General features: G+C 43.3%; 1 protein-coding gene and 1 long non-coding RNA gene across 2 annotated transcripts; one reads left to right on the top strand and one right to left on the bottom strand.

The window, feature by feature from the left end:
- Nucleotides 1–14,578: 14,578 nt before the first annotated feature.
- LOC146893436 (uncharacterized) lies at nucleotides 14,579–19,475 on the bottom strand. The gene is made up of 2 exons (XR_015738280.1): nucleotides 17,572–19,475; nucleotides 14,579–15,367 (listed from the first exon to the last, which is right to left on the bottom strand). It is a non-coding gene; the product is annotated as an uncharacterized LOC146893436 (long non-coding RNA).
- Nucleotides 19,476–20,250: 775 nt separating this feature from the next.
- LOC125417195 (natural cytotoxicity triggering receptor 3 ligand 1-like) lies at nucleotides 20,251–66,380 on the top strand. The gene is made up of 7 exons (XM_087908537.1): nucleotides 20,251–20,345; nucleotides 36,921–36,959; nucleotides 41,433–41,591; nucleotides 42,721–43,068; nucleotides 52,205–52,531; nucleotides 64,162–64,237; nucleotides 65,924–66,380. Exons 3-7 carry the CDS (start codon nucleotides 41,507–41,509, stop codon nucleotides 65,952–65,954), a joined length of 867 nt encoding a protein of 288 aa, XP_087764663.1. The 5' UTR covers nucleotides 20,251–20,345; nucleotides 36,921–36,959; nucleotides 41,433–41,506; the 3' UTR covers nucleotides 65,955–66,380.
- The last annotated feature ends 5,534 nt before the right edge of the window (nucleotides 66,381–71,914 follow it).

Below are 71,914 nucleotides of genomic sequence, written 5' to 3'. Positions count from 1 at the left end.
TGCCCCTGGGGGTTATAAAGCAGGCCTGTAATGTGGGTGACCTGCATCTGTGCACAAAATTTTTTAAACTTTTTAGAAGTATAGGCAGGCCCATTATCCGTTTTTAAAGATGTGGGCTTGCCCCAAGCACTCCATGCCTCAAGGCAATGTTGAATGACATAAGAGGTTTTTTTTCCCTGTAAGTGGTGTGGCATGAATAACGCCAGAGCATGTGTCAATTGACACATGCACATACTGAAGTTTTCCAAAGGCAGTGATATGAGTCACGTTCATCTGCCATATTTGCAAAGGCATAATCCCTCTGGGGTTCATGCCAGTGTGTCTGATAGGAAGAAACTGGCAACAATTGTGACATTGGGTTACAATATCGCGAGCCTCTTTTCTGGTAAGTGAAAAACGTTTGCGCATGGTTTCAGCTGTAACATGAAAATTATCATGAAAGGTTTTAGCGGTCTGCAACGGGGAGGCAAGAGCTACAGCAGCAAGCTGCGTAGCGCGATCAGCCAGGTCATTACCCAAGCTCATGGGGCCTGGGAGCCCCGAATGTGCTCTTATGTGTGTGATAAAAAATGGAGCTCTCCTATTTAGTAAACAGTCCTGTATCCTCTGGAGAAGAGCTGCCACTGTACTAGTAGGTTTTATAATTTCAGCGGCCTCTAATAATTTAACAGCGTTAACCACATAGGCAGAATCAGAAACAATATTAAGGGAACAATGAATTTTTTGAAGAACCTATAAAACCACCATACATTCCACCACCTGGGGTGAGGTGGCAGAAAAGTTCTTTGTATATATTTTAGAACCCACAACATAGGCTCCCACACCATTTTTGGAGCCATCTGTATATACCATCATCCCGTCTTTTAGCGGGGCAGAAGATGTAACTCGGGGAAACACAATGGGATGACATGCAGCGAACTGCAGCAGAGGGTGTTTGGGATAATGATTATCATTTTTTTCTGAAAAGGTGGTAACCAAAATGGCCCAATCGTCAGAGGCGGCGGCCAAAGTTTGTATCTGAAAGGAGGTATAGGGAACTATCATAACCACTGGATGCTTACCAAAATGACTAACAGACATTTTAAGGCCTTTAAGGGCAATTTGAGCTATAGCAGCTGGATACCAATCAATACTTTTGTTAGGAGAAGCATGTGGATGGATCCACAGTAATGGTCCATCCTGCCATAACACAGCAGTGGGTAGCTTTCTTGTTTTAAACACACATAGAACAAATGGTTGAGTTTCATCAATACGGCACAGCTGTGCCTCCTTAATGGACTCTTCCACTAGTAATAAGGCTGCTTCTGCTGCCGGCGTCAAGGCCTGAGGGGAGGTAATATGAGTATCCCCTTCCAAGATATCAAACAATGGCTTTAAATCAGCAGAGGGGATTTTTAAAAATGGTTGCAGCCAATTAATATCTCCTAACAACTTTTGGAAATCATTTAACGTTCGCAAATCGTCCCTATACATTTTTATTTTTTGAGGTAGGATCTTTTCAGGAAGAATAACAGAACCTAAAAATTGGCCAGTATCTGCAATCTGGACCTTTTCAGCGGCTATTTGAAGACCCCATAGCTGTAAACTTTTAATGAGCAATGGGTAGGCTTCCTTTAGGACCTGTAAGTCCTCATGACACATGAGTACATCATCCATGTAATGAACCACAAGCAAACGTGGAAAACGTTCACGAAGCGGTTTAAGAGCCTCCTGCACAAACATCTGACAGATTGTTGGACTATTGGCCGTATCCTGAGGTAAAGTTTTCCATTGAAAGCGTTTATCAGACTCTATATGATTAATTGAAGGAACAGTAAAAGCAAAGCGAGACCTATCAGCAGGATGCAATGGAATAGAAAAAAAACAATCCTTAATATCTATTATTACCAGACTCCAACTTTTGGGCAAAGCTGAAAGCACTGGGAGTCCTCACTGCACAGGCCCAAAAAGATGCATTTGTTCATTAATGGCTCTCAAGTCATGCAGCAAGCGCCATCTTTCTGATTTCTTTTTAATGACAAAAATGGGTGTATTCTACGGAGAGGTGGATGGTTCTATGTGTCCCAGAACCAATTGCTCATTAACTAGCTGATTTACTGCTTCCAATTTTTCAGAGGTACGTGGCCACTGAGGAACCCATACTGGGGTCTCTGTTTTCCATGGTATGGGCCGTACTGCCCCAGTGGCACCTAGGAAAAACCCAGGCCCTGTTTGTTGATATTAGGTTTAGGATTTATTGGTTCCCATATTCCTTGCTTGGAGCGACCCAAGCCCTTTTCTGGCCTATGACCCATTCTTATCATTATATCTTGGGCCTGAGATGAATATGCATTAGATAAGGTCAATCCCATACCCTGCATCATGTCTCTTCCCCATAAGTTGACTGGCAGGGGGAGAACATATGGTGTAAAATATCCTGACTGCCCTTCATCTGTTTCCCAGGTTAATCTGGCGGAGCTAATGGTTAGTTTTGCACTGTAGCCCAAGCCCTGTAGGGCATGAGACGACTTGGTAACGGGCCAGGACTGTGGCCACCAGCGCGATGAGATAATACTTTTGTCCGTGCCAGTGTCCAAAATGCCTTCGAAGCATTTACCATTGACCCAAAGGGGCAGTTTGGGTCGATCCTAAAGGCTAACAACCAAGTAGGCCGAATCTTGTCCTGTTTACCCCCATTAATTTATTCTCCGGCCTCTGGTGGATGTCTGCTGGGAGAAGCAGTAATTGAGCTATGCTGTCTCCTTTACTGATGGAAAAGACTCCATTAGGGCAAGAGTATAGGATTTGTATTTCAGCCGTGTGCTGACTATCATCAAGGCCTGGGTGGAAATCAGTCCCTGTAGGGTAAGCGAGCCACACCCTAAAAGTAGGCCCACGCTTCCAGGGGGCAGGGGCTCAGGCAGCTGCACAGGGACGGGCTGTACCCCCATTCGGGGCATCAATAGGAAGTCGGTGGAGGCACACAAGTCCATTCTTGTTCTGCCTCCGAGGGTCCCTCGGTCGTTGCCCTGACGAACTTGTTCCCATATTTTTGGGGGCCCTGGGACCGAGGGCCTGTCATCCCGTTTTTTGGATCATCAGTCTGTGGGTTTCCTAATGGTGGGAGGATCTTGCCATGGACATCCCTAACGGAGCGGCAGAGCTCAGCCCTATGATAACCTTTGCCACAGCGTGAGCAAAGGGTAGGAGGCGCTCTCTCCTTTTTTGATGACCTACAATCCTTTTTTAAGTGTCCTGGCTTCCCACATTTAAAGCAAACTCTTTTGTCTGGCCCTTTAAAAGGGCGTTTTTGTGACTGCATGATGGCTGCAGCCAAACCTGCATTCGTCAGGGGTCCTCCTAGTTCTCTACAGAGCCAGTCCTGTAGCCCTTTATTTTTCCTAGGGGCTATGGCGGCACGGCACTCCTGCATGGCTTGCTCAAAAATGAGCTGCTCAATGAGTGGCGTGGCCATATCAGTATCGCCAAAAATGCATCCTGCTGCCTGTCATTCTTGCCACGAAATCTGAAAAAGGCTCTTGAGTCCCTTGTATAATCTTGGTGAGCGGAGTGCTCCCTTCTCCCTTTTTTTGACAAGGCTTTCCATGCTCTTATAACTGTATCGGCTACCTGGCGGTAGGTGCCATAAGGATAGTTAGTCTGGGCAGCGGCGAAGTGCCCTCGCCCGGTCAGGAGGTCAAAGGTCCATTGCTGTTGTTCTGGAGTTAAGGCCTGAGCGTTAGCTCTGGCCTGTTTCTGGGCTGCCTCGTGCCACAGGGCTTTCCACTCCAAATATTGACCCATGTTGACGAGCGACGCTTTTGCAACTGTCTCCCAGTCCGCCGGAGTCATGGCAGTCACGACCAATCTGTCCAACTGGGCTAAGGTAAAATTAGCAGTCACTCCATACTTTCTGACTGACTCTGCTAACTCTTTTATTTGGTTGTACTCCACGGGCACATGCACCTGCCCGTTTTCCCCTTTGTAAACGGGGAAGGCCAAGTGCAACTTTTTCTTGACCTTGTCAGGGATAAATGAAAAGGTCTTTGGCCCAAGGCGTTCCTCATAAGGAGGCGCCGAAGGGGCAGTTGGGGGAGGGCGCAGCTCATAAGGAGGCGGATGGGCCATTTGGGATGACCTCATGGCACTACCGCTGGCTAATTCTGCCTCCTCCTCTGTATCTAGTTCTTCTATCTCTTCTCCTGAGCCAGAACTTTCGTGCTCACTTTCATGGTCACTTTCAATTTGCAGAGCTTCGAGCCCCTGCAGAGGATATAAACTACTGCTCTTTCCTTTTTTCTTATTGTTGGTATCAGAAAGCTTTTGACCTTGTAGGTCAATCTTCTCCCCCATTTTTATTTTCTTAGAATCACCGGGGGTCCTTTTCCCTTATTTCCTTTTCTTGTGCACGCATCTAACCTCTCACTGCACTCAGTTTCTGATATGCTATCCTGGACTTCCTCTGCTTTTGCAACAACCGCCTGGCAGGATTCATCTTTTAAGCAATTTCTGGCGAAAAATAAGAGAACTGCTAAAATAAGTACCAAGGCCTCTACGAAACCTTCCCAATGTGGAAACAAGTCAGGCCTAAACCCGAAAAATCCAGGAATAGTCATACTCCTCTGAGCATGCAGGCCTGCAGTTCTGAATTCTCCCTGTATCCAAGGGGTCTCCGGCGGTGTGAGTAGTGGTCAGGGTCTCCCAGCATCCTGGGTTTCGGCACCAGATATCCCACGCTACCGTCTCGCCAGCAAGAACCACGCGGGACACTAGGATCCTTCTGCAGAGAAGCTTTAATGCGCCTTGAGAGAGAGAGCATAAGCTAACATGGCAGAGACCCAGGACGAGGTGAACCCAGCCCTTATAAAGGAAACAGTCCTCGCTTCGGACGTGTCACTCTTGGATTGGTCCGCTGCCCAAAATCCCAGATGATGCCTCGGGAGTAGGTGGGGACGCAGTAGTGGAAAGTTACCAAACACGTGTGCATTACCTAGTTCACCTGGTGGCGGAACTGGATGCCAGCGCCATCTTGTAATGGAGTATGTGGTTGCGGTCCTCTACAGAAGAAGCTAAGAAAAGTTAGCTAGGACATCTTGATCTTGGGATTCTAGAATAGAGTTGGGTATTTTTCCATGGGTTTCTTTGTCAAGGAGATCAAATTCTAGTTAAAGCTGAAATAACCTCAGTAAAAATCCCAGATGGAGGAACCTTTGCACTGTCTTGCCCTGTCACACTCCTCACTGGTTCTGTGAGTACAAATCAGATCTTTGACTCATCCTGTTTTAGAATGGTGTAGTTGATCCTGGGGACCAGTAGCTTAACTGAGTTTATTCTCTGTTTGCTGTAGTTGGCCATGAAGTTGAGGATGCAGGGTCCCATCATTAGCTAGCTCTATCAGAATAAGAATCAGTGGCCTGGCTCACTCTGACAGTGAGATGTTCAGCTCTGGGGGCCAGGTAAACAGACTGATACCTATTGTTTATTTATTGTCTTCTTTTTTTCCTTTCTTTGGGGTTTTCTCTGTCCATGGCAAGGTTTTCCCTAGTTACCACTGACTGGCTTACGTGGAAACAGCAAAGTTTCTTCTAAGGCCATGCAAAGTCCTCCCTGTTTCATAAAAAGCAAGTCTAGCCTCCTCCAGTTCTGTAGGAATACCCTGTGAGGGAGCCATTTTGACTCTCCAGCCTGGAAATAGAATTCTCAAAATGGCCTATGTCTAGGTCTATCTGGGAACTGAGTCCTCTAACGTTTTAGATTCCCAACAATCAACGCTAAGGTGCCTATGGCAGTTGCACTGGCCATTCCTGCCGCTACTTAGGATTGGGACCAGAATTGGGCCCCACAACCTTCACTAACATTGAGTGAAGACCAATATGAGCTTTCCTGTCTTTTCCATTATAGGCTGATACGTGGGGGAATAACAGAGACCAATATACGTAGAGTGGGGGTGTGAATTCAGTGAGTCAGATGAGGCACATTTAGCCAAACTATTAGTACAAGCAAGCCAGGCAAATTTGAGGACGTGATGTAGGTACCTTGTTCTTGGCAGAGGTACGCATAAAGTTGTAATCCTTGAAGGCCCCCTTTTTGCCTGTCTTCTCCACAACCTGATTTTCTGACTGCCGTGCCTTTTCCTGAACTCATATTGTTCCACTCTGGAAGGGACAGAAGAGGGCAGAGGATCACCTGAAAGATAGGTTTTCCCATTCCTGGCTTTCCTGAATTCTCACATCCAGGTTTGGGGGTTGTGTAATACAGAATAGTAAACTCTGGTGAGTCTTATCTTAAAGGGGTCTGAAGTCCAAGTGACAGTTCTCCTGTCATTTCTGAAGTGGCCTTTTTCAGTGGATGATACCAGCTGCTTTGGCAGCAGGTGGGGTGGTAAGGGTGACTGGGAAGGACCCCTCACACACAGGTTCTAGAGTCTAGGCAGGGATCCTCTTTATCCAAACCAAGTCTCTTGGCTGGAACTGGTGGGCAAGTTCAGAGGTGGCAGGATGCCCTTCACTGTCTGGTCAATAGCCTGGTGAATCGGGCGGTGGTGGCACACGCCTTTAATCCCAGCACTTGGGAGGCAGAGGCAGGCAGATCTCTGTGAGTTAAAGGCCAGCCTGGTCTACAAGAGCTAGTTCCAGGACAGGCTCCAAAGCTCCAGAGAAACCCTGTCTCACAACCGCCCACCCCCCCAAAAAATTGTCTGGTGAGCTTCCTGCAAAGCCTGCAAGGACTTATGAAGGGAATACCTCAGAGTTTCAGAGGATGGGAGGTGGTTTCCCAAGCTTAATTTCTAAAGGAGGAAGGCCCTCTCAGTAAGGAGTATATCAGGCCCTAAACATGGCAAAGGAGAGGAGGTTGGCCCAATTTTCACCAGTGTCCAGGACCAATTTGATCAGTCTCCTTAAACGTTCTCTTCATCTTTTCTATCTGACCAGAGCTCTATGCTTATATGCACAATGTAACTTCCAATTGATATTTAATATGTTTGTCAGATTTTGAGAAGCTTTAGTTGTAAGGGTAGGGCCATTGTTGAATCCCAAAATCAGGTGACAGCCTAAACCTGGGAATTTTCTCCTGAAGGAGCTATTTAGTAACTATGGGAGCTGTCTCTGTTCATGTGGGGTAGGCCTCCACCCATTCTGAGAAGATGTCTACAAGCACTAGCAAATATGTACAGCCAAATCCAGTAGTTCAGATTTCAATAAAGCACAACTCCCAGTGTTCCCCAGGCCTATTTCCTTGAGTCCAGATCCCTTGTGGGCTCTTCCTTCCCCTTTGGGGTTTATTTGAGCACAGGTGACACACTTGCAAGTGATGTCTTTAACCAGGCTCTCCAAATTTGGAACATACTTGGGTTTGAGGAGCTAAACAGCTTTCGTGTCTCCTAGGTGGGTAGCTTGGTGGAGATTCATAATCAACCAGTTACCTTCCCAGACTTCCCATCCTTGTTTATCCTTTTTGGCCAGTTCTTATTTCACCCAGTCAATATCACCATGGGGTGTATTCTGGGAGGTCCAGGAAGGTGGACTACCAAGATTGGAGAGGCCCCACTGGTTCTAGGCTTTCTTGGTTGGCCAAGTCAGATGCTCTCTCTGTTGCCCGTGGCTTCTGGGGAGCATCTTTCTGGTATCCTTTGCAATGGACAATGGCCATCACCTGACTTTAACCATATAGCTTCTATTAGGGCTAAAATTTCCTTTCTATTTTGATTTCTTTTTCTGTTGAGGTTAGCAATCCTGATTCCCATGGACACGGGCTGCTATCAGTGTATATGGTGATAGCCTTGTCTTCCCTACAGGAGAATGCTTGAGTCAAAGCTAAAAGCTCAGCATACTGAGCCGAGATTCCTCTGCTTTGGAAATTATATTCAGATAGTCTTATCTTGGGTTGCCCCCACTGCCCCCACATACCTGATCCCATTTTTGGGTGAAACTGCCCCAACACTGAATAATACCTTGTTTGGTGTCCCCAGCGGGGTGTCAGATTAGTTCTGACAGACTGGATTGGGTCATTCATCTCAACACAGTCATTCAGGGGACCTGTGGGATCATTGTTTGGCAGGAGACTGAATGGTTGAGGCCCAGTGTCTTGTGGAACTGAATGAGGGGTTAATACAGAAGTATTGGGTCAGCTTGGTGTTAGACATCCATCTCCCAGGTGTTCTCCCCAAGAGGGCCCCAACAGAGAGTGAGGCTATCATGGACAGTTCTTGCCTGAAAGTTCATGTGTCAGCTTCTTTTACCTGCAGGGCAGTGGCAGCTATGGACCTTATTCATGCAGTCCATCTGGCTGTGACTGGGTCAGGTCTATGGAACAGATATGCCACTGGTCTTTCTCATGGTCCCAGGGTTTGTGTGAGGACCCCCTAGGCAACGAATGCCTCTGGCCTCATCCACATACAAGTGGAATGAATGGCTTAGTAAAGCCTGTGAGGGTCAGAGCTTGGGCAGATACCAAACCCTTTTTTAAGGCCTTGAAAGACTCTCTGCTCAATATCAATACATGCCAAAGGCTATGTACTCCTGGTGCTGGCATAGAGGGCTGTGGCTATCTCAGAAAATCTTGTTATCACTGTCCAGCAGCATCCAACCACCCTAGGTCAATGTAGGAGTGGGCATGTGAAGGATAGCTGACATGCAGCCATGGGAGAGCATCATTTTCTTTTCTCAAGGGGGAGTCTAGGTGTGTGGCCCGAGGAACACACAACTGAGCCTTCTTGTATCATTCCAGAGCCCGGGGGGGGGATAGAGTCTGTGAAAAGGTCTCCTGTCAGCTGTCCACACTTTTTCTCAGTAGTTGGGGCTATGAGAGAACCATCTACACACTGAAGCAAGATGTCTTGTAGATATTTTTGTCTATACCAACCCAATCTGGCCACAGTTCTTCCTTTCTTTGAGAGAGATTGCCAGGGTAGATGGACTGGTTAAGAAAGATGTCCCTTTTCATTAAGTGAACTCTCAAACAGAAAAAACCCCCACCAAAACTGGGGTCTTATATGTCTAACTGTACTTCTTTCATTAAAGAATTCCAATATATAATAACTCAATCGTATAGCCTCACCTTCCACGATAGGTAGGATTCTAGCTAACAACCTACTTCCTAAGGAATGCAGGTGATTTTGGGAGCAGGCTAGAGAACATACAGATGAAATCCACCAAAATAATGGAGGGTAGAGGTGGTCCCTGACCAGGATTCCCAAAAGTACTGTAATACCCCACTTCAATAGGAAGCAGTCTTGAGACCACAAAGAACACCCTCATTTCCTCCTCATCTGCCACCCCCTCCTATTTCTCCACTATTAGGATTTCTGCAATGTGCTGGCCCCATCCCTCTTGGGCTGACAGCAGTGGTCACATCATACCTGCGCAGTGCTCCTGTCTGCCACCCCTGCCCCAGTAGTCTCTGTGCATTGGAGCTGCAGCCTCTGCAGCAGTGTTCTTGCTACCTGTCCCCTCCCTTGTTGCCTCCACAGGAGCTACCTCTCTCATTGTTAAGGCTACACATTGGGGGCACAGTGTGTTCAGAGTCACTGGCATTTTCCAATAGCACAGGAGCAGCCCAGCATACACACACCAGAGGCACAGTGAGATGTCACAGTAGTGAGGTGGCATACCAGTGGTGTTGGACCCTAGTGTCCAATCACTGAGGAGGAGTCACCCCAAGAGACCATCTCTCATATCACAGCTGATGAAAAAGCATGAGGATTTTATTAATTCTGTCACGACAGAGTCCTCTAGCAGTCGGGAGGCTAGAAGACCCTGAACGACCGGTACAGGCCATTTTTAAAGGGAAAAACCACAGAAGGAAGGGGTGTCGGGGATTGTTCTTTAACTATTATGATTGGCTTATTCAAAAGGGCTATTACCAATAACTGACTGGAGAGTGGTTGCCAGATCAGATGAGGTAAAGGGACACTTCTGAGGGTCACTTTGCCCCTTCCCAGGGACTAAGACAAAACATCAGTCACTGAGTCAACACCTAAGGGTTATCTTGCCCCTATTCAGGGAGATGGAAAGTTCCCAACATCTCAGTACGTGCATGCATAGCTGTTATGTCCTTGGTTCCCAGGGGAGGAGGGGAAGTACTGAGAGTTGTCAGAAATGACTTCAGAATTGTCTTAAAGTTCTACAGTGGCACAGCGGCAGCGTAGGAGCGGCACAGAAGACATACACCAGCGAAGCGGTGAGATGATGGCTGATAGCCCAGCAGAGGGACGGCCACTGACAGCACAGCAGCGAGATTTCCCCTTATCCCTGCCCTTCCCTAATAAACTCCTACGTGGGTTTGTTGAGCTCTTTGGTTACTTCTCATGGCCACAGAGAAACAACACCCACCTTTTCCGTTTTCAAATAAACAAAAAGGAGAAATGTTAGTATTCAGGCATTACACTAGCCTGCCCTTAGGGTCCTCAATTGCAGCCACTAAGAACACTCCTTGTGCACATGCGCTTGTTAGTACTCAGGCACCTACACTGGCCAGTGCTAAGGGTCCTGACAGAATATGTCACCACTGCTACGTAGAGCTGTCCCTGTGGGCATGAGCTATACCCCCTTATAAAAACCAGGTCACTCCATTTTCTTTCACGGCTGGCTCCGAACTCCAGAGGCCAGTCTCTGCCTCCCCTTCCCCCAATAAACTGCCCATGTGAATTCTGTTATATGGTGTTGTTATTCTGCTGGGGAACTACATTTCCCAGGAGGCCCCTGTGTGCAGGCACAGAGTACAGCGTCGTCTGCCTGGCTTGGAAGACTTCGTTTCCCAGAAACACATGCACCCACAATCCAACACAAAAGCCCCCATGCGCAGACACAAAACGCAGCGTCTGGTGCGCGTATGCTGGGGTGGCCTTTAAAAGGCAAAGTGTGGTACTTCCGCTCTCTCCTTCCTGTTCCCCGCCATCACGGTACTGCACACCCCTCCCTGTAATAAAGTTACATGTGGGTTTGTTTGTATCTTGTGGGTTTCTTTTGTTTCTGCAGAAAAGAACATCACTGGTGCCGCTACTCGACTCGGAGCCAAAAGCCGGAGCTCAGGCTTCAGGCGTTACCTGGGCCTCCGACCTCCTCCTGGGACACTAACAGAACTGAGGACCTCCTTTACAATGACCCACGTGTTCCATCTGCCTGGGCGGGCTCCTACGAACACTGGCTTCTAATCATAAGTGTCCCCTTCCGGCCAGCTTAACCGATTCTTTTAACCCAGGAATTGATCAATACTCCTGGTGTTTCTAGGGTTGGGGGGTACTTTCTCCAACTGCGGGCCTTCAGGGCCTGGAGTCCCTTCGCTGGCATTCATTCCCAACTTGTCCCCTTTGCTAAGCCTGTGCCTGGGACGGCTTGGCCTAGCCAGCCCCCAGCACGCCTGCGCCTGTAGGCCCGAGTCTCCAGTTCTTACTTTCTCTTTTTCCATTTGTTTTCTTTCTTTCCTTTTTGTTCTCACGGTTGGCTGCTATGGTGCAGCCCGCAGCTGCTGCTTTCTGAGCAATCTGCCCAGAACCAGCTAGGCCCATAGCACCCCACATGTGGACCGCGGACGCCCGGCCACATTGTCCTGGGTGTTCGAGCCATCTGCATCTCGCCTTAATGGGGAGTTGCTCTCGCTGTAGGCTTGAGGTGCCACGGTTTTTTTTTTGTGGGTGTTTTCATGGCTTTAGTTATGGGGGGGCAAATCGTCTAAAACTATCACTCCAAACTCCCCACTAGAATGTCTTTTGGATGTCCCGCAGCCTCACGCTTTGATGCCTTCCCTACAGATTTCCACACTCATCCATCTCTGCTCCAAAAATGACCTCGGTATACCTTAGAGGGAAACTGCAAATGGCTGCCTAATGTCACCTTCGACCCCAACATTTTGTGGGAGTTATCAAATTATTGCAATCATACAGGCAGATGGAAAGAACTCTCCTATGTCTCTGTTTTCTTCTATATGGCCTTTAAGACTGACCCCTCTGTCCTCGCTCACTGTTTACCTGCTCACATGTTTCTAGCTATGCCATCTCCTCTGGAACCCTCCGCTCCTGCTTCTAGGTCCCCAAAAAGGTCCAGTCATAAGAAAACCTCACCTAACCTTTCTCCTTCTAGGTCCCCGAAAACCTCACACAAATCCTATTCAAAATCTAAAAAAGTCTCACGTAAGCACCATCCTCCCTCTCCTGCCAGCAGGTCTCCGTCCAGCTCCTCTGGTTCCGCTTCCTCCTACTCCCCCTCTTCTCGTAGCAGGTCACGTAGGTTGCCAGAAGTCTCTTCAGATTAATCCTCCCCATCTCTCTCCCACTCCTGCCCTACCCCACCTCCTCCGTCTTCCAAAGCCCTGCCGAGTACCCCTTCCTCTTGTGCCTGCCGTCTTGCACTGACACCTTCCTTCACTCCTCTGCTCACGCGTTCGTGGGCCACCACGGAGCCTAATCCTGACCAAGTCAAGCCTGCTGCCATCCTGCCACTGAGGGAGGTGGCTGGCGTTGATGGATTAGTTAGGGTTCACGTTCCGTTCTCCTGTCAGAACTCTCCCATATAGCCAAATTACTTGGATCCTATATGTCTAATCCTACCACTTTCATAAAAGAATTTCAATATATTACTCAATCCTATAATCTCACTTTCCATGACATTTTTTATGATCCTGTCCAATAACTTACTTCCCTAGGAATGCAGGTGGGTCTGGGAACAGGCCAGACAGCACGCGGATGAAGTTCACCAGACTCTTGCCTCCCATCCTTCTGGGGCGGAGGCAGTCCCAGACCAAGAAACACACTGGGATTATAACACTCCAGGTAGGATCTTGGCCGGAGACCAATTTTTAACTTGTCTCCTAACAGACCTCCGGAAGGCTGCCCTCAAGCCAGTAAATTATTCTAAACTCTCAGAAATTATTCAGGACACAAAGGAAAATCCTTCTGCATTTTTGGAACACCTTACAAAAGCTCTATTACAGTTTATGAACCTGGACTCAGAATCCCCTTACGGCAGATAGCTATTAATGACTCACTTTTAAAATCAATGTTATCCAGACATCAAGGCCAAGCTCAGGCATTTGGAGAAAGGCCCCTTAACCCTACAGGTGAAAGTCCTGGAGATGGCTTTTAAGGTGTACCATGCAAGGAATGACAAAGCTTGCAACCACTGCCACGTGGTAGCCACGGCTGCCCTGCCAGCCAAGGCGACAGACTACTCGACCCGCCCTGTTCATGCTGCCCCCCCCGGGGTGTGTGAGTCAACAGGTTCATGTTTCAAGTGCGGTAAAATGGGCCACTGGGCCTGAGGATGCCCTAATCCCCATCGTAATCCCAGGGGACCTTGTCCAAGGTGTCACAGGAAAGGTCACTGGTCTGTAGATTGTCCTTGTGTGCACGGTGGCATGGGGGCATCGGACCTAGAGATTTCACCTGGACGGAGCCTAACACTAATTTTTCCACACAGCTCACCTGAACTGTTCTCCCCCAGGACTTCCGAGGCAGCCCACACCTCTTTGGCCAAACCTTGGCCTCTGATCTGCTCTCACTGTCTCTCCCTAAATCCAAGCTCATACAATATGTGGATGACATTTTACTTTGCAGCCCATCATTGGAGATCAGCAAGACAGATACTGTTGTCCTTTGAAATTTCTTATCTAAAAGGGGCTATAGAGTCTCACCTTCTAAGGTTCAATTATCTACCACTCAGGTAACTTACTTGGGATTAACTATAACTCCACTCTATCACTCTAGACAGAAAAAAACTAATTCGATCTCTTGCAGTTCCTTCCACCAAAGAAGAAGTTTTATCGTTCCTGGGAGTGGCCGGCTTCCTGCATTCCTGGATCCCCTCCTTTTCTCTCCTCGCCCGCCCCCTATATGAAGCAACTCTTGACTCTCTGCACGAGCCCCTTCTCCATCCAGTTACCAAACCCTTCCAGAGACTCCAACGGGCCTTTCTCCAGGCTCCAGCTCTTCATTTTCTGGATCTAACTCGCCCTTTTTCTCTTTATGTAGCAGAGAAGGAGGGATATGCCCTTGGGGTCTTAGGACATCAATTGGGACCTTCTTTTATGCCTGTAGCATACCTGTCAAAGAAGATTGACCTCACCACTCGGGGCTGGACACCCTGCATACATGCTTTGGCGGCTGCTGAGCTTCTGATTCCTGCCAAGCACAAGGGAATTCCTCACTGGATTCACCTGTCACATCTTAAACCTTTTACTCCTCCAGCTCAAGACAATCCCTCATACACGGTAACTCAGACAGGACCTTGCTCTCTTAAGTTCCAGAGGACACAAGAAAAATAGAGTTCCTATCCTTCACTCAACTCTCTTATGCCAACATGTTTTCCTTTCTTCTCTTTTTCCTATATGTAACCTCTCCAAATACCTCCAATGTCATGTTGAAATTTCCAAATAACCACTCAGCTGCTCTTACAGGAATCATCAAACACGGAGCCAAAGATTATAAGCCTAGGTGATAAGCAAAACCTTAATGGGTCCCTTGACATGACAGGTTCGACATTGACTGCAGCAGTGTCCCCTGGATGTTGAGGCAATGCCCAATATAAAAAAAATTTATTTCCTTTAAGACATTTTCTTTAAGCTCCAAGGAGCCAGCTTGACCCACCTAAATGGACCAGACTCAAAATGCAATAAGTATCATTTAATTTTATTTTATTTCCTCCCCCACCTCAAATCTCCCCTTTAATTTTTTTCCTCTTCTAACATGACTTGTTTTCCAGCTCCTCGAAGAGATGCGGTTTCAATCAGCCATCACAGGACACCAGCGGACAGGATGCGATCACCAGGATGTATCGGACACCCCGAACCCTTCGATGCCCACAAAGTCAGCAGGAAGCAGTTATGAGAGACTGGGCTATGCTCCCATTCCCTACCCATTAAGACCCTCAACCCCCCAAATTTTTAACAAATCAAAAAGGGTGGAATGTTATTTTCCTGGGGAATTACATTTCTCAGGAGGCCCCTGTGCTCAGGTGCAGAGTACAGCGTTGTCCGCCTGACTTGGAAGACTTCATTTTCCAGAAACACATGCACCCATAATCCAACACAAAAGCCCCCGCGTGCAGACGCAAAACGCAGCATCTGGTGCGCATACGCTGGGGTGGCCTTTAAAAGGCAAAGTGCGGTACTTTCGCTCTCTCCTTTCTGGTCCCCCCTGACCCTAGAAACACCAGAAGTACCAGTCAACTCCCGGGTTAAAAGAGTCGGTTAAGCTGGCTGGAAGGGGACACTCGCGATTAGAAGCCAGTGTTGTTTGTAGGAGCCTGCCCAGACAGATGGAACAGGTGGGTCGTTGTAGAGGAGGTCCTCGGTTCTGTTCGTGTCCTGGGAGGAGGTTGGAGGCCCAGGTAGCGCCTGAAGCCTGAGCTCCGGCTTTTGGCTCCGGGTCGAGTCGCGGCATCAGTGATGTTCCTTTCTGTGGAAATGAAAGAAACCCATGAGGTACAAATGAACCCATGTGTAACTTTATTACAGGGAGTAGCATGCGGGACCATGATGGTGGGGAACAGGAAGGAAAGAGAGAGCAAAAGTGCCGCACTTTGCCTTATAAAGGCCACCCCAGTGTACGCGCATCAGAGGCTGCGTTTTGTGTCTGCGCATGGGGACTTTTGTGTTGGATTGTGGGTGCATGTGTTTCTGGGAAATGAAGTCTTCCGAGTCAGGCAGACGTTGCTGTACTCTGCACCTGCACACAGGGACCTGTTGGGAAATGTAGTTCCCCAGGAGAATAACACTCAACATCCCAGAGACATTGCTGTAGTCACTGACGAGCCTGTGATGTTATGGTTTGTTTCGTGAGATTTTTGGGGGTTTGGGGCTACAAATTTATTATCGTTTGTTACCATCTGGCCTTTTGACAGTCCTTGTACCTCTGGCTCTATGTTTGATGATGGTTCCTGTAATAACAGCTGAGTCATTATTTGGAAATTTAAGCATGACATTGGAAGTATATGGAGAAGTTGTATATAGGAAAAAGAGGAGAAGGAGAGTATATTGGCACAAGAGAGTTGAATAAGGATGGGACCTTTATTTTTTTTTTGAACTGGAGTATGAGAGGCTGAACTTGGTGTCCTCTAGAACCTAAGGGAACAGGGTACTGTCTGAGTTACTGTGTATGAGGGGCCATCTTGAGCTGGAGGAGTAAACGGTTTAAGATGCGACAGGTGAATCCAGTGAGGAATTCCCTTGAGCTTGGCAGCTGTGGGAGTCAAAAGAATTACTCTGAGGGGACCCTGCCATTTAAGGGAAAGGGGTGCGGGACGTTGGCCTGGGGGAGAAAATAATACCTGATCTCCTATTTTAATTGGTGGTGTGCATGCGTTAGCACATGGTTGAGGTAATGAGTGGTTCGTAAAATCCTACAATAGGGAGCGCAGATGAGTTAACAGGGGAGTAAGCAGGTGATCAAGAAGGGGAGAAGTTTTAGGTGAGAGGCCATGGGTTAAAACTGGCCGCCTATACATGAGTTCAAAGGGTGAGATGAAAAGGGGGCTTTTGGGAAGAGTCCTAAGCTTAAGGAGGGGCAGAGGCAAGAGTTTTACCCAGTTGAGGGGAAGTTCCTGTGACATTTTAACAAGAACATTTTTTAAGGAATGATTAGTTCGTTCTACCTTCCCTGAAGACTGAGGGTGGTATGGGATATGAAAATGCCAAGGGATGGTAAGAGCCTTAGATAAGTTTTGGGAAATCTGGAAAGTGAACTCAGGGCCATTATCTGACTGAAGAGAGGTTGGGATTCCAAACCAGGGGATGATTTCTAGGAGAACATCAGAGACTGTCTGGGCCCTCTTATTAGTGGTGGGAAATGCTTCAACCCACCCAGACATTGTATCCACCAAAACCAGGAGATATTTAACTCTTTTGACTGTGGGCATAAGAGTAAAATCTAGCTGCCAGTCAGTTCCTGGGAGGGAGCCCCTGGCCTGGTGGGTGGGAAAAGGAAAGCTACAGTATTTGGTCTTGGGATCTGACTTTTGACAAATTTGACAAGAGGCAGTGATAGCTTTTAGAAACTTTATGTCCTCAGGGGTGGGTTGGAGATGAGCCTTAACAAAATGAAGCAGAGCTTTGTTATCAGGATGAAAGAGCTGATGTAGGTAGGACAGAATTTGCCGGGTGTCAGGGGTGTCTGTGAGAGTGTGGGCTGTACTGTATGGACCCCCTGAGGTGATTGAGGTAGGTTTGGGCTTTGGAATGCTGCTGTTTTAGCTGTTTGGTCAGCCCAGGACTCATGGACTAGCGTCCTCTGACTGTGTGGGGTGTTATGGCCTGGCTGGATCTTGTCGGGTGACTCAGAAACCAGAGAGGCCTAGGGTCGCTCCAGCGGCGTTAACGATGAGGGAAGAAAAGAAATGAGAAGAAATGGAAAAAAAAGATGAAGATCTGAAGGACCCTGGGGCCTCAGTCACAGGTGGCTTGGCTGGGCCATCCCAAACAGGAGCTTAAGTAAGGGAAGCAAGCCGAAGTTGAATGCCAGCGAAGGGAACAACCGAGGCCTTGAAGACAGTGGTTGGGGGCAGTCCCCCCATCTCTAGAAACACCAGAGGGTTTCAGGGAGCTCAATGGTCAGTTTCTCAGGTTCAAAGAAACGGTTAAGCTGGCCAGAATGGGAACACTCACCATTAGAAGCCAGTGTTGTTCGGAGGGGCCGCGATCAGACAGATGGAACATGTGGGTCGTTTTGAGAAAATCCCCTGTTGCGATTCTGGTCCCAGGAGTCCGGGGCAGGTCCGGGTTCCAGGACAGGGGCCTGAGACTGGAAATTCTGGCCCCGGGACAGGGGCCTGGGGCGGACGAATTTCTTGAGTCTCGGCACCAGATAAAAATGTCCGGTGGAAAATGAGAAGAGGACACGAGACACAAATGAACAAAAGAATTACAGTCCCAGTCACAGTGGTGGCAGGCACTTCTAGGTTTCAGGGCCACGCATATGCAGACAAGCACTCAGGCAAAATACTTAGCAGCCCCCAGAACCTTAAAAGGCCCTGCATGAGCTATGTGGAGTATGGTTGCATCGCCTAAGTATGATGCAGCTACATAAGCCCTTGCACGCATGCGTGAGCTTCGTCATCTGTGTAAGACGTAGCCACGTCAACCCCTGTGCGCATGCGCTAGGCAGCCTTTAAAAGCTGATGGCCGTCTCCACACCGACATCCTCAGGTCAGTACAAGTGTCTCTCTAATAAACTCTTAAGTGGGTTTGTTGTGTGCTTCATTCTCACTTGCACCAGGTAATTTCACTATCTAGATCTTCCTCTCTTTCTCTCTTCCCTCTATACTCTCCTTACTCTTACACCCATCCCAGTACCCACTAAATAAACTCTATACCCAGTCTCTCTTCACATGGCGTATCTGTCTCCCACCCGCTACCGTCTCTCATCCATCAGGGACCTGCCAGGGTCACCCATCCCATAAATCATAACAACAGGAACACATGGTGCTGGCACAGTAGCTGAGATGTGTCATGATCCACAGGACGCAGAAATAAAGATAGTAAAAAAGTAGAGAGAGCCTCTGACAGGCTCAAACAGGGTACTGGCAGGGTCTTGCTCCATTTCACTCCTTTGTTTCTTGCTAAGCCACTAGACTTCCTCAATCTAAGATTGACTACTAAGATCCAGCTCTCTCTTTGTGCTGAAAATTGGTGTGATCTGTGTCCAGAAGGAACATACCACAGTGCGTGGGTCCCTTGAGAGAGAGAGAGAGAGAGAGAGAGAGAGAGAGAGAGAGAGACAGACAGACAGACAGACAGACAGACAGACCAGGCCTGACTTGGGCTTTTGAAACCTTGAAGGCCACTTCTAGTGACAGTTTTCTGTTGGGGACTGTAGACCCCTGGCTCCATGACTTTCTTTGCCTGCCTCAGCCACTTTGCCTGCTGGAGTGAACTGAGCAAAACAACTTGTATCCCTGTGCCTGCAGCTGCTCTGAGCATGAGACCCTCATGAGTTCCTGATGGCAGGAGAGTGGTTTCTGGTGGGTTTTACAGCAGGAAATCCCAGGGGCTGGGGAATGGCTGTCAGTTAAGGATCCCTATATAAGCTTCCCTGGAGCACAATAAAGTTGGCATTCTTGTTTCAAGGATGACCTGTGCTGCTGTCTCTGTCTGTCTCTGTGTTTATGTTTTTAAATCTCCAGCCTGGTTCCCGGCTCAGGTAGCATCCTGTAGAACAGGCGTTATGTTTTACAATCTTTCTCCAGCAAGGGCACACATCCTAATAGTGCCACTTCCTAGGGGCCTACGGGTGCCTTCTTAAAGCAGCAATAAAAAAAGAGCTCTTCTGTGTCAACAACTGTAATTTTTCTTTGATTTTTTTTTCTTGAAATCTGTCAATCTCAAAGTGTTAGTTCTTTTTGTTAATATGTACTATATAGAAACCGTATCAAAATTAAAATAAAAGAAAACTTTTGTTCAAAACAATTTTCTGAGGGTTCAGAGGCCCCTTTGGCTTCAGTAAATGAAGGGCAGAAGGCTTTAATGAGGGAGGGATAGAGGATGTATATCTTTAAATGTACAGAACCTTGTTCAGGGAGCCAACAGCAGGTTTTTAGAAATGAAAGTAAAGACCTTCTCTAAGCGCTTTAGCAATGCATCACAAGAATGAGGATGAAGAACAAACAAAGCATCGAAAGGAAGAAGAAAAAGAAAAAAGTGCTCCTTAGAATTTAGCTATCCTGAAGTTTTTCCTTTTCCTTTCTTTTCTTTTTATTCTATGCACTAATTATTTTTGGAGAGCCCTGCAGTCTGATTCTTCTTATATATTTCTCATGGCCATACTTACCTTTGATGATTTCTTCTGTACTCCTACCCCATTTCTGTGTTCCGCTCGTCCTGAACCGGCAGGAATAAAGGTTCTGAAAGATGAAGTGTTGAGAGGGAGGATTGGAGATGAGAAATAAAGAAGACAAAAGCAATGGCTTGGACAAGGAGGTCTTGTATAAGCTGGTGACCTATGCCAAACAAGTTTATTAAGAAGTACAGCATTTTATATAGTATTTGCAGGGGGGAAATGGCCGAGGTCATAAAATTAAGTTTGACAACGCTGGAAAAGTTACCAACTTCCTAGAATTCACATAGCAGTTGATTTAGATACTTCCTTTTTGGCTTTAACAGACATCCTTTTATGGCCTTTGTGGATACCAGGTATGTAAGACCGCACATCTGTGCATTTGAGTATGGCTAGAAGTCAATGTAGGGTACCTTCCTGCTGTGGGAATTCCTTCCGCTCCTTCAGCCAATCGCCGCTGAGTTACCAGCCCATTGGGGCATGGTCTCTCTCTCTTTAAAAAAAGCAGCAGCTGTCCTCCACTCTCTCTTTGGCTTCTGGCTCCGCTTCCGGCTCCTGGACTCCTTTCCTGTTCGCACGGAGGGGCTGCTGTCTGGGGCGGTAATCTGTAAGTTTTTTCCCCTTTGAATAAATAACCATTCTATTAATCATAATTCCAAACTGGTGTGGGATTGTCTGTGACTTATGCCTTCATCTAGCGCCCAACGTTTGGTTGTAGAACTCCCCCTTCCCCCCCCCCACTCAACTGCTTGCTACCAGCTCGGCTAGTCACGAGACCTCCCTCAGCTGCGGCCTGTGCCCTATGTGTGGAGACAGCAGTTCAATTAAACCCCACGCCTCCCAAGCTCCACAGGCTCGGGACAATCTCTGCAAGCCTGGTTTGCTCTTTTCTGAGTTGTTTTTAAATTTCCCTTGTAAGTGTGGTGCTTTAGTGGCATGAATCAGAACGACTTGGTCACATGGAGGCATACGCGGCTTCCGGGTTGCTCTTTTCTACCCCTGGATTCTGGGTTTCTGGTTCCGTGTATGGAATTGATTTAATTAAATTTTCTTTCTTTTTTTTTTGAAAGTAATTTTATTAAATTATAAAAGTTTCCATTTACTCCCCTCTTCCCAACACCCTCCCACTCCCCCCTCCCTCTCCTCCTCCCTCTTTGTCCCTAAGGGCAGTCAGGGTTTCCAGCCCTGTGGGAAGTTCAAGTTCGTCCCCCCTCCCTCCAGGTCCAGGAAGGTGAGTATCCAAACAGACTGGATCCCCAAAATCCCGTATATGCAGAGGAAACTAGTCCCAGTGTCATTGTCTATGGCTTCTCAGAAAGACTCCGGGCCAGCCACATTCAGAGAATCCAGCCACATTCAGAGAATCTGGTTGGATCACGTGCTCGTTCAGTCGCAGTCCAACTGCCCTTGGTAAACTCTCATTAGATCCGACCCCTTGTATCAGTAGGTGATAGCATCCCTTGCAGTCCTTCGTCATTTTCTTCGTCCTTCTGCTCCTCATTTGGACCTTGGGGGGCTCAGTCCGGTGCTCCAATGTGGATCTCCGTCTGTATCGCCATCCATCGCCAGATGAAGGATCTATGGTGATAAGCAAAATATTCATTAGTGTGGTTATGGGCCAAGGCCGGTTCAGGCACCCTCTCCTCTGTCCAGAGAACAATCTGGGGATCTCTCCTTGGACCTGGGATCCCATATATAATCAAGTTTCCTATAAACCCTAAAATGACTCCCTCAGTTGAAATATATTCTTCCCTGATCCCATATTCATCTTTCCTCCCTTCCCCCCATCCCGGTCAACCGAGCTTTCTCCATTCCTCCCCTACTCCCTTCTCTCTAACCCTCTCCCCTTCCAACAACCCTCCCACCCCCCCCATGCACCCAAGGTTACCTGGGACTCTTGACTATTTCCTACCTCCTGGCGGATAGTTAAATAATCTTCATCAGGTTCATCTTCTTATTTAGCTTCTCTAGGATCACGAATAATAGGCTCAAAGACCTTTAAATTATGGTTAGAATCCACTTATGAGTGAATACATACCGTGTTCCTCTTTTTGGGTCTGGCTTACCTCACTCAGTAAAGCGTTTTCTATGTCCATCCATTTGCATGCAAAATTCAAGATGTCATTATTTTTTACCGCTGAGTAAAACTCTAATGCGTATATGTTCCACACCTTTTTTAACCATTCTTCTATTGAGGGGCACCTAGGCTGTTTCCAGGTTCTGGCTATTACAAATAGTGCTGCTATGAACATAGTTGAACAAATGCTTTTGTAGTATGCTAGGGAATCTCTAGGGTATATTCCCAAAAGTGGAATTGCTGGGTCCTGAGGGAGGTTGACTCCCAGTTTCCTGAGAAACCGCCACACTGATTTCCACAGTGGCTGCACAAGTTTGCATTCCCACCAACAATGGATGAGTGTTCCCCTCACCCCACATCCTCTCCAGCATAGGCTATCATTGGTGTTTTTGACTTTAGCTATTCTGACAGGTGTAAGATGGTATCTCAAAGTGGTTTTGATTTGCATTTCCCTGATCGCTAAGGAGGTTGAGCATGACCTTAAGTGTCTTCTGGCCATTCGAAGTTCATCTGTTGTGAATTCTCTGTTCAGTTCAGTACCCCATTTTTTAATTGGGTTAATTAGAGTTTTAGTGCCTAGTTTCTTGAGTTCTTTGTATATTTTGGAGATCAGACCTTTGTCTGATGAGGGGTTGGTGAAGATCTTCTCCCAGTCAGAAGGCAGCCTTTTTGTCTTACTGACAGTGTCCTTTGCTTTACAGAAGCTTCTCAGTTTCAGTAGATCCCATTTATTCATTGTTTCTCTTATTGTCTGTGCTGCTGGGGTCCTACTTAGGAAGAGGCCTCCTGTGCCTATATCTTGTAGACTACTTCCCACTTTCTCTTCTATCAGGTTCAAAGTGGACGGACTAATGTTGATGTCTTTAATCCATTTGGACCTGAGTTTTGTGCATGGTGATAGGTATGGATCTACTTTCATCCTTCTACAGGTTGACATCCAGTTATGCCAGCACCATTTGTTAAAGATGCTTTCCTTCTTCCATTGTATACCTTTAGCTCCCTTGTCAAAAATTAGGTGCTCATAGGTTTGTGGGTTAATATCCGGGTCTTCTATTCAATTCCAAAGGTCGATTTCTCTGTTCTTATGCCAATACCAAGCTGTTTTCAATACTGTAGCTCTGTAATAGAGTTTGAAGTCAGGGATGGTAATGCCTCCTGAAGTTCCTTTATTGTATAAGATTGTTTTGGCTATCCTGGGTTTTTTGTTTTGCCATATAAACTTGATTATTGTTTTCTCAAGGTCTGTGAAGAAGTTTGATGGGATTTTGATGGGGATTGCATTGAATCTATAGATTGCTTTTGGTAGAATTGCCATTTTTACTATGTTGATCCTCCCAATCCAAGAACAAGGGAGGTCTTTCCATTTTCTGGTATCCTCCTCAATTTCTTTCTTCAAAGACTTAAAGTTCTTGTCAAATAGGTCTTTCACTTCCTTGGTTAGAGTAACCCCAAGATATTTTATGCTATTTGTGGCTATCGTGAAAGGTGATGTTTCTCTGATTTCCCTCTCAGCTTCTTTATCCTTTGTGTATAGGAGGGCCACTGAGTTTTTGGAGTTGATCTTGTATCCTGCCACGTTACTAAAGGTGTTTATCAGCTGTAGGAGTTCTTTGGTAGAGTTTTTGGGGTCACTTATGTACACTATCATATCGTCAGCAAATAACGAAAGTTTAATTTCATCTTTTCCAATTCGAATCCCCTTGATCTCCTTATGTTGTCTTATTGCTATTGCTAGAACTTCAAGCACTATATTGAAGAGGTATGGAGAGAGTGGACAGCCTTGTCGTGTTCCTGATTTTAGTGGAAAGGCTTTGATTTTCTCTCCATTCAATTTGATGTTAGCCGTCGGCTTGCTGTATATTGCTTTTATTATATTTAGGTATGATCCTTGTATCCCCAGTCTCTCCAACACCTTTATCATAAATGGGTGTTGAATTTTGTCAAATGCTTTTTCAGCATCCAATGAAATGATCATATGGTTTTTTTCTTTCAGTTTATTTATATGATGTATTACATTGATAGATTTGCGTATGTTGAACCAGCCCTGCATCTCTGGGATGAAGCCTACTTGATCATAATGGATAATTTTTCTAATGTGTTCCTGGATTCAGTTTGCCAGGATTTTATTGAGAATTTTTGCATCGATGTTCATGAGTGAGATTGGCCTGTAATTCTCTTTCTTGGTTGTGTCTTTATGTGGTTTTGGTATTAAGGTAACTGTAGCTTCATAAAAGGAGTTTGGCAATGACTCTTCTGTTTCTATATTATGGAATACATTAAGAAGTATAGGAATTAGCTCTTCCTGGAAGTTCTGGTAGAATTCTGCATTGAAACAATCTGGTCCTGGGCTTTTTTTGGCAGGGAGATTTCTGATAACAGCTTCTAATTCTTCACGACTAACAGGTCTATTTAGATTGTTCACCTGTTCTTGGTTCAACTTTGGTATATGGTACTTATCTAAAAAAAATGTCCATTTCTTTTACATTTTCCAACTTTGTGGCATATAAACTTTTGTAGTAAGATCTAATGATTCTCTGAATTTCCTCTGTGTCTGTGGTTATGTCCCCTTTTTCATTTCTGATCCTATTAATTTGCATGTGCTCTCTCTGCTGTTTGATTAGTTTGGATAGGGGTTTGTCAATCTTGTTGATTTTCTCCAAGAACCAGCTTTTTGATTCATTGATTCTTTGGATTGTTTTCTCTGTTTCTATTTTGTTGATTTCAGCCCTCAGTTTGATTATTTCCAGTCTTCTACTCCTCCTGGGTGAATCAGCTTCTTTTTTTTCTAGTGCTTTCAAGTGTGCTGTTAGGTCTCCAATGTGTGCTTTCTCTGTTTTCTTTATTTGGGCATCTATTGCTATGAACTTTCCTCTTAGCACTGCTTTCATAGTGTCCCATAGGTTTGAGTATGTTGTGTCTTTGTTTTCATTAAATTCAAGAAGACTTTAATTTCTTTCTTAATTTCGTTTGTTGACTTCCTGGGGGTAGCATTGTTGTTGAATTCTAATTTTAATCCATGGTGATCTGACAAGACACAGGTGGTTACTAATATTTTTTTGTATCTGTGGGAGTTTGCTTTGTTACCAAGTATGTGGTCAATCTTTGAGAAGGTTCCATGAACTGCAGAGAAGAAGGTATATTCTTTCCTATTTGGGTGGAGTGTTCTATAGATGTCTGTTAAGTCCATTTGATTCAATACCTCCAATAAATCTCTTAATTCTCTGTTTGGTTTCTGTCTGATTGACCTGTCCATTGGTGAGAGAGGAGTGTTGAAGTCTCCTACTATTAGCGTGTGTGGTTTGATGACTGCCTTGAGTTCTAGAAGAGTTTCTTTTACATATGTGGGTGCCTTTACATTAGGGGCATAGATATTCAGGATTGAGACTTCTTCCTGATGAGTTGTTCCTGTTATGAGTATGAAATGTCCATCTCCATTTCTTCTGATTGATTTTAGTTTGAAGTCGATTTTGTTAGATATTAGAATGGCCACACCCGCTTGTTTCCTAGGTCCATTTGCTTGGAAAACCTTTTCCCAACCCTTTACTCTGAGTAGGTGTCTGTCTTTGTGGTTGAGGTGTGTTTCTTGTAAACAGCAGAATGTTGGATCCTGTTTTCGTATCCAATCTCTAAGTCTGTGCCTCTTTATAGGTGAATTGAGTCCATTGATATTAAGAGATATTAATGACCATTGGTTGTTGACTCCAGTCATTTTTTTGGGGGGTAATAGAGTGTATGTGTTTTCCTTCTTTGAATTGTGCTAGTGAAGGGTCGCTAGATGTCTGAATTATTGTAGTCAGTGTTGGCAATGTTGGATTCCTTGGGATGTAATTTTCCTTCTAGTATTCTCTGTAAGGCTGGATTAGTAGTTACGTATTGTTTAAATTTGTTTTTATCCTGGAATATTTTGTTTTCTCCGTTGATAGTGAACAAAAGCTTGGCTGGGTAAAGTAGTCTGGGCTTGCATACATGGTCCCTTAATTTCTGCAGTACCTCTATCCAGGACCTTCTGGCTTTCATGGTTTCTATAGAGAAGTCTGGTGTAAGTCTGATAGGTTTACCTTTATAGGTTACTTGACCTTTTTCCTTTGCAGCTCTTAATATCCTTTCTTTAATCTGACTGCTTTGTGTTTTGATTATTATATGGTGAGGGGATTTTTTTTTCTGATCCAGTCTATTCGGTGTTCTGTATGCTTCTTGTACCTTCATAGGAATATCCCTCTTTAGGATGGGAAAGTTTTCTTCTATAATTTTGTTGAATATATCTTCTGGACCTTTGATCTGCAATTCTTCTCCTTCTTCTACTCCTATTATTCTTAGATTTGGTTTTTTAATTATGTCCCATATTTCCTGAATGTTTTGTGATGAGAATTTGTTGGATTTGCTGTTTTCTTTGGTCAGGGCTTTTATTTTCTCTATGGTGTCTTCATAATCTGAGATTCGTTCTTCTATCTCTTGTATTCTATTGGTTAAGCTTGATTCTGTAGTCTCCGTTCATTTACCTAGATTTTCCATATCCAGCCGGCCCTCGGTTTGTGTTTTCTTCACTGCCTCCATTTCAGTTTTCAATTCTTGAACTGATTCCATTACCTGTTTGATTGTTTTTTCTTGGTTTCCCAGGGTATCATTTACGAATTTACTCATTTCTTCAAACTTTTTGTTATATTTGTCTTCCATTTCTTTACTCATTTCTTCCATCTTTTTGTTATATTTCTCTTCTATTTCTTTAAGTGAGTTATTCATACCCTGTTTAAGAGACTCTATTGCTTTCATAATGACACTGTTTTCCACTTCTTCTGGAATAGGGCGTTCAAGTCCTTCTGTCATAAGATCGCTGGGATCTGGTGTTTTCATGTTGTTTTTCAGATTGTTGGAGGAATTCTTGCCTTGGCGCCTGCCCATCTCTTCCTTCAGATGCTCTCCAATGGCTCTTCCCTCCACTGGGTCTTCTTCTACTGGACTGTCATATCCTGCCAAGACAGGGTAAGATAGTTTTGAAGTTTCTTGCCTTTGAAAATGGTATGTCAGTTACATTAGGCCTTAGCCAAAGTTGGTTGCTTCAACGCTGCAAACGTGACTTTGGGTGTTTGTCCAGGTAGCCAGTTGTCTCTGCGTTTTGTTGCATGTTCTGGAAGTTGTTTGATTGCACTTCCTAATTACTCAGATAACATTACTTCCCTTCTCAGATCTTTGATGGGATTGAAGATTATATAAATGTAATTACTTTCCTTTCATGACTTGGCCAATTTATTTGTTATAGAAGACTTAAGCTAGTTAAAATAGGATATTTGTATTTATTGTATATAATTTCGTAGGTTTGTACTTATTGTATATAATTTCGTAGTAGGCTTAGAACTCTCTTACTTAAACAAAAGGGGGAGATGCTGTGGGAGTTCCTTCCGCTCCTTCAGCCAATCGCCGCTGTGTTACCAGACCATTGGGGTGTGGTCTCTCTCTCTCTTTAAAAAAAGCAGCGGCTGTCCTCCACTCTCTCTTATCAGCGAATCAATCCCACACCAGTTATGTTTTAAGGGGTTATTTATTTTGGGGGTAAAACTTACATACACCATAAACCGTCAGGAAGGGAGCCTAGTCGCTGGAGCAGGAGCCAGGACCAAGCACCGGAACCAAGAGGGCCTGATCCGGATCTGCTTCTCTTTTTAAAAGAGAAATATACCACGCCCCAGTGGGCTGGAATTTCAGCAGCTATTGGCTGACGGAGCGGAAGTCGCTCCCCGCTGCACTGTGGGCTTGTATTTCAGCGACTATTGGTTGAGGCAGCGGAAGTTACTCCCACAACACCTCCCCCTTTTGTTTAAGTAAGAGAGTTCTAAGCCTACTACGAAATTATATACAGTAAGTACAAACCTACACAATTATATACAATAAATACAAATATCCTCTCCTAACTAGCTTAAGTCTTGTATAAGAAATAACTTGGCCACGTCATGAAAGGAAAGTAACTACGTTTATATAATCTTCAATCCCATCAAAGATCTGAGAAGGGAAATAATGTTACCTAAGTAATTAGGAAGTGCAATCAAACTTCCAGAACATGTAACAAATCACAGAGACAACTGGCTACCTGGGCAAACACCCAAAATCACGTTTGCAGCGTTGAAGCAACCAACTTTGGCTAAGGCCTAATGTAACTGACATACCATTTTCAAAGGCAAGGAACTTTTCAAAACTATCTTACCCTGTCTTGGCAGGATATGACAGTCCTGTTTTATCCATTCACGGATACTCTGTAACTCTGTCAGTAGTTGAGGTATGAGCATTTCTTTACCCAAAGGCCAGTTCTGCCAAGAAGAAAGGCTCCAGGTGAAGTGTCTTTGGTGCTCAACATTCTCTCAGGAATAGATCAGTGTTGCCAGGAGTGATTGTGTCTCCCTACCACAGAACTCTGAGTTAGATTAAAGGCCATTTTCTACAGCTCTTTGAAGAGGTTGAAGATTATCTATCTATACTGAATATAATCTCTATGTATCTAAAGAACCTGATTAGTCTAATTATAAATGACAAACTTAGATGACTATTGATCTATATTATTCTCAATATCTATCTAACTTAAAGACTGAAATAGTAAACAACTGTGCAATAAATGGGGACAATATGACCTCCAAATATAAACAATGTGCAAGTATACATTGCAATATGATAAATATATATATATCAATACATAAACAATATATAAGTATCTTAATCAGAGGTAGAAGTGTACAATGCAATATGGTAAAATATACATATATCAATACAATATATATATATGTCAATACATAAAAATGTTTTAAACAGAGGTAGAAGCATGCATGCATAAAATAGTCAACATAATTTAACTTTGTATCAATATATAAGAATTGATATCAATATGTTTGTCTAAAAACAATAACTCACAAGTACAAAGCTATTATCCCATAATCCAATTATCCCTCTTTTTTTTTTTAAAGATTCCTGCACTTATAAAATTCTTCCCCCAACCCTCAACCCTATACTAATTATAACCAACCCCTAAATGATGTCCCTAAACCCAAGGACAAACTTTACTGGGAGAGGGGACGTCGTTCTCTAGAATTACTTCCAGCTGTCATGGGGGCGACGTTCTTTCTGGGGGATCCTGTGAAAGCAAAATGATGGTTAAATTTCAAGATCAATGTCTTTTAAAATTGCAAATAGTCTCTGAGTATTTTGTGGAGGACTGGCCAGAATGTTGTACAAGATGTGCATCATTTCATCTAACCACGTTGGAATTGTCTTTTGCAGCCGTTACCCAAAACAGGTCTTGTAGTAGCGCTATCAGTATCATGATGTCATATCAACCAGGTGGAGTTGTTGTTATGGGGCCCCATCTTCTTCCTGGAAACTTCAAATGTCACTGTAGGAAAAACTCATTGTTCATTGTGGAAAACTTAAACATTAATCATATATATTAATCATATATTAATCATATATTAATATCATATATTATATGATTATAATAATATATAAATCATATATTAATCATATAGACATATACAGACATACATATATTCAATAAAAGACATGATAGATATATTTAATGAAAGGTATGATAGATATGAAGAAAAGTAAAGATGTTTTCTAAACTCATATTCCTTTCTGTCCCATATCATGGCTCTTGACATGAGACAGAAACTCCAGAAACTCTGGGTTTTTCTTTTAACAACAGGCTTGGAATTAGAGAGGGACTGAGCCAGAGTCCAACTCTAAAACCAGCTCTATAAATTTAGAAATATGATTTAGTATATTTTACTTACAGAACCTATTCAGTTTTCTTGATAGTCCTTATTGGGCCATTATTTTCCATCTGTCAGTATTCAGATATCCAGGGTCCCTTGAACTTTTCAAAAATCAGTGTTTTCCTGTGGAGATAAGAACAGAACCCTGCCCCCATTCTATATGTTTTTCTTACCAATTGTATGAATATCATCATTGTGGATGAGCTGTCATTTCTCCTTTCCAAGAGGTTTCTCCTCTTCAAATCGAACTTTTATTAATTTTGATGGTATCCACAATTTTTCTTCTCCTGTGGAAACAAGAGCAAAACCCCTTCCCCAACGTAGCACATCTCCTGGCCTCCATTGAGAGGTCAGCACATCTTTGAAATAAACAGGTTGGTTTAGTTCAGAAGTTTTTTCCATTATCCAATGCCTCTCTGCTGCTGTTGTTCCTTTCTCATTAGCATTAAGAAAATTCAAGGTTAATAAAGCATTATGCAATCTATTTCTGGGGGTATCTTTCGTCCCTTTCTGTTTGTTTAGCATATCCTTTATAGTACGATTTGATCTTTCTATAACTGCTTGATCTGTAGGATTGTATGGTATACCTGTAACATGCTTAATATTATAATAAGCAAAAAATCATTTCATTTTCCTAGATACATAAGCTGGACCATTATCTGTTTTTATTTGTGCAGGTATACCCATAATGGCCATAACTTCTAATAAATGTGTGATTACTGAGTCAGCTTTTTCTGAGCTTAAAGCAGTTGCCCACTGAAAGCCTGAATAAGTGTCAATGGTGTGATGTACATATTTTAATTTGCCAAATTCTAGAAAGTAAAACACATCCATCTGCCAAATTTCATTCTTTTTAATACCCTTTGGATTAGTCCCTGCAGGCAATGGTGTTTGGTTAAAAAAAGAGCAAGTAGGGCATTTCTTTACAATCTCCTTAGCTTGTTGCCATGTAATAGAAAACTCTTTTTTCAAGCCTTTGCTATTGACATGATGTTTTTTATGAAATTCAGATGCCTCCAGCACACTACCAATCAATAATTCATCAATATCTGCATTACCTTGTGCTAGAGGACCTGGCAGACCTGTATGGGATCGGATATGCATTATATACATAGGGCAGAGCCTGTTTCTGATCATGTCTTGTACCTGGATAAACAATGAGGTCAGTTCTGTTTCATCAGGTATAAATTCAGCAGTTTCAAAATGCAAAATAACTCTTTCTGCATATTGTGAGTCAGTAATTATATTAAGAGGTTCTTTAAAATCCCTAAGCACCATAAGGGATTTATTTATTCTGGACAGAATCATAAGGACTTTGTTCCACTTTACTCAATTCTTCTGATTTGTAACCTGCTTTCCCTGATTTATTAGCATTGGTATAAAATGTATGGACTCCGGTTATTGGAGCATCACGGACAATTCGAGGGAGGATCCAAGAAGTTCTCTTTATAAAGTTAAGTCTCTTGCTTTTTGGGTAATTGTTATTGATTTCTCCCAAAAAATTAGCACAAGCTCTTTGCCATGGTTCATTGCCTTCCCACAACTTTTTTATCTCATCAGCAGTGAAAGGCACGATAATTTCTGCTGTGTCTATACCTGCTAATTGACGAAGTCTCAATTTTCCTTTTATAATCAATTCAGAGACTTTTTCCACATAAGTTTTTAATTTTTTACTTGGTTTGTGTGGTAAAAAGATCCATTCTAAAATAGTATCTTCCCTCTGCATTAAAATTCCTGTAGGAGAAATTCTGGAAGGCAATATAACTAGAATGCAACTAAGATTTGGATCCACCCTATCTACATATGCCTCCTGTAATTTTTCCTCAACCATCATCAGTTCCTTTTCTGCTTCAGCTGTTAACTCTCTGGGACTATTCAAATCTTTGTCACCATCTAAGGTTTTGTTTAAATGAATTATTAGATCAGGTGTTATCCCAACAGCTGGTCGTAGACTGGAAATGTCTCCTAATAATCTTTGAAATTCATTAAGAGTTCATAACCGGTCTCTCCTGATTTGTGCCTTTTGAGACTTAATTCTTTGTAAGCCTATTTTAAAACCTAAATAATTAACAGAATCTCCTCTCTGAATTTTTTCAGGAGCAATTTGCAATCCCCATTTAGGTAATACTAGTTTTACTTCTTCAAACAGCCTTTCTAAGGTATCTTTGTTTTGATCAGATATCAGGATATCATTCATATAGTGGTATATTATGGACTTAGGAAATTGTTTACGTATAATTTCAATGGTTGGCTTACAAAATATTGGCTCAGGGTGGGAGAGTTCAACATTCCTGTGGGAGGACAGTCCACTGGTATCTCCTTGCAGGTTGAGAGTTATTATAGGTAGGCACTGTGAAGGCAAACTTTTCTCTATCTTTTTCTTGTAATGGTATAGTGAAGAAACAATCTTTCAGATCAATAACTATAAGAGGCCATCCCTTTGGTAACAGGGAGGGCAGAGGAATTCCAGATTGCAGAGGGCCCATAGGTTGAATAACCTTGTTGATAGCTCTAAGATCTGCCACCATTCTCCATTTACCAGATTTTTTCTTAACAACAAATACAGGAGAGTTCCAAGGGCTGGTAGATTCTTCTATATGTCCAGCATCTAATTGCTCTTGTACCAGCTGTTCTAAAGCCTGTAAATTTTCCTCAGCTAAAGGCCACTGTTTAGTCCATATTGGTTTCTCAGTCAACCATTGTAGAGGCATGGCTGTTGGTACCTCTGAAGGGCCATCAATGTGTTGTGTTCTTGTATAGCTCTAATGGCTGGTTTCCGCCATCTGTAATATCTTGTAATATTGTCCTCAGAAATATAGGCTCTGGAAGCAGCAGGAATGTTAATTTGGGTATTCCATTGCTGCAATAGGTCACGGCCCCATAAATTCACTGCAATATTTGCTACATATGGCCTTAGTTTTCCTATATGTCCGTCTGGACCTATACAATTGACCCATCTTGTGCTTTGTCTTACTCGAGATAGGGTTCCAATTCCTAAGAACTGAATATCTACCTCCTGAAGAGGCCAATGCGGATGCCAAGACTCTGGAGTAATGATACTTACATCCGCACCTGTGTCTAGTAAGCCAGTAATAAGTTTGCCATTTACACACACTCTTAGCTGTGGTCTTTGTTCATTTATAGAAGTCTGCCAGAATATTCGTTTACTTTGTCCTCTTAGATTTCTTGATTCATTCACCACATTTAACTCATCCTTCAGGCTGTTATTGCTTTTAACAGCAGGCATGGGGCATTCTAATTTCCCTGCAGAGGCATGTTCTCTGCAGTGATCGGAAATGACTGGACCACATTTGCCATGGGGGCCTTTGAGAGGCCCCCTATTGAGTTTCCTGATGGCAACGGGTTGCCCTGTTTATCTCTTGTTGACCTACACTCATTCGTCCAATGCCTGCCCTTTCCACATCTCCTACATAAACCTGAAGGCTGAGTCCTCCTATTCCTGTTATTCCTCGAAGAGGCATTATTCCTGGAATTCCATTGTCTGCAGTCCCTTTTCATGTGTCCCATTTTGCCACAATGAAAGCATTTTGTAATCTGATGTCTCCTTTTACCTTTGGAAATTGCTTCTTGTACCCATGTTTCATTGCCATAATCAAATGTATCAACATTCATTGTATGTAAAACCCATTCATCCAAAGGCGCTGATCTGAGCTTTAAAGGCCCCAGGATCCTTTTGCATTCTACATTGGCATTCTCATATGCCAAAGACTCAATTACTATATTTCTTGCTTCTGGATCAGGTATCCCTATTTGTACAGCCTTAGTTAGTCATTGCAAAAAGTCACTAAAGGGTTCTCTCTGACCCTGTTTGACCCTGACATACGATTCTACTCTCTGACCTGAGTCTTGAACCCTGTCCCAGGCCCTTAGAGCTGCTGTAGCACATATGGATAAAATGTTTTCATCATAAAGAGCTTGTTCCTGAGGATCAGAGTAAGGTCCTTCCCCTAGAATTTGATCTAGAGAAACCTCAATTCCTTTCACTGATTCTTGTTGTTGTAAAAGTCTGGCCTCTTGTTTGAATAGGCATTTGAAATGCCATAAAGGTCCGTTCTCGAGGACAGCTGATGTGAGCTGGTTCCAATCTTGAGGGGTGGCCCTGTTGCTCAGAGCCCAGGATTTTAACATCTCCCTAACAAAGGATGAATGTAGTCCATAATTCACAATTGCTTGTTTAAATTCTTTCAGATCATTCATACATATAGGCTCCCATGTATGTTCTTTAATGACCTTAGGGGTTTTGGAGCCAGTTATCTTTTCTGATGTTATTACTGGAAAGGCAGGTATAACTCTATGTAGACTGAGAGTTTTTTGAGGTGAAGGTTGCCTTTCTACCTTTTGCTCCTGTTCATCAGAGTCTATGATTTCCTCAATCTTATTAAATCTGCTCACCATTGCCTTCTGTAAGTCCTGAATCTCCTGTCCAGTATTATGCTCCAAAGCCTTCATTAACGATTCTAAGGCATGGAGCTTGTCCGTCAGAGACACTATTTCCTCCTTGGACACAATCGCCTTCATTGATAATTCCAAGGCATGGAGCTTGTCCGTTAGAGATACGATATCCTCCTTGGACATAATCCTCATGGCATGTACTGTGCCTTCTTGTATGGAAATCCTGTCAATTAATCTATCATACCCTTTTGATAAAGTCCGATTTTCACATTCAATGGTTATAATCCTCTCAGCTAATGTTTCAGCACTTACAGTCATGGACTGGAGGTTATGAGTCATTTTGGTTGTCCCCTCCTCCAGAGCAGTGAAGCTCCCTTCTAAAGAAGCAATATCAGACTGTACCTTCTTGATATTTTGATCAGTCGACCGAGTCATATCAAACAAAGATCTAGTCTCCTCCTTGAGAACTCCAAACTCTGATCTAGTCTCCTGCTTGAAAACTCCAAACTCTGATCTAGTCTCCTCCTTGAAATCTCCAAACTCTGATCTAGTTTCTTCCTTGAAATCTCCAAACTCTTTTTTGAGGAGGTTGGTATCAGTCTGAATTGTTCTTAAGGTTTTAATCTCTGTCCTCAGCATTGTAGATTCAGTCTGTAAGGACTGTATCTTTCTTATAAAATAGCCAAACACCAGAAAAGCAACAGATCCCAGGAATAACAAAGTAAGAGGAATATCTGAGACATCCTTCAGAATATCCTCCATAGCACAATTAAAAAAACCATTGAACTTTTGGATAGTAATATTTTCTGACATTTTCAATCAAAGGAAATTGTACTTGTATGTATGTATGTATGTATGTATTTTCAACCGAAAAGAAAAATCTTACCTGTAATCACCGTTGCCTGCCAGTAGGAGGTGGGGCGCACCTGAATCCACATGGCAGTGGTGTTGATTCAGGAAGTAAACTCTAGAATATATACACTCAAATCCAGAGGTTAAATCCACAGATCACAAAAGGTCAGAGAGCTTCTAGTGGCCAATAAATAAGGCAATAAACAAGGCCCTGCTGCTCTGTTCAACCCGATGCAGAGGGTCGTGACACAGCCACTGCGCTGTTGCTAAAGAGGCCTAGTGCTTTGGGCCCCATGTCCCTGTGCTGGGATTAAGGGTCAAGCTGCTTGCAGCACTCCTAATCAGTTATGGCAGATGGCAGGGGTTTCAAACAGCTTGCTGGAACTTCAAAGGGAGCTTGTGCTGTGAGCTCTTTGACTCACGTTGCAAGGAAAAATTTAAAAATCCGTGCTGAACAGGGCAAAGTAAGCTGGCAGAGACTGTCCGGACCTGTGTATCCTGGGAGGCCGAGCTGGGGTTGGGGGGGTGGGGCGGTTCTTAAACCAAACGTTGGGCGTCAATTATCAGCGAATCAATCCCACACCAGTTATGTTTTAAGGGGTTATTTATTTGGGGGGTTAAAACTTACATACATCATAAACCGTCAGGAAGGGAGCCTAGTCGCTGGAGCAGGAGCTGGGAGCAGGAGCTGGGAGCAGGAGCCGGGACCAAGCACTGGAACCAAGAGCCGGAACCAAGAGGGCCTGATCCGAATCTGCTTCTCTTTTTGAAAGAGAAATATACCACGTCCCAGTAGGCTGGTATTTCAGCAGCTATTGGCTGACGGAGCGGAAGTCGCTCCCCGCTGCACTGTGGGCTTGTATTTCAGCGACTATTGGTTGAGGCAGCGTAAGCTACTCCCACAACACTCTCTTTGGCTTCCGGCTCCACTTCCGGCTCCTGGACTCCTTTCCTGTTTGCGTGGAGGGGCTGCTGTCTGCGGCGGTAATCCGTAAGTTTTTTCCCCTTTGAATAAATAACCATTCTATTAATCATAATTCCAAACTGGTGTGGGATTGTCTGTGACTTACGCCTTCACCTTCCTTTTTTTCTCCCCACTTTGTTTCTGAGATGGGTCATCTCACTGAACCTAGAACCCCCAGATCGCCTTGTGTGGATGTTACAATTCTCCTAATGCAGTGGTCTCTGCCAATACCAAGGCTACAAGAATGTTGATCTTCAGAGGCAAGATGAAAGTCCAGTTCAACATGCTTCAGCAGCCAGCAGTGGTTCAAACTTCAAGAGTAACCTTGAATAGTGTGTTTTTGGCATACTTAGGCACAGCACAATTTGGAAAAAAGTTTTCTGGTGATAATAAACTAATTTCATGAGCACAGCAAAGCTTAAGACATGATTACATAATTCTTGAACAGTATAGTGATATCTTCCATAAAGATTGGTTCTATAGATTAATTGAGGAAACAGGCTCAAGATAAACAAGCCCAAGATAAGGGTCTAGGGCAACCAGTGTGGCCTGGTCATATAGAGACCACAGAGGTCACTAGACTATAAAAGACATCCGTTTCTAGTCTTCTGAGCAGAAAACTAGTTATATATATCTTACTTTGAAGAGACAATGCTGTGTAGTTAACACTTCTGGATTCCCTCATGCTTATCTGTGAGCACAAGGACCTACATGTGTCCTATATCCCAGCATAATACTTGTTGGAAGATATCAATTGCATCAATGTTGGTCTATGTTCATTTAAGATTATGTTAGAATCAGGAAAATGCATATTTATTGTCATCTTCTTTTACATCTTTTGCATGTGTTTGTTTATGTGATATATGTTTGGGTGTGTACATTTATGTATACAGGTGCATGCGTGGAAGCAGAGGTTGGTATGTTCTTCAGTCATTCCCCACATTATTTGCAGAGGCAGAGTCACTGGCTGATCCCAGAACTCATCAATTCAGCTAATCTAGCAAGACAGCGTGCCCCAGAGATCCTGTGTCCATCTCTAGTATGTTGAGATGATAGGTGGGTCTCTACTCATGCCTGACCTTTATGTGGGTTCTGGGGATCATCTTTTTCTTTGTTTTTCAGCACTACTGGGACTGAAACCCAGGACCTTGCCCATGTGAGGTAAGCACTCTACCATCAAGCTTTATTCATAGCTCCTTATTGTTAGCCTCCGCACTTTTCTGTGAATACCCAGATCTCGAAACAGGCACGTGCTTTCCTGAACTCGAGTCCATGAGAATGGACGTGCTTTCCTGAACTCGAGTCCATGAGAATGGACGACTGTCCTAAGGGTTTAAACACACAGACACAAAGAGACCTGCTCATTCACCAAAGAGCAAATGGCAACTTTATTAAACTCAAATCGGGTATTTATATTAGTGGACAACGGGGGCAAAAGGGCACGGTCCCCTCCCATCAGGAGCAGTAGAAGAAGATTACAGGTGCCCGGCACCTCAGGAAGAATCAGCTGCGGGAGGCAGGCATGGCAGGCGTATAGGGCCTGCAGCTGGAACCTTGCTCACAGGTGGAATTACCATAACAAAAGAGAGCCAAGTTCTTTCTAAGCTATACCCTCAAGCCAGTGCTAGTGCAGAATCTCCAGGGAGCCAGAGGTCAAATGGTCCTGTGAATCGCCAGGAAGAAAAGGGAAAAAGACCTGGGTACCTACACCTTATCTTTTTTTTTTTTTTTCGGAAAATGACAAACTGGGCAATGTTGAAAGAATGCAGTTTGTAAACCACACACACATAACATAGAGCAAGAGGGCTGAGTGGACTTGTACTGTTAAGAGAGTCTGGGTGACTTCCTAAGGACTAGATTTTTCTGGTAGTACAGAAGCACTGGTTTCTAAGCATGCTTATCTTCATCTTGAAGTTAACATAGAGATTAAAGAGTAGGGATGCTTGGCTTCCATGTCCCCAAGCTGGAATTCATTGTCATTTATTGCCTGGGTAGCAATTCACCTTATTGTCCGTTCTGATCAACTTTAGCCTGAAGCAGTTATGGTTCCCTGTAAACAGGAATTTCTGTTCTGCCAAGTATGGGAGTCATTCAGTCCCAAAGAAACACACAGAGGCTTATATTAATTACAAACTGTTTGGCCTATTAGCTCAGACTTATTATTAACTACCTATTACAACTTAAATTAACTCATGATTATTGTCTATGTTTAGTCATGTGGTTTAATACCTTTTCTAAATAAGGCATTCTCATCTTACTTCCTCTGCATCTTGCTGGTGACTGCATCTCTGCCTTTTCTCTTCCCAGAATTCTCCTGGTCTTGTTGCTCCACCTATATTTCCAGTTTAATATTTATTTTATTAACTTTACTCTTTTTTTTGTTTTTGTTTTTCAAGACAGGGTTTCTCTATAGCTTTGGAGCCTGTCCTGGAACTAGCTCTTGTAGACCAGGCTGGCCTCAAACTCACAGAGATCCACCTGCCTCTGCCTCCCAAGTGCTGGGATTAAAGACATGCACCACCACTGCCTGGTTCTTTACTCTTTTAATATATGACTGTCTGTACTCTTTTATAACTGCCTATACTTTTTCCTCTCTCTATCCCAAGCCTACGTAGATTTATCCAACGCTGTGACCCATTCAGAGGTCTTTTTCATCTGAATCTGTCTTTAGTGTGTGCATATATGTAATCATTTCAACGTGGCTAGGACCAACTCCATGGCCCTGCCTGCTGACTCCACCCAGTCCAACATGGTGAAAGCCATGCACACTGCCCCAGCTCCAGAGTCACAGCTGGTCTATGTAACCATTAAGCAGTTTTCAACATGCTGCTCATAGACTTCATTTAAGTGCTGGCCTCATGAAAGAGCTAGAGTTGTTCTTACAACTAGTATGAACCAGAAAACCCTACCCTAAAGAAGTCATGCAGCCTTTGCTGCCAATGCTGAGTCAGGAAGACCTCTCTTAAAGGAGCCACAGAGCCCCTGCTTGCTGCCAGCATACAGAGCCCATCTGAAAGAAATGTGGCTACCAAGAAGCTGTGCTAAACTTTTTTCTTTTATGTCTAGAATTATTTTTCTAGCTCTCTTAGGTTTTATGTGGATGTAGTCAGCCTACATTGGCATGCTATTTTCTAGGTAGAGGTTGCTCATTTGTTTCCTAGCTACCCAGACCCCAAATAACCACACAGAAACTATATTAATTACAATGCTTGACCAATAGCTTAGGCTTCTTATTAACTAACTCTTACATCTTAAATTAACCCATTTCTATTATTTTGTATTTTACCGTGTGTCTCATGGTTTACTGGTAAGATTCTGGGGTTGGCAGTTGGTGTCTTTCTCTGTCAGTGGCTGTATGGCGTCTCCCTGACTCCGTCTTCTTTTCTCCTCCATCTGCTTGGAATTCCTGCCTTGTTCTATTCTGCCCAGCCATAGGCAAAAATAGCTTCTTTATTAACCAATGGTAATAAAACATATTCACATCATACATAGAGGAATCCCACATTAGAACCTCTTCTCCAAAGTAACATATCTTTTGACTTAAACTTTGAACTCAAAGCATATTAAAAATATATAGGTTGGATTAATCCAGCAACACTTATAATCAAATGTTTTTTAGCAGCTGTTGCTCCTTCCTCAGCAGTCAAACAATTCAAAGACAACACAATAACATACAGTATCCAGATTATCTGTGTATTTCCTATCTCTATTTTTTTTAAAAAAAACTCTATTTCTTTTATTTTTATTTTTAATTTTTGGTATTTTGAGATAGGGTTTCTCTGTGTATCTTTGGCTATCCTGGATCTCACTCTATAGACAGGCTAGCCTTGAACTCGCAGAGATTCACCTGCTTCTGCCTTTCAAATGCTAGGATTAAAGTCATACACCACCAATGCCCAGCTACTTTCTTTCTTTTTTTGGACTTTATCTTTTTTCTATTCTCTCCCAAGCCTATGTATATTTTAAATCACACTGTAAACTATTTAGAAGCGTTTTTCAATCTGTATCTGTCTTTACTGTATATATCTATCGTTTTCTGAGTACATGAGTCTTTAATCTGCTAAGCAGTGAGGAAAGGATTAAAGCCACAGCTTTGGTGACTGTCTCTGCCCTATTCCTTGGCTTTCTGAGAGTCTAGTTTCATGGCAGAGGTACTGGCAGGAGCCATGCTTATTGCCACAACTCTGCAGTTTCTAGGTTTGGTTCATGCCACCACCAAGAAGCATGCCACCAGCTGCTTATAATCACCTATTAAGTGTTTGGTGGCAGGGCCTCTTAAAAGAGCTGCCATGCAGTTTTTGCTTCTAACACTGAATCAGGAGGCCTTTCTTAAAGGAGCTGTGCCTCTGCTTTCTGCCAGCAAACAGAGTCTACTTGAGTAAAGATGGTTACCAAGAAACTGTGCTTGAATCTGTTTTTTTTGGGTGTGTGTGTGTCTAGAATCTCTTCCCAAACTCTCTTATGTTTTATGTACATGTAGTTGCCAATCATTGGGCAGTAGCCTGAGAAGGGGGTTCAGGGAAAACCAGTCATCCATGGTGGAGAGAAAGAGATAGGTAGATAGATAGATAGATAGATAGATAGATAGATAAATAGATAAATAGACAAACAGATAGAGTTGTCTGACAAACACATAGTGGATTGTTTGGAAAAAGCATGTGTGGCAGGGGGTTTCCTGAAGGAAGAACCATCCAGTGTGGAGCTCAGATGCTTCTGGAGTTTGGGTGGCAGCTGGAGACTCTTTCAAAGAGGTTACAACAGGAAGATCCTCAACTTTTCCCCAACCTTTGGGAAAAAAGCGAAGAAAGCCTGGGCAGGTGGGGCTGGAACCCCACGTGCATCGCTGGTGGGATTCCCATGTGCAGCTCTAGCCTGTGCTAGTAGCTAAAAAGCCTCAGGCAAATGTGTGTGTGTGTGTGTGTGTGTGTGTGTGTGTGTGTGTGTGAATTCATACCCCAAACACTGGGTGCCAAATGTAGATGAAAATTTCTGTCCCTGTGGTCCTGCACCATTCAGTCCTAAAGAAGCACACAGAAACTTACATTAATTATAACTGTTTGGACTAATAGCTCAGGCTTATTATTAACTAGTTCTTACAAGTTAAATTAACCCATAATTCTTGTCAATGCTTAGCTATGTGGCTTGGTACCTTTTCTCAACAAGGCATTCTCATCTAGTTTCCTCTGCATCTTGCTTGTGACTGGCTTTCCTCTTCCCAAAATTCTCCTAGTCTTGTTTCCCCACCTATAGTTCCTGCCTGACTACTGACCAATCAGTATTTTATTAAATCAATATGAGTGACAAATCTTTACAGGGTACAATAGCATTATCCCACAGCGGTTCTCAAGCTAGAAGAGTGGTCTCCTAGCTTTACAAGAGGGCCTCTTCATTGCTGTTAGTTCTGTCTGATTAGCAAGGGGTAAGATATGCCACATAAGGAGGTAAGGAGGCAGCAAGACTACAGGGAAGAAACTTGGCCATAATTCAGAGAAAGGAGAAGTAAAATTTCTATCCCTCCCTTCCTCCCTCCCTCCCTCCCTCCCTCCCTCCCTCCCTCCCTCCCTCCCTCCCTCCCTCCCTTCCTTCCTTCCTTTCTTCATTTCTTTGTTTCTTTTCTGGTGCCACTTCACTAAGGTACACCTAAAACTCCTGCCTGGTGACTCAGCTGATGAGGAGAAGGGGACTTCCAACCAATCCAATTCAGCATCATGGCCTCATCATGTGTGATAGAGTGGCAGGCTGGCTACTTGGCGAGCTTGGCGTTGGTGCTTCTGTGGTGCATGCCCATGGCAGGTAGGATATGGATGGCATGGGAAGGAAGGGGAGGAGCTGCTGGAGCTCTGACTATCCCTACTGGTCTTCTAGGGTCCCACTTACTGCGGTTATAGCCTGCCAGGGTGATGAGAGCTCTGCAAAGTGTAGATTTGCGGACGGATTCTGCAGATGTGCATTTAAGATCTATAGTATGCAGTTTGCCTTGATTGCATCCCTTTGGGGGCCTTACTCATCTATCTATGATGTGGGAACTAGGGCCAGAGTTGGAGAAAAATGCTAGATTTTTCTTATCAAGGCATCTTTACCAAAGTTTTTGCAGAGGCAGGGAGGGGCAGTTTTCATTTCTTGGTAGCTTTCTAAATGTCCTAGTTCTGTAGTTTTGGAATCTAAGATAAGGGTCTGTCTGGTTCAGCTCTAGGATAATTTCCTGTTCTGTCATCATGACACAGAGAGGTCTCGCTGCTGGCTCCCATAGTGGCTCTAGTCAATGAATCTAATCCCATTTAGAGGGTTTCAATCTCATGCCCCAATTATCTCACAAAGTCCTTATTTCTAAATGCTGGGGATTCAGCCCCAACATATAAATTTTTGGGGATGAAGAATTCTGCACATGGCATATCACCAAGCATGTTCATGGATAGAAAAATACAGCATCCTTAACATGACAATATACCCAAATTGATCTGTGGGTTTGGTATGATTCCTATCAGAACCCTAGCAGATTTCTTTGTAGAAATTGGTAGGTTGGGACTGGTCAGATGGTTTTTCAGTTTAAGGTGCTTGCCACCAAACCTGATGACCTATCTTTGCTCCCTGGAGCCCACATGATTTAAGGAGAGAACTTACTTCCACAAATGTTCTCTGACTTTTACATAGGTACTGTGGTGTACACGTGCACACACCCAATAAATGTAATTTTTCAATTAAAAATTAATTGGTTGATTCTAAAATGTACATGGACCCCTAATAGTCAAAATGGTTAAAAAAGAAAGAATAGGGCTGAAGGATCTATTTGAGGTAACAAGAGGCTGAAGGTAAGAACTATTCTGAGTCCCATCCCCGCCCCCAAATCCCCAAGGGCTATTCATTCTATCCCAGTGACTGGGTACGAAGAGCCTCCTATAACTGAATTTTCTTTTTGCCATAGGTGGGCTGGACGTGGATATGGCAGAAATGACACAAATGGTATTCCTACATGACAATGTCACCATAACCTGCAAAATCCGTGGTTCCCCACGACTTGACATTGACACTGTAGGAATCATCTGGTTTGTGAAGAATGAGCTGAATAAATCTGAGGTCAAGGTATTTGAGTTTTATGGAAATCACCTAGAGTCATTCCGACCTGGAGCCACGGTGCCACTGTTGGGGCTGGAGTCAGGAGATGCCTCACTCCATCTGCCTGAGGTCCAGCTGTGGGAAGCAGGAGAATACCGATGCATGCTGGTAGTCACTCCTGACAAAGCAGAGGGAAAGACCATGCTAGAAGTTGTGGGTGAGTACTCAATGGAAGTGCCCTGTGTTTCTGATGGTGCTGGGGTTAATGGTAGACATTTGGATGGCCAAGCAGAGGAGGGTTAGAACACAGGTGAAAGAGTAAAGGGGTCATGGTTTTAATTTCTGTCCATGGCAACTTATGTCAACAGGCAAATGTTGAAGAGGATGAGGAAGGAGGATCTTGAATTTGAGGTTACCCGCGGCTACACTTTTATGTGGGGCTGTACATAGCTTGGTTGTAAAGTGTTTGCTAGGATCTGGCTTAAACCCCCACTATTGCCCCAATTAAAGAAAACTAAAACAGTTTGACAACTGTTATGGGGGAGAGACCAAAAGACCACTCAGCATGACCAAAGTTCAAATTGAGAGTCTGTATTAAGCTGACCAGAAACTGCCTAGAGAGAAACAATTCTCACACAGTAGCCTCAAATGCATTTTACAGGGAGTTTTTAAAGCAAAGAACACAGAAAATTACATCCTTGTTCACAGTTGCAGGGAAGCAAGCAAGCAATTTAACAGAAGCCGAGAACATGCAGTTAACTGGGGCATTTCTACTCCAAGTTTCTAGAATAGGGCTGGGTACTTTTCCACAGGGCTTTTCACAGCAGGGAGTAGTAAAAGTGGGGGGCGGGAAGAGATCAGTTTCAGATTAAACCAAAGCTGAGACAAGATGGAGGAACTTTTGCCCTGTTACATTCATCATTGATCTTATTGAATGAATCAAATCATGGGCTCATCTTGCTCTGAAGAGATAAAGTTGGTTCTAAGGACCATTAATTTGACTGAATTAATTTTTTTTTGTTTTTCATAATTGGCCAGACAATTTAAGATGCGGGAGCCCACCATTAATCCAATCAGAAGAAGAACCAAAGTCCTCACCAGTGCTGATAGCAGAGCTTAGCTTGGGGGACCAAGAGAACAGAGACTGTTACCAATTCTCTGATGATGCATCTCTCTCTCTCTCTCTCTCTCTCTCTCTCTCTCTCTCTCTCTCTCTCTCTCTTCCTTTCTCAACCATGGCAAAATTTTCTCTGAGTAATCTTGACCAATTAGTGTAGAAACAACAGGTTTATCCCCAAACTGTACCTAGTCCCTCTTGTCTCATGAGAAGTTAATCTAAGCCCCTGGATTTTGTAGGACTGTTTTCATAAGGGAATCTATTTCTCTGATTCAGAAATGGAAAATTTTAACATCTCTAGGTTCTACACAACCTGTCTGCTTAGTTCATCCAAGTTTCTATACCCATGATAAAGGCTGATAGATCTGTGGCTGTTGAGCCAGCTGTCCCTGCTCCCATTAGGAGTGTGATAAGGATGGATACAACTTTTTTTCTCTTTCCATCATAGTCCAGGGTTCCTATTAAAATGTATTCTCCCATCTTCCCCATTATATACTTTTACCTGGAACAGATTGTGTACTAAAACACATAAAAGGGTTTCTCAGTCTGGAAAGGATCTGAAGAGACGCATTTAGTCAAACAATTAGTACATGCCCACTAAGTAGTCCCAGGGGCTGGGTAATATTGCTGTTGTAAAAATGAGTTAAACCATAGGATAGAACAGCAGGTGTCAGAATAAGGGGAAGTATGTTGTTTAAAGGTTATTAGACAAGCTCTAGTCCTTTATAAGTCCTCTAATATTAATTTGGGCTGTCCCCTTTCACGGTGAGTTTTGTCAGTCAGTGGGCTGGCTGTCTCTGGTTAGTTCTTATCCATATATAGTACAAAGGCAATACTAAATATAAACAGTAATCCTGGCCAGTTTATGACTGGGAATAATCAGCTAAGTGGTAATTCTTGCCAAAAGTGAAAAATAGGGTTGGGGATTGTCTTAGTCAGTGTTCTATTGCTGTGAGGAGACACAATGACCAAGGCAACTTTGATAAAAGAAAACATTTAACAGCGGCTTCTTTGTAGTGTCAAAGGTTAGCCCCTTATCATTATGGCAGGGCACATGGTGGTATGCATGGCCCTGGACCAGTAGCTGACAGCATCCTGATCCACAGACAGAGAAAGAGAGAGATACTAGACTTGGCATGGGCTTTTGAAACCTTGAAGTGACACACTTTCTCCAACAAGGCCATGACTCCTACTATTCTTTAATCCTTTCATACATAGTGCCACTCCCTGAGCATTGAAATATATGAGCCTGTGGGGGTAATTCTTATTTAAAACACCACACCCCACTTCCTGGCCCCCATAGACTTGTTACCATATCATAATTTCAAATTGTATTCAGTTCAGCCTCTAAAGTCCCCATTGTATCCAGACTGCTTCAGATTCAGGCTTCATCTTTATGGAATGGTTTCTTTGAGTCTCCGTGAAGGAAAACCCCTGACACATGCCTGGCCACAGTGGCTTTCCTTAGCCACAAAGGTGGATTCTACCACCCCTTTCTTCTATCCTTAACTCAAAAGCAATGAATCTTGAGGCTGAAGCAGCTGTTCTGGAGCTTGTTGGGGCTGGAACTTTGTCCCTTGCTAAATTACATTTGCATCCCCTTTATGTTATTTAAAGTTTCCTTCACTACTTAAGATTTTCCTCAATTTCTTTCCACAACTGGAAGCTTAACTAGGTACAATCTTGCCCTGAGGTTACCACGCCCTTTATTCTGTTTAGCAGCAGGCTTTTCTTTAAACTTCTTATCTCCTTGAGCACTGAAGCCTCTGTCTTCTACATTATGCTTCCTGGTACTCCTTTTCTAGTCAAACTGTACTTTTTGCATTTTTTCTTACCCTACTTGCCAATTTTCATGGTAGATCTGTATAAAAGTGACCACCAATTACCATGGGACAGTCAATACTAGGCTGTCTTGAAATCTCTTCTGCCAAAGCCGTTAATCCAAAAATGCTTCAATTTAGACTCAGGCACATTTTTTAGAACAAGGGCAAAAAAAAATCCACATTATTTCCCAAAATATCACAAGACTTGTCTCTAGGCCATATACTAATATTTTTCCCTTCTGGAACTTTTTGAGCTAGCCCCCCACAGTTCAAATCACCCTCAACACTGTCTTCCATGTTCCTACAAGGATGAATGATTAAGAGCCCTGCTCAAAGTGTCCAACACCCCTTTTAGCTTCCAGGGTTATTGGGTATCATTTAATCTGTATGGGGGAAGCAGAACTGGTTAGTTGAACAATTACAAGCATTTGCTATTAGGCCATTCCTAGGGGGTTGGTTTCTGCCCATACCCTGGGAATCACTGTTGTAAACCTGAGAGACAGTCTAATTGTATCTTTTGATTGCAGACAGAAATTCCAGCTAGTCCTGACAGAGGACACGATACAAACCTTTTGCTGGGTATCTTTAAGTTAACTGTGTCTCATCATCAGAGGAAGTAATAGAAGCTTTCAGTTTATGCAAAAGGTCTCATCCAAAGAGGGAAGAGGAGCAAGCAGCCATGACCAAGAATGAGTTGGTTACTGTCCCCTTTCCTAGGTTGATGGAATGAGTGGTGTTTAGGAATAGTAAGCCATTTTTCCTCTCACCACCTAGTACTGCAATCCTTTGTCTGTCAGTTGGCCTAGGGGGTTCACAAAAACTGAATATGTTGTCCCAGTGCCTACTAAGAAGTCCATCATTTTTTCCCTAACTTTAAGTGTTACTCTAGGAGGCTTATAGTGTAGGAGACTGGACCCTGTCCCTTTTCTAACTTTAGTACTTACAGGACCATTTTCTTCCATAGTGCACTCATCTTTCCAATGGCCTTTTTCCTTACAGTAAACACATAGGTCTTTCTCTGACAGTAGCTTACTTGTCTCTTGGTCCCCTTCTGGTCTCTTGTGCCAGACTGTTTCATTATTTAGGTTTTCTTCTAAGGCTGCCACTATGACCTTGGTAAGTTTCTTATCCTTCTGACCCTTAATTAGTTCTCTGTTTTTAAAAGCCTTTTGAGTGACCTCAAACAACTGGAACCTATACCTGCAAATCTGCCCAACTCTTGTGACTTCTTTCTTTTATTTGGGGCCACCTTAGCGACAAAGACAATGTTGAATGCCTGCCTGTTCTCCAGTGCTTTTGGGTCTATGGACACAGAGGTATGATGAACCTCTAGGAGGTGCTCTGGGCATGCAGTGGGATACTGATGTCTCCTGAAAGACCTCTCTTGCCTTTGACAGGTTTGTGTGCTTCCATATTGCAGTTCAGTGCCTAACCAGGAAAGACTAGCAGTAGGTAACTAGAGCCCCCTTACCTTGGTTGGTACTAGGATTCCAATGGGGTTGGTTGGATGGAAGCATGCTTTCAATGTGATATGCATTATCAACAGAGATTTCCCGTCTGAACCCAGGATGACTTTTTTAGCTTCCAAATTTATGAGGTCCCTTTCTTCTAAGGTGAAAAGGGTAGCCAGTAACTGTTAACAATCATTCCATGTGGGCTGGTAGCTATTAAAAACAGTCTCCAGGAGAGAGATGGGTGCTTGTGTGCCTGTGGTTTCTCAGAAGCAGGGAAGGAGGGTTCTGGGATTTCCAGTTGTACAGGTCACTGGAAGAGAAGGGAATATACCATAAATGGGGATGAGCTTCTCACTTGAATCCTTTGACTTAGTGAGTCTAGGGCATGCTGGAGGGGAAGAATGAAAGCCCAGGATGGGTAACCCTTCATCCAGAGACATAGGGTGGATGTAGTTCTTCCTCCTCTAGGTGGCTGGATAGAATGTTTGTTTTTGTTTTTTTCCCCTCTTCGAGGCTTAGTTACCAGAACCGTGATACTTTAAGGAAACAGGTCCTGAGTCATGGATGACATTGTTGTAATAAATTTAACCAAACATCTTTGTAGGGAAATAGATCAAGATAGACAGGATTTCTGGTGACAATAAGTCATGCTGCTTAGACATTTTGGCACACATATGTGCTTGCAGATGGCCATTTGATGTTGAAAGGGCCATTCTGATTCACAAAGGGTCTGGAGGCATTTTTTTTCAAAGAGTTGATTGTGTATTCCACCTTTCTGTCTTTATATGCCTCCTGGACACAGTGAAGGAAATGTTTCAAACAAGTGAACTGATTAGAAACAGAATTGCTTAGCTTAGTTTTCCAGATCTCAATTCACAATGACAACATATTCATCAGAAAAGATAGAGACAGACAGGGCAGAAATAAACAATACCAGTAAGGAAACAAATAAGGGTAGCCACCACACGCTCTTACACCTGAACAGACCAGGGGAATCTGGTGGTGTCTTACATGGATCCAGCCAGGTTCCAGCCCCCATCAAACACCAGACCATGACAGCTTCAGCCATATGGTTCTGGATTTAGAGTCAAGGATACAATAAAGGAATTATCAACTCTACCTCCTCAGCTAGGAAAAGCTGCTGAGGCCAGATGTGTGTCAAGGGTGTCCCTGCATGGAAGTCTAGAGTGGCCATTGCATGAAGCTGTGGAGTTGAAAGCTAGATTGTTTTGGAAACCCCAAGATGTTGGAGATGCCAGAGCTGTGGGATACCTGTCAAGGAGAGCTGTAGAGAAGGTATGGAACCAGCCCAAGAGAGAGAAGTGTGTTGTAGTCAACAAAGCTGGGAGGAGCTGGAGTTCTGAAGAGTGCTTTAACATCAGACATGGAGACGAAAAATTTGGAGTTTGCTGTGGTCATAATGGATAGCTTTGAAACCCCAGCTATCACATCCTCATCCAAAATGAGTATCTGTGGTAGTTTGAATGTAATTACCCCCCATAATCTCATAGGTATTGGCACTATTAGGAGGTGTGGCTTTTATGGAGTGGGTATGGTCTTGTTGGAGGAAGTGTGTCACTGTGGAGGCTGTTTGAGGTTTCCTATGCTTAGGATATCTCTCAGTGTCTCAGTCGACTTCCTGTTACCTATAAGATGTAGGACTCTCAGCTACTACTCCAGCACCACATCTGCCTGCATGCCACCATGCTCCCCACCATGATGAGAACGAACCAAAGCTCTGAAACTATTAGTGAGCTATCCCAGTGAAATGTTTTCATTTATATGAGTTGTCATGGTCATAGTGTCTCTTCACAGCATTAAAAACCCTAAGTAAGACAGTATCCTTAAGTAATATGGAGGCTCAACATTAACTGACTTGTATATAAATTAGCACATAAAGGATAGAGATGCACTGATAATGAAAATCCACCTAACTTGGAAAAAAATAAGAATGTTACCAAAGGATTGTAAATGTGGAAAAGATACGGTAGACGGAGACATTTGAAATGAGGTACTTGAGAGTCTAGTTAACAGAAAGTTGAAATGGATGAAACATGGATAATTTAAAGATAGAAATGAAAAGGAAACAAAAATGAAAAAAGGGTTGAAGTACTTCTTCAGCCAGGTTCCTCTTTTAAAATAGATAAGTACATAAGTATATAAATCTAATCTTATAAAACATAACAACAATATTGAACTGCTGGCATCTCCATCTCTAAAAAACATTAACCAAAAATGGGGAAGGGGTGATGGAGAGATTGCTCAATAGTTAAGAGCACCGACTGCTCTTCCAGGGGACCCAGATTTAATTCCTAGTCCCAACATGGCAGCTCACAATTGTCTGTTATTCCAATTCCAGACCAGGGGACTCAACATCCATGGCAAAACATCAATGTACATGAAATAAAAATAAATAAATATAAACAGAAACAGAACCTGCCTAGGAGGAAATCAGTTTCTGCATTCCAAAACCTCTTATCTGTAGTTGTCTGAAGAACCATTACCCGAGCATTCTTGCCAGGTATATATGGAGACCAAGTTATGCAAAGTCTGTGAATCCTTCAGGAAAAGCAACTACACAAACCTCAGACAGCAATCACTAACTATTTACAGAAGGTTCCATCAAAGCCCAGCTGACATCACTCTGGAATTCACACCAGATACAATGGTTCTGTTGACTCTTATGCTACAGTTTGCCCTGCTAGTTTTTAGTTTTGTTTTGGTCCAGTATTTCCTCACTATGCTCCTTTCCTTCCTCTTGGAATGGTAACATATATTCAGTGCCATCCTATATTGAAATATATGATCTGTTTTTTTTAGTTTGATTTTTCAGGTCATAGCTAAGAGATTGCCCTGAGTCTCAAAAGAGACTTTGGATTTTTAAAGTGTTGAGATGATGATAAACTATGGGGACTTTTGAAGTCAGACTGAATACATTTGTTATTTTCTTTGGGCCATCAACCAACTCCCAAATAACAACATGGAGACTTACTATTAATTATTAATAAGCCTTAGCTTATACTTGTCCCACCAGCTCTTTTAACTTAATGTAGTTTGTTTCTATTTATCTACATTTTGCTTCAGGGTTTTTTATCTTTTTTTTTCCAGACAGGAGTTTTCTGTAGTTTGGAGCCTGTCCTGGAACTAGCTCTTGTAGATCAGGCTGGCCTCGAACGCACAAAGATCCACCTGCCTCTGCCTCCCGAGTGCTGGGATTAAAGGCGTGCGCCACCACCACCTGGCACCTTTTTTTTCATTCTGTATGTCCTACTTTCCTGCTTTCTTGGTGTCTGTCTGTCTGTCTGGCTCCCAACATCTCCCTGGCATTCCCTTTTCTTTCTTCTTTACTTAAACATAAAGTCCTCCTTCTACTTACTCTCTCAGCCTGGAAGTTCCCCTGTATACCTCCTCCCTTGCTATTGGCCATTCAACTTTTTATTAGACTAATTAGGTGCCTAAGGCAGCCAAGGTAAAACAGCAATGCATCTTTACATAATTAAACAAATGCAACATATCTTTACATACTTAAACATACTTACACAATATAACTAAATGCAACACATCTTACTTACTTAAACAATATTCTGCAATATAAATAAATGCAACACATCTTTGCATTTGCATTCACAACAACTAAATGCACTTTTGCTTTATGATATGACTAGAAGCCAGTGGGAGTGGGCTGTGAGCTTTCAAAAGCCCATGCCAGGCCCAGTCAGTCTCTCTCTCTTTCTGCCTGTGGATCAGGATGTAGCTCTCAGTTACTGCTCCAGGACCACCATGCTCCCTACCATGATGATAATGGACTAAGTGTCTGAAACTGTAAGCAAGTCTACAATTAAATGCTTTTATCTTATAAGTGTTGCCTTGGTAATGGTGTTTCTTCACTCAACTGTGTAGTGGAGTCCCCTATATAGTTTTAGATGAAAGTCTTTTGTGGCATGTGTGTTTCACAAATATATTCTTAAAGCCTGTGTCTTAATTTTTCTTTTTTATCAAGTTCTATATAGAAGTGTTGACATTTTAAGAACCCCAACTTACTAGTTTTTTCTTCATAGTTCATGACTTGGCATTATATTATTTATTTATCTGGCCTTTTGGAAAGTGGTCTCAGGTTGCCTAGACTGCCCAAGACTTGTTATAGAGCTGCAGATGCCCTTGGATTCTGATCTTCCTGTCTTTGTCTCCTATGTGCTAGTATTGTAAGCTTGTGCCTCCACACCAGGCCTGATTTGTTTGTTTTGTTATCAGTATCAAGGACATTTTCCTTTTCTTAAGGATACTTCCTGGAATGTGCTCCTGCTGCTTTTGAACAGATCCAGAATGACTGAATCTGCCTAGAATATCATTTTCAGGCAATAGTGATATCCACTATACTTATGCTCCAAGCTTTTGCAAAATCTGAAAAGTGTCTGACCATAGCTTCATAATCTCTGCTTGACAAAATTACTGTGTTACCCTGCTGGCACTGCTACCGACATGCCCAGAATATTTAACTAAGCAGAGTTCCATGCTGGAAAGAGCTCCCTGACTAGTGTGGTAAGTTAGCAGGTCTCCAGCCCATTACTGGAAATGATTACAGCCCTATTTGTCTCTTTTCTTTGGTGTGGGGAATCAAATGGGGGATTTGAACATGCCAAGGCAAGCTTTCTATGTCTCAGCTATATCGCCAGCCCTCTTTTTACTTTCTTTCTGCTTTTTAACTTGGAGGTGGGTACAGTCTGACCTTTAACTGGCCGCATAACACTGCTGTCTTTTTACTTGTATCCCTTCTTCTGTGACCTCCTTAGTACTGCAAGGCCTGTACCTGCCAAACTGGGTGTTCATCCTGGGTAAGTAAACATGATATATTTTCTCTTGCCAGCCTGTGTAGCTGAGGCAGAAGCCAGTCAAGTGTGGTGTGAGGAGAGAAAGAGATGGTTGACGTGGGCCAAACTGTGTGATTCTCTTCCCTGGCAGCTTACCCAACCATTAGATTATTTGTGAAACCATCTACAGTGAGAAATGATGAAGAGGAACATATTATATGTGAGCTAGATGGATTCTACCCAGAAGCCTTTAGCATAAAGTGGGGGAAGTATACCCTGAAGGATTCCCAGTTCCAAGAAATTACTGAGGGCCATGTCACCGGTCCCACGCTGAAGAATGATGATGGCACATTCAATGTTTCCAGCTACTTGACTCTGAAGCCATCTCTGGAAGACCGTGGGACTACCTACCAGTGTGTGGTGTTGCACAGATCCTTGCTTGTCCCCAAGAGGCTCAATGTCACACTGTCTGAGGAAGGTAAGTTGCCTCCCATGTCCTTCCCACCAAGGACATGAGACTAGAAACTTGGGATTCTGAGAAGTCTGGGATCTTTCCTAGGGAAGGAGGGGGAGTTGGGGTCTAGTTCAACCCAGACCCTGGAGTCAGCAGTCCAGATTTATATCCTGTACCTGGGATAGTAGTCCAGAAATAGAAGAGGAGATAGCATCATCAGGGCTCAGGACTGCATTAGAGTTTGGATTGTTCCCACGGTGGTGGGTAGAAAGCTTTCCAGATCTTTGGAGACCAGGGCCAGCATCATCTTCTGAGGATAACAGTCCAGGGACCAGCCCTGCCAGCACCCTTTCTAGTCAGGGTATGGGTTCCCATCAGAGACTGTTGGATGTTTAAATTCAATCTGTAGTTCTTTCCTGTTTGTTGAGTGTCAAGATGAGGGAGTGACAGAAGCTGACCCCGATGATGGCTAAGGTTTCCTACAGATACACCAAACTCTTAGGCTAACACAGTACTGCAGATATGATTTTCTTGGAAGGGGAAGTTTTGAGCTCATATCCTGGGCTTCCCTGATTGTGGCTCTGGTCTTTGGTGGGGTTGACCCTGTTAATGAAACACATCTCCACCAAAGATCCCAAAGGTAAGGGATGAATAGGGTCCCAGGAGGATGTGATAGGTGTGTCTGCCAGGTGAGCTGTGGATGTTTCTTCAAGGAGATGGATTGTTCTTAGAGTAAGGACTAGAAGCATGTGTGGGTGTAAATCAAATAGGTTCTATGTGTTCAATTTTTGTCCGGGTGTACATGATATTATATGATGTAGTCTAGAACTCATGAATCTGTGTGACAGATTGTCTTTGATATTACTTAGACCATGTTTTATATCTCATATATATCTTCCTCTCTTTTCTACCTTTTTCCACTTCTTTTTTCCTTTTGCGTTTATTTATGTTTGTATATGTATATGTGTGGGGACATGCATCATGGTACATGTGTGGATGTCAGAGGACAACTTTGTAGAGTCACTTCCCTCCTTTTGTGGATAGGAGGGACCCAATTCAGTCACCTTAGCCTACTGAGCCATCTCACAGGCCTTGAATGTGTTATGTTGTCTAGGATGATCTTGAACTGCTGATCCTCCAACTTTCACCTCCAGAAGGCTGGAATCATAGGCATGTGCATGTCACCATACCTGGCTTTATGCCAGTGCTGAGACTTAAACCCAAGGTTTTGTGCATGTCAGGCAAACACTCTACCAATGGAACTACATATCCATCCTCCATATTTTTTAAAATATATTTTTATTAATTAATTATTTTTTTCCAGCCTGATCACAGTTATCCCCCCTCCCTATTCTCCTCCAAGTGCCTCACATAACCTCCTTCATTTACTCCTCCTTCCTCTTCAGAAAAGGGCATGTATATCAGCCTCCATGTATATCAGCCGGCCATGGTATGCCAAGTTTCAGCAAGATTAGGCACCTTCTCTTTTATTAAGGCTATACCAGACAGCTCAGCAGGAGAAAAGGGTCTCAAAAGCAGGTAACAATCAGAGCCAGCTCCTGCTTCCAGTATTAGGAGATCCATAAGAAGACCAAACTACACAACTGTCTCACATAAATGCATTAGACTTAGGTCAATCCCATGACCTGGTTGGCAGGTCAGTCTTTGTGAATCCCAATGAGCCCAGGTTAATTGATTCTGTAGTTTTCTTGTGGTGTCCTTGACCCCTCTGCCTTTCGTAATCCTTCCTTCCCTTCTTGCATAGGGTTTCCCAAGGTCTGCCTAAGGTTTGGCAGTGGGTCTCTCCATCTGTTTTGGTCTGTTGCTGGGTGAAGTCTCTCTGATGACAGTTGAGCAAGGCAACAATCTATAAGACAACAGAATATCATTAGGAATCATTTCCTTGACATTTTTTCCAGTCATGTTTGGTTTGATCCTAGGTCTCTGGGCTATCTAGCCTCTGGATCCTGACCCGCCCCAGGCAGGGTCAGGGCGAGCGCTTTTGTAGTATGGGTCTCAAACTGGACCAGTCATTGGTTGGCCATTCCCATAATTTCTGCACTACTTTTACCCCAGTATATTTTATAGGCAGGACAAATTGTAGGTCAAATGTTGTGTGACTGGGTTGGGGTCCCAATCCCTCCACTGAGAGTTTTGCTTGGTTACAGGAGATGGCCAGTTCAGGCTTTCTATTCCCCATTGCTAGGAGTCTTAGCTAGCTAGGGTCACCCCCATAGATTCCTTGGAGTCTCTAAGGCACTAAGGGTTACAGTCCACAAGATTATATAGTGAGATTTCAATTGTCAATTTAGACGACAACACACGGAAATACACATTCTGATGGAGACAAGCTCAGATGCAAGGTGTTCGCAATACTGTCCTTTGAATGGTGGCTTCTCTTGCTGTAAATCCCTTGTGAAGACATATAGTGGGGCTTGTCCCAAAACCTTCAGCAGTGTATTAGTCAATTATTGGGCGTAATTTCTCCTATGTGCTGGGATATATGGTGACTTTTTCCCACACTCTGGGACCCTGGTCACACAGTCAAAAACCTTTGTTCCCATAGTCAAATCTCTGTTTCATTCCCTGATGCAAACTTATAAGTCTGATGCAAACCCACAATTATCTTTAATGGCAGGACATTTGGCTAGCAAAAGAGTCCTTCAAATATAGCTTGTTTGGAACCTGCACAGATATGCCCAGGACAAAAACTATGTTATGTCTCAGTTTGTTGAGTCATAGCCCTCCCAGTTAAGATTTATCTGCGCCCTGGATTTATACAGGGTAGTATGGGATATGGACATGGGAAATATGCAACCCCAGTTAACCCCACTCTAACCCTAATAACCTAAATCCTAGATTATTAACCCTAAGGCTATTAATACTCCATACTTACTTTCACCTCAGTTTATTGATACAAGATCTTAGTGTATGAAATCAACTGTTTGTGTCTTAACCCCAAAAGATATCAAGAAAAGGTTATTGATCAGTTGACCAGCTCCAGAGAAAAGTAATCCTTTTCACACAAGCGCCATGGAAACAAACATCACCATTGGCCCTGGGTGGCTTGAAGATGTCAGGTCCTGTATTTTTTTAACCACATAACTATGATTACCTTTTGTTCTTTTTTTAATTTTAAATATTTTTTTATTTTTATTTTTCCATTCAAAAATTTCCACTTCTTCCCCTTCTCCCATTCCCCTCCCACTCCCCCACTTGCCCTCCTCCCTCCCCCACCAGTTTTAAGAGAGGGCAAGTTACCCTGCTCTGTGGCAAGTCCAAGGCCCTCCCACCTCCATCCAGGCCTGGTAGTCCCAGTAGACTAGGTTTTCAAAAAGCCAGTTCATGCAGTAGAAACAAGTTCCAATGCCTTTATCAATGGCTTCTCGGTCAGCCCCCATTGTCAGTCACATTCAGAGAGTCCGGTTTGATCACATGCTCGTTCAGTCCCAGTCCAGCTGGATTTGGTGAGCTCCCATTAGATCAGGCACATTGTCTGGGTGGGTGGACGAATGCCTCTCGGTCCTGACTTCTTTGCTCATATTCTCCCTCCTTCTGCTCTTCAACTGGACCTTGGGAGCTCAGTCCAGTGGTCTGATGTGGGTCTCTGTCTCTATCTCCATCCATTGCCAGACGAAGGTTCTATCTTGATATTTGAGATATTCATCAGTGTGACTATGGGACAAGGCCAGTTCAGGCATCCTCTCCTCTACTGCCAAAGGACCTAGCTGGGGAAATCCCCGTGGACACCTGGGATCCCCTCTAGAGCCAAGTCTCTTGATAACCCTAAAATGGTTCCCTTAATGAAGATATCTCCTTCCCTGCTCCAACATCTGCCCTTCTTCCATCTCAACCCTCCCACTCCCCCAAGCTCTCCCCAAACCTTCCCTTCTCCCTTCTCTCTCCCACTCTCCCCTTTCCCCAACCCCACCCCCATGCTCCTAACTTTTGCCCAACGATCTTGTCTGCTTCCAATTTCCAGGAGGATCTATATATGTTTTTCTTTGGGTTAACCTTATTATTTGGTATCTCTAGGCTTGTGAACTATAGGCTCAATGTCCTTTGTTTATGGCTAGAGTCCACTAATGAATAGGTACATACTATATTCATCTTTTTGGGTCTGGGTTACCTCATTCAGGATAGTGTTTTCTATTTCCATCAATTTGCATGCAAAATTCAAGATGTCATTGTTTTTTTTACAGCTGAGTAGTACTCTAATGTATATATGTTCCACATTTTTAAAAAATATCTATTCTTCCATTGAGGGGCATCTAGGTTGTTTTCAGATTCTGGCTATTACAAATAATGCTGCTATGAACATAGTTGAATAAATGCTTTTGTAGTATGATTGGGCATCTCTTGGTATAGTCCCAAGAGTGGTATTGCTGCATCCTGAGGTAGATTGACTCCCAATTTCCTGAGAAACTGCCACACTGATTTCCAAAGTGGTTGAACAAGTTTGCATTCCTACCAGCAATGGATGAGTGTTCCCCTTACTCCACATCCTCTCCAGCAAAGGCTATCATTGGTGTTTTTGATTTTAGCCATTCTGACAGGTGTAAGATGGTATCTCAGAGTTGTTTTGATTTGCATTTCCCTGATCACTAAGGAGGTTGAGCATGACCTTAAGTGTCTTTTGGCCATTTGAACTTCTTCTGTTGAGAATTCTCTGTTCAGTTCAGTACCCCATTTTTTAAATTGGGTTATTTAGAATTTTAATGTCTAGTTTCTTGAGTTCTTTATATATTTTAGAGACCAGACCTTTGTCTGATATGGGGTTGGTGAAGATCTTCTCCCATTCAGTAGGCTGCCTTTTGGTCTTAATGACAGTGTCCTTTGCTTTACAGAAGCTTCTAAGTTTCAGGAGGTCCCATTTATTCATTGTTGCTCATATTGTGTGTGCTACTGGGGTTATATGTAGGAAGTGGTCTCCTGTGCCCATGTGTTGCAACCTACTTCCCATTTTCTCTTCTATCAGGTCAGATTTATATTGAGGTCTTTAATCCATTTAGACTTGATTTTTGTGCATAATGATAGATATGGATCTATTTTCATTATTCTACAGGTTGACATCCAGTTATGCCAGCACCATTTGTTGAAGATGCTTTCTTTCTTCTATTGTATAATTTTGGCTCCTTTGTCGAAAATCAGATAGTCATAGGTTTATGGGTTAATATCCGGGTCTTCTGTTAGATTCCATTGGTCTACTTCTCTGTTCTTATGCCAATACCAAGCTGTTTTCATTATTGTATTTCTGTAATGGACTTTGAAGTCAGGGATGGTAATGCCTCTGGAAGTTCCTTTATTGTATAGGATTGTTTTGGCTATCCTGGGTTTTTTGTTTTTCCATATAAAGTTGATTATTTTTCTCTCAAGGTCTGTGAAGAATTTTGTTGGAATTTTGATGGGGATTGCATTGAATCTATAGATTGCCTTTGGTAGAATTGTCATTTTTACTATGTTAATCCTGCCAATCCAAGAGCATGGGAGATCCTTCCATTTTCTGGTATTCTCTTCAATTTCTTTCTTCAAAAGAAGAAAGTTTTTAATCAAATAGATCTTTCACTTCCTTGGTTAGTGTAACCCCGAAGATACTTTATGATATTTGTGGCTATTCTGAAAGGTGAAGTTTCTCTGATTTCCTTCTCTGCTTCTCTATCCTTTGTGTATAGATGGGCTACTGATTTTTTTTGAGTTGATCTTGTATCCTACCACATCACTGAAGGTATTTATCAGCTGTTGGAGTTCTTTGGTAGAATTTTTTGGGGTCACTGAGTACACTATCATATCATCTGCAAATAATGAAAGTTTGACTTCTTCCTTTCCAATTCAAATCCCCTTGATCTCCTTATGTTGTCTTATTGCTATTGCTAGAACTTCAAGCACTATGTTGAAGAGATATGGAGAGAGTGGACAGCCTTGTCTTGTTTCTGATTTTAGTGGAATGGCTTTGAGTTTCTCTCCATTTAATTTGATGTTATCTATTGGCTTGCTGTATATTGCTTTTATCATATTTAGGTATGATCATTGTATCCCTAATCTCTCCAAGACCTTTATCTGTAGATTCATAAAAAGAGTTTGGCAATTACTCTTCTGTTTTTATTATGTGAAACACATTAAGGAGTATAGGTATTAGATATTCTTGAAGTTCTGGTAGAATTCTGCATTAAAACCATCTGGTCCTAGGCTTTTTTGGTTGGGAGGCTTTTTATGACAGCTTCTATTTCCTCATGACTTATAGGTCTATTTAAATTGTTCACCTGGTCTTGATTTAATTTTGGTATATGGTACTTATCTTTAAAAAGTCCATTTCTTTTACATTTTTCAACTCTGTGACATATAAGCTTTTGTAGTAAGACCTAATGATTCTCTGAATTTCCTCAGTGTCTGTTGTTATGTCCCCCTTTCCATTTCTGATCTTGTTAATTTGTGTGTTCTCTCTATGCCTTTTGACTAGTTTGGATAGGGGTTTGTCAATCTTGTTGATTTTCTCAAAGAACCAGCTCTTTATTTCATTGATTCTTTGGATTGTTTTCTGTGTTTCTATTTTGTTGATTTCGGCCTTCAGTTTGATTATTTCCAGTCTTCTACTCCTCCTGGGTGAGTCTGCTTCTTTTTTTTCTAGAGCTTTCAGCTGTACTGTTAAGTCTCTAATGTGACCCCTCCTTTTTCTTTTAAATGTGGGCACTTAGTGCTATGAACTTAACTCTTAGCAGTGCCTTCATAGTATCCCATAGGTTTGGGTATGTTGTGTCTTTATTTTCATTGAGTTCAAAGAAGACTTTAATTTCTTTTTTTTATTTATTCCTTGACTTGGGATTGTTCAATAGTTGACTGTTCAGTTTCCATGAGTTTGTAAGCTTTCTGGGGGTAGAATTGTTGTTAAATTCTAACTTTATTCCATGGTGATCTGATAAGACACAGGTGGTTACTAATTCTTTTTTGTATCTGTGGATGTTTGCTTTGTTACCGAGTATGTGATCAATTTTCGAGAAGGTTCCATGAGATGCTGAGAAGTAGGTATATTCTTTCCTATTTGGGTGGAATGTTCTATATATGTCTGTTAAGTCCATTTGGTTCATTACATCTATTAGTTCTCTTATTTCTCTGTCTGGTTGACCTGTCTATTGGTGAGAGAGGAGTGTTGAAATCTAATATTAGTGTGTGGGGTTTGAGGTGTGCTTTGAGTTCTAGTAATGTTTCTTTTACATATGTGGGTGCTTTTATATTAGGGACATAGATATTCAGGATTGAGACTTCATCCTGATGAATTGTTCCTGTTATGAGTATAAAGTGTCCTTCTCCATCTCTTCTGATTGATTTTAGTTTGAAGTCAATTTTGTTAGATATTAGTATAGCCATACCCGCTTGTTTCTTAGGTCTGTTTGATTAAAAAACCTTTACTCTGAGGTAATGTCTGTCTTTGTGGTTGAGGTGTGTTTCTTGTAAACAACAGATTGTTGGAACCTGTTTTCATATCCATTCTCTTAACCTGTGCTTTTTTATAGGTGAATTGAGTCCGTTGATATTAAGTGATATTAATGACCAGTGGTTGTTAACTCCAGTTATTATTATTATTTTTTTGGTGGTAGAATTTGTGTGTTTCCCTTCTTTGAGTTGTGCTGGTAGAGGGTTGTTAGATGTCTGTGTTATTATGGGTGTTGTTGGCTTCCTTGGGTTGTGGTTTTCCTTCTAGTACTTTCTGTAAGGCTGGGTTTGTGGCTACGTATTATTTAAATTTGTTTTTGTCCTGGAATATCTTGTTTTCTCCATCTATGGTGAAAGAAATCTTGGTTGGGTATAGTAGTCTGGGCTTGTATCCATGGTCTCTTAGTGTCTGCAGAACATCTATCTAAGACCTTCTGGCTTTCTTGGTTTCCATAGAGAAGTCAGGTGTAATTCTGATAGGTTTACCTTTATATGTTACTTGACCATTTTCCTTTGCAGCTCTTAATATTCTTTCTTTATTCTGTATGTTTTGATTATTATATAGTAAGGGGATTTTTTTTGATCCAGTCTATTTGGTGTTCTGTATGCTTCTTGTACCTTCATAGGAATATCCTTCTTTAGGTTGGGAAAGTTTTCTTCTATAATTTTGTTGAATATATATTTTTTTCTGGGCCTTTGAGTTGTAATTATTCTCCTTCTTCTACCCCTATTATTCTTAGGTTTGGTCTTTTCATGGTGTCCCAGATTTCCTGGATGTTTTGTGTTAAGAATTTGTTGAATTTGCTATTTTCTTTGATCAATAAGTTTATTTCCTCTGTAGTATCTTCAGCATTTGAGATTCTTTCTTCTATCTCTCGTATTCTGTTGGTTTTACTTGTCTCTGTAGTTCCTGTTCATTTACCCAGATTTTCCCTATCCGGTTATCCCTTGGTTTATGTTTTCTTTACTGCCTCCATTTCAATTTTCAAGACTCAAACTATTACCATTACCTGTTTGATTGCTTTTGTTGGTTTTCTTGGGTATCTTTAAGGGATTTATTAATTTCTTCAGACTTTTGTTAGTATTCTCATCCATTTCTTTAAGGGAGTTTTTCACATCCTGTTTAAGGGACTCTATCACTTTTATAATGTTATGTTTAAAGTCGATTTCTTCTTCTTCTTCTTCTTCTTCTTCTTCTTCTTCTTCTTCTTCTTCTTTTTCTTCTTCTTCTTCTTCTTCTTCTTCTTCTTCTTCTTCTTCTTCTTCTTCTTCTTCTTCTTCATTAGGGTGTTCAAGTCTTCCTGTTGCATGTCCACTGGATTCTGGTGATATCATGTTGCTTTTCAGGTTTTTGGAGGAATTCTTGCATTGGTGCCTGCCCATCTCTTCCTTCAAATGCAGTCGGGCGAGTCCTAGCATCTTGGTCCAATCTTTGCTGTGGCTGACTGTGTACTTGAGGGTTTTTCTTGGTCTGACTTCTCTTAGAATCCCTCAGCACTGGAGCTGGCTCTCAGATCCCCTCCACCCTGACGTAGACTGTGGAGGTGGATCTAATGACCCCATAGCTGGAAAGGAGTGCTTGGGGGAAAGATGGGATGGAGTAACTAGAGAAAACCAGTATCTGGGGAGACAACTGGCTGAATGGTCAGGAATGTTTAGGGAATTGGAGGGGGCCTGTACTCCATTCCTGGGGTGGCCGACAGGCTGGCCGAGTACACACTTACCCCTCCAGATGGATCTCCTGGTACAGGAGCAGGACCTCTTGCTGGCCAAGGACCTCACAGACAGTAGGGCAGGCTTGGTAGGTGCAGGTTCAGGGGAACAAAGAAACCCCTGCAGCAGTAGCACTCACCACTGTGTCCCCAGGCCCTCAGCCCCAAAGCAGGCTGAGTTGGGGGATCCTAGGACCAGGCAGATGGAAAGGGGTACTTGGAGGCAAGCTGGGATGAAATACATAGAGAAAGCCAGTAGCCGGGGAGAAGCTCCGCTGAGTGGCCAGAAAGTTTAGGGGATTGGAGGGTGTCTGTACTCCATTCCTGGAATGTTCAGCTGCCCGGGCAGGCACACACTTACCCCTCTGAATGGACCTCCTGATACAGGAGCAGGGCCTTTTGCTGGCCAAGGACCTTGCAGACAAAAGGGCAGGCTTCGATTACCTTTTGTTCTAACCACTTAGGATAAACAATGCAGTTCTTAAAGCTGAGAGGTCCCCTTTAGTCAGCTAACGTTTGGTGAAAATGCTAATGTGAGACAAATGTTGTACGTTTTTTTTTCTTCTGCAATTCACGCAGGTTGACATGGCTACCCTGAAGCTGTTCTCAGAGACTGGCAGGGACAGCTGAGAGAGTGCCTGGAGAGAGACAGTGCTGCTGCATTCCCCCTTTTCACATTTATCAGTGTTACACTTATAGCTTAATTAGCCACACTTAGGAATGTAGTATAGTACACAAAGTCCCCTTTTCCCTTATCAGAATTTAAAGTTCCTTAACTGACCTTTTAGAGTTGCTAGGGTATCTTACCAGTCAGCCATGCCTCCCTTGAGCCATAAAGTAAACTGACAGTAACTGGTTCATGCAGACCTTTTCTGTTTTATGATCCTTAGAAATTCAAGCCTTCTAACCTTGCTGTTTCCAGAGAATTTTGTGTGTGTGTGTGTGTGTGTGTGTGTGTGTGTGTGTGTTTGTGTGTAAACTGGAAACTTTGTGGAATGGCGGGACAATAAAGAGACTGATTTGGAGCAGCACGTATTAAGAGATAGTTATTAAGAGTTGCTGGTCATGGTGTCTCTTCACAGTAAAAGAAACCCTAACTAAGACAGTCTTTCCCTTAATTTCTTTAAGAGATTCTCCCCCCTCCCCCATTTCCACGTTAAGGACCTCTATCATTTTTGTAAAGTTATTTTTAAGGTCATTTCTTTTTGTGCTTCAGCTATTTTGGATTGTTCAGGTCTTGCTGTTGCAGGATAGCTTGGTTCCAGTGGTGCCATGTTGTCCTTTCTGTTATTGATTGTGTTTTTACACTGGTGTTTTGACATCTGGGTTTGGGATGATTGTAGATCTAGGTGTTGATTTCTACATCTGTCTTTGTTGGATGGGCATTTTGTTCTTTGGTTTCTGTTTCCTCTCTGATCTTCTGGCCTAAGTAGTCAGAGGCTCTGGTGACTAGTAAATCTTCAGGTCCAGTAGGGTGCCTCCACAGGGTTTTGGGTGGCTTTGGGTTCTTATATCTGACTTGGCCCCAGGTAAAGCTGAAGTCTTCTTCTGAGTTTGTAGACTGCAGTATGGAGTTCAAGGAGCGTGTGTGGTCTGGGTTTGTTAGGCAGACTTTAAGGAGTGTTAGGGGATAGTGGGTGGTATCTTACCTGGGGTCTCTTGGACCAACCTGTTTTCTGGTAAAGTTGTAGGGACTGTAGGCCAGAGTATGGAGCTCAGGGGATGGGGTACTTGGGTCCCTAGATCTGGTCTGGCCTCAGGTAAAACTGAAGTCTTCTTCTGAAGTTGTAGGCTGGAATATGAAGCCCAGAGAAAGCAGGTATCTTCCTTCCTTCCTTCCTTCCTTCCTTCCTTCCTTCCTTCCTTCCTTCCTTCCTTCCTTCCTTCCTTCCTTCCTTCCTTCCTTTATCCATGACAATGTTTGTAACCCAACTGTTCTGAACTCACAAACCCCTAGGCTCCATCCCCTCTGGGCTGGACTGACAGGAGTGTACCACCATGCACATCATTATTATACCATACTTCAGCTGTGCTAAATGTTTTGGCGTTCGAAGATGTCTGTGATAAGGATGGTGATGCTAGTACATGGCAGAGACTGGGAAGTTGACCTCTGATAAGAAATGGCATGGGCTATACAGATTTTTAGCGTCAGTCCTGTGGTGTCTTTGATCCTTGTCAGTAGGTTTTCTCTTAGTGTTTGCATTGATTACTATTCCTGTTGCTGCCTTCAGATACTCCTACAAAGGCAACTCAATGAAGACAGTTTATTTTTGGCTTACCATCGAAAGGTCCAGTCTACTTAGGCGGGTGAGTGATGACAGCAGGTTCTTGAGGCAGGTGGTCATCAGCGCATGTGTGGTCAGCCAAGAACCTTTGAACAGTACCATCCACAATTAAAGTGAATCCTCCTACCTCAGTTAACCTAATCTAGAGAATCCTTTACAGATGTGCACAGAGGATTGCATCAAGTTGACAGGATTACATCATAACATCTTTATCTACCTCTTTCTCCAGGAACCAAGGATGTGCACTTTGCCTTTTTTGCCTTTTTGGTTCTACTGCTTCCTGCAGCTTACACTCTTTGGAGATGGTAAGAACCTTCAAGACTTGTGCCTTGAATTTGATTAGAGTCACCAGAAAGTATCAGGGAGTCTGGAGATGAGTGCTGGGGTGTTCTGTGTTGTTTCCTGAGGCTGTTTTAGGAAAGAGTTTTCTCTTCTGGTCTTTTATTTGTGACTCTGGGGAAGAGGATTGTGGAGCCTCCCCCTATCTGTCCACAGGATCCCACTTTCACTAATTCATTTCCACTGCGAATTGCACCTCAGCTTATTAGTTGAGACCAGGGCTTTGAACTACACGTAGACTGAAGTGTTCTTCTACACATAAAATTCTTAGTGGAGAAAGTCATTCCCCTCATTGTTCATGTTTTGTTAACACCTTAGAGGGTTAAGTGACCATAAGTTTTCAGTAGATTGACCAACAATTTCTAACTCCTTGTTAGATGTTTCTAAATTAAATCTCAGACTATCACCCAAACAAAGGAGTCAGTATAACTGCTTTAGACACTCAGGACAGCAGTGTAAATATGTTGGTTAGAATGTTCTAGGTATTTAAATGGTGCTTAGTTATTTATGGGCCCACCAAGGCAAAATCTTTTTTATATTGCTTTATAAATAATGCAATTCAAAATTTCCACTTCCTCCCCTCCTCCCATTTCTTTCCTGCTCTCCCACTTACCCTCCTCCCTCCCCCTCTAGTCCTAAGAGAGGGCAGGGTGCTCTGCCCTGTAGGAAGTCCAAGACCCTTCCCACTTCATCCAGGCTTAGGAAGTTATGCATCAAAATAGACTAGACTCCCAAAAAGCCAGTACATGCAGTAGAGACAAATCCCAGTGCCATTATCATTGGCTTCTCAGTCTGTCCCAATTGTCAGTAGCATTCAGAGAGTCAAGTTTGATCCCATGCTCGTTCAGACCCAGTCCAGCTGAATTTGGTGAGCTCCCATTAGTTCAGGCACATTGTCTCAGTGGGTGGACCAACCCCTCGCCGTCCAGACTTCCTTGCTCATATTCTCCCTCCTTCTGCTCTTCAGCTGGACCTTGGGAGCCCAGTCAAGTGCTCTGATGTGGGTCTTTGTCTCTATCTCCATCTGTCACTGGATGAAGGTCCTATGGTGATATTCAAGATAGTCGTCAGTCTGACTATGGGACAAGGCTAGTTCAGGCACCCTCTTCTCCACTGCCCAGGGTCTTAGCTGGGGACATGCCCGGGGACACCTGGGAACCCCTCTAGAGCCAGGCCTCTTAAGGCAAAATCTTTGCAAGGTTAATACTTCTCACTGCTTTGCATTAGGAGAACTGGGATAGTCAGTCAAGAAAATAAGGACTATGGGAGCTTCAGGGATGGCTCAGCGAATAAGAGCCCTTGATGCTCTTGTAGATGTCCTGGGGGTTTACTTCCCAGCACCCACATGGTGGCTCATGACCTCTTAAAACTATATTCTGACTTTCACAGGCTCATGCATACACATGGTGCACATAATCTCATGCAGGTGCACACAGCACTTGTATAAACATACACACAGACATACAATACAGAAGTAAGTTTGTTTTTAAAAAAGAAGAAAACAAAGGCTGCTAATGTAACACAACTCTTTTCTGGGACTTATTTCCCTGGTGTTGCTGAGCCAATGGGAGACCTGTGTATAAAACTGTGTACAAATGTTTCTTGTGATGCTGATAATTGTTTTATCTTTTCTTTCTCTTACTCTGATCCAGGTACTCATCACAATTTTGCAGGAATACTTAACTGAAGAAGGTGCTGTCTTAGGCTTTTATTGCTGTGAAGAGATACCATGACCAAAACCACAGCCACTCTTGAAAAGATTTAATTGAGGATGGCTCATTTGCAGTTTCAGAGGTTCAGTCCATTATTGATGAGAGATTCCCCTCTGTATGCTGTGAATATATTTTATTACCATTGGTTAATAAAGAAGCTACTTTGGTCAATGGCTTAGCAGAATAAAGCCAGGCAGGAAATCCGAACAGAGATATAGACAGAGAGTAGGCGGAGTCAGGGAGATGCCATGTAGCTACTGAAGGAGAAAGACACCAGAACCTTACCAGTAAGTTAAAGCCTGTGGCAATACACAGATTAATAGAAATGGGTTAATTTAAGATGTAAGAGCTAGATAGAAACATGCCTGAGCCATTGGCCAAGCAGTGTTGTAATTAATATAGTTTTTGTGTGATTATTTGAGTCTGGGTGGCTGGGAAATGAATTACACATTATGATCATGAAGGGGAGCATGGCAGCAAGCAGGTAGATGTGGTGCTGGAGCTGAAAATGCTACATCTTGCAGTCAACAGGAAGTTGACTGCCTGTCACACTGAGGGAAACTTGAGCAAAAGAGACCTCAAAGCCTGACCCCACAGTGGCACACTTCCTCCAACAAGGTCACACCTCCTAATAGTGCCACTCCCTTTGGGGGCCATTTTCCTTCAAACCACCACAGACACTAAGTTTATGGCTCAGCCTAGATCTTTGCATGATCATTTTTTCTGTCTCTGTCTTTCAGTGTCCTCCTCAAGTAGATGGTCCCTTGACTTGGGGCTCACCCTCTCCTTTTCTCTTCTATTGAAAATAGACTCTTTTATCATATAGCATATACTGATTATGATTTTCCTCCATCTAATCCTTCAAGATCCTCCCCACTTCCCATCCAATCTGAATCTGCTCCCATTCTGTTTCTCATTAGAAAAAGAATTGGTTTCTTAGAGATAATAGTGAAATACGACAATATGAAATGTATTAAGGTAAAACAAAAACTAGCACATCAAAATTTGTCAAAAGAAACCAACAGAAGGAAAAGGGGACCCAACCTTTTTTTACTTGATGTTCGCTAAGAAGACTTAAACTGTAAATTTAAAAGATCAAATTTTAGGATTCTTTTTAAAAGTGAGATACTTAATCATGAAAGCACAGCATGCTAAAACTAACAATGAAAATAGTCTGAGGGGGATATTTCCAGCTCTAAATATCTGCATTATGAGATCAGGGAACTTTAACATAAACAACTTAATGGTACACTTTAGGGCCTTAAAAAAACAAGATCAAGTCAAACCCCAAATTAATAGCTGGAAATAATTAAGATCAGGGCAAAGATCAATCAAATGGAAATGAAAAAAAATTTCAAAGAATCAAAGGAACAAAGAAATTGTCCTTTGTAAATCCGAGCAACAAACCCTTACCTAGACCAACCAACAGAAAGCAAAGCCTCGTGCTAGTAAAACTACAGATGAAGAAAGCAGCAATTCAAAAGCTAGAGACTCACTATTATATTCTTTAAATATATATAAATAGATCTGTTTAGGAGCAGTAAGACCGATGTAACAATAATGATGAGTATAATAATATCTCCAAATAATAATATCTAATAATAATTATATCTGCAAATGAAGCATTGTTTAGGCCCTGATAGATTCACTGATGAATCCTACCAGATTCTCAATGCAGTGCTAACACTAATCCTTCTGAAGCCAGTCATAAGTAGGAAAGAAAAGAGCACTACCAAACTCTCTTTCAGGACCAGCATTAGTATCCTGCCAGATAAAGACATAAAAACAAAGGACATTTTTAAAGAAACTTCTTTATCGGCTTTTTGGGAGTTTCACGTCATGCACCCCAATTGTGTTCATCTCCTGGTACCCTCATATCCTCCCTTCATCCCTGCTACATTCCCCCCTACACAAGCAAACAAACAAAAACAAAAGCAAAACAAAACAAAAAACCCAACCAAACAAAAAACTCAAAACCAAACCAAACAAAAACCACAACATAAAAAAATCTCTTTGCTCCCCCTTCTCTCCTACTTCTCCAATCCCTCTTCACCCATCCTGGTGGCAATGGAGGCTGAGGTATGCCATGCAGTGCACCTCTTTGTCCCATCAGTTTTACTGACAAAAGTTTATTGTAATGAGTCACTGGTCTGGTTCAAGGCCTCTGGCTTCTGGTACACCACCATCCCTGGATCCTCATCAGAACTCCTCTGGGATATTCTGTGGCAGCCCCCAGTCCTGGAGAGCTTGCAGGACCAGCTCCTTCTCCAGCCCCAGCAGGTCCTAGATGGGGTAGATGCTAGGGTGGGTCAACCCATGGTCTGGTTGTGGGCCTGGATAGCAATCAAGCTGGTCATTCAGATTACTGGGGCTACTTGCCTCAGGCAAGGGGGTAGGTCAGATCCCCTATATGCATGCCCTCTGGGTCGTTCACCCTGGCCTGTGGTGAGGGGCTGAGGGCCATCTCTCCAGTGTGCAGGGGCCAGCTCTCTTGCTGTAGTGTCCAGCGAGAGGCAAGGCCAGCTTTCCCAGGGCCAGTGAAAGGGCGTGGCTGACTCAGCATGACCCTTTGATTTCATCTTACTTGGTTCCTAGGGCCTCCTGAGGTGACACAGGCCACAGACATCCACACAGACCCCAGCTGTACCTGGACCACAAACCTAGACTTGGCTCTTGGCAGCAGCTTGGGTCTGGTTGACAATCTGACTCTAGGTGGAGGGACTGGCCCCTAAGGTGGGAATGGTTGCTGTCCTAACCTTGGGCTTCTATGTGACCTTTTGTGGTAATGCAGAACCCAGACTTCAACACAGACCCCAGCCATAGTAGAACTATGGACTCCGACATGGTCCTCAAACAGTGACTGAGTGTGATGTTACCACTGCACCAGCAGCAGTATGGCCCTGAGACAGCAACATGGACCTTGATTGCAGGTGTTTGCATGGCCTTGGATGGTAACAGGTGCATTGGCCATTAGCACAGACCCTGGCTACAGCTGGGCCATGGACCCAGACATGGCCTCAGGCAACAGCTCAGCCTGGTTGACAGCCTAGCTCCAAGTGCTAGCCCCGGCTACTTGGATTAGGATGGGTCTGGTAGCACTATCGTCCCTGGCCACCAAAAGGCCACAGGCTGTGGCACAGACTCCAGCCTTCATGTGACCTTTCGTGGCACCATGGGACATAGGTGTCAGCATAGAACTGGACTATGGTAGACCCACGGACCCAGACATGGGTAGGATCATGGACCCAGACATGGTCCTCGGTAGCAGCCTAGGCCTGGTTGTCACCATGGTCCCAGGTGGCAACAAAGGACACCCTGATCGGTATGGCCCCAGTGGCATCAAGGATCGCGAACCCAAACATGGACCGAGGAGGTGACCCAGGCCACTGGAATCAGCACTCGAAGGCAACAGGAGCCATGGACAGCAACAGAGACCCTGACTGCTGTAGGACCAGGGACCCCGATATGGCTCTTGGCAGCAGCCCAGCCAGACATCATCATCATGGCTTCGGGTGACAAGCGGACCTGCCTCTCAGTCTACTCCTCACTCCTGTCACCATGGATCCGAGTGGCAAGCAGACCTCCAATGTCTGCCCACCCCTCACCTTATCCATTTCTTCCTTTCTGCATCTTTTCATTGCACAGGAACCATTACGCTTCTCTATCTCTTCCACTTCTCCACCTCACATTTCTTATCGAAATAAGACAGTGAAGAACAGTCCCCAAGCTGTCTTCCTGTTGGCCAGGGCCTGATGGGACCCCGAGTGTCTGTCTTCTCACTGGCCAGAGTCTGGGGGACTCTGAGTGGCTATCTTTTCCAGAAAATTTAAAAAAAATACTTTTATTGTTGGGTGTAGGCATGCCCATGGATGTGGAAGTCAGAAAAAAAAAACTATTGTCCAGTCTCCCTGAAGAATATAGATGCAAGTATTTTCTTTTTTTCCCCATTTATAAATAATTTTTAACAATTTCCCTTTTTATTGAGATTCTTTTTTTCTCATACAGTGTCTCCTGATTACAGTTTTCCCTCCCTCTACTGCTCCCAGTTCCTCCCCTCTTCCCTTCCATCTGGATTCACTCCCAACAAAGGACTTCTTTGTTGTCAACTTCACTATACCTGAGTTTAACTAAAACCCAAGCAGCTGGACACATCTGTGAGGGACTTATTATTATTTTTATTAATAATTTGAAGTGGGAGGACCTGTTCCAATTTTTATAATGACAGGAGAGAGATACCATGTGACAGGGCTCATGTTGAGAGTTTATTGGGAGAGGGGAAAGGGAAAAGTGGCGATGGAGAGAGATTGGCCTCTGGAGATGGGAGTGGCAGAAGAGAGGGAAGGTGGGCAGGGCCTGTCTTTAATGAGGGGATATAGCACATGTGTAGAGACTACATATGTAGTGGTGTGGTCATAGGACCCTGGACTGGCCAAGTGTCTGCCCGAATGCTGAGATAGTGCATGTGTGCAGAGGGTGTTTTTAGTCACCCGAGGGCCCTGGGGGCAGGCTAGTGTGATGCCTGAAATGCTGACAAGCACATGTGCATAGGGAGTGGTTGTGGTTGATGACGTCTCCTGCCAGGTCCCCAAGGGCAGGTCAGTATAATGTCTGAATGCTAACAAGACCTATTTTTTATCTATCTATCTATCTATCTATCTATCTATCTATCTATCTATCTATCTATTTAGTATACAACATTCTGCCTCAAATGTATACCCACACGCCAGAAGAGGGCACCAGATCTCATTACAGATGGCTGTGAGCCACTATGTGGTTGCTGGGAATTGAACTCAGGACCTCTGGAAGAGCAGCCAGTGCTCTTAACGACTGAGCCATCTCTCCAGCCCAAGACCTATTTTTAATCCAGGTCTGTGGGGGTGAGTAGATCCACCTTTAATCTGGGACAAACTTTCTGCTGGCAGCCTATGTACAGGACGTGGAAGAAGGATCATGGTGGAAGGAACATAAAACGGGATCTGGCTGAGTTTATTGATACGGGCCCACTGAGTAGGGATTCTAGGGTTAATTTGGGAGCTTAAAAGGGGTGTCAAAAGTTTGTTTGAAAGGTTGGCCACAGCATTTGTTAAAAGATGGCCTCCTGAAAAGGAGTTGGAGATGCCTGATATCCTTGGCTTAACGTTGATGAAGACATTTTAAGGCTCCAGGAAATTGCAACACTAGCGTGGGTACACTATGTAAACCTAATCCTCCACTGTGGGAAGGCCTGGAAGCCGTGCCCTCCACTAACCCTGTAAGATGCACAGGCATAAGAGGGATGCACAGCTGAAAAGCTTTGTTGTCACCCTTCTCCTTGCGCCTGACTCTATCTCTGCTCTCCCCGCCACCCACTAATCAGCTTTCTATTGAAAGAACCCCAGAGCGGGGAGACTCTCACTCAAGTCTCAGGATAACACGACCCCCCAGAAACTCACGAGAGACATCCTTGTGCAATCACACGAGGTTTATTGACAGGACAGGAACCACCGAAACTCATTTCCCACACAGGGGTAGAGTTCAATGACCAATAGACGGGAGAAGGGGTATTTAAGGGAAGAAACCATAACCCAATAACCCAAAGGGGGTAGGGAGGGCGTCATTGGAAAATTCCAAAAATACTAGTGATAATCACAAGGAGGTAACTCCCTGTTTCTTAAGATTATTCTCAAAATTATAATCTAACTTTATGGTCAGTTAGTTCCTGGAACAGAGTCACTGAACCGGCTAACCTAGATTTTTGCTTCTTCTCTCCCTGCTAGATTTTTTTGGCTCTGCTCTTTCTGCTAGAGGGGTCTGAATTTATCCGGATCTTTCACTGCCTCTCTAACACTGGCTTCAAGTGTCCCTTTCTACAGAAGGCTTCTTTATACCCCCGCCCCCGCCGCCAGGCAGATCCACTGGAAGGTCGCTCCCGACAGGCACCAGTCCTGAGTG

This window comes from Myodes glareolus, chromosome 7, assembly GCF_982192425.1.
Source record: "Myodes glareolus chromosome 7, mMyoGla1.1, whole genome shotgun sequence".
Taxonomy (NCBI): domain Eukaryota; kingdom Metazoa; phylum Chordata; class Mammalia; order Rodentia; family Cricetidae; genus Myodes; species Myodes glareolus.
Note: the sequence above shows the minus strand (reverse complement) of the source record. Positions and strands in the feature narration are given on the sequence as shown.

Coding starts and splice junctions, on each gene's coding strand:
- LOC125417195 (XM_087908537.1), top strand. CDS start 41,507: ATGGCCTCATCATGTGTGATAGAGTGGCAGGCTGGCTACTTGGCGAGC. Junction 43,069..52,204: donor GACCATGCTAGAAGTTGTGG/GTGAGTACTCAA, acceptor CTTCCCTGGCAG/CTTACCCAACCATTAGATTA. Junction 64,238..65,923: donor GCTTACACTCTTTGGAGATG/GTAAGAACCTTC, acceptor ACTCTGATCCAG/GTACTCATCACAATTTTGCA.